We start from the raw sequence: 71,882 nt of genomic DNA, 5'->3' as shown, positions 1-71,882 counted from the left end.
TAGTAGTAGTAGTAGTAGTAGTAGTAGTAGTAGTAGTAGTAGTAGTAGTAGTAGTAGTAGTAGTAGTAGTAGTAGTAGTAGTAGTAGTAGTTTCTGGCAGCGCGACTGATACCACTGGATAAGCGACCTGGCGTGCGGCCCATCGCTGTGGGTGAGGTGTTTCGGCGTGCAGTTGGCAAGGCAATCATGGCGGCGATTGAGAAGGATGTGGTGATTGCGACGGCGCCAACCCAGCTGTGCGTCGGGATACCATCGGCATGTGAAGTGGCTGTGGAGGCGCTGTCATCGGTATTTGCCAAGGAGGAGTCAGAGGCAATACTCCTCGTCGACGCCACTAACGCCTTTAATTCAGTGAACCGGGCAGCTGCACTGAACAACATACCACGCGTGTGCCCAGCTGCAGGGCGGGTATTTGTGAACACGTACCAAGCGGATATCCCCCTGTACCTGGATGGTGGCGAGACACTCTACTCAAGAGAGGGCACGTGCCAAGGAGATCCACTGGCCATGGCATTTTATGCTTTGGCTACCGTCCCTCTGGCCAAGCATCTGTCCACAACATGCAGTGGTTCCATGCAGGTGTGGTATGCTGACGACGATGCCGCTGTGGACCGCGTTGTGGCACTCGGTGAGTACTGGAACTGCATCTCGGCCGAGGGCCCGAAGTATGGCTACAAGCCTAATGCTGCCAAGACCGTGCTCCTCGTCAAGAGCCATCTGGTGTCAGACGCTGAGCGGGTATTTGCTGGCACTGGCATCCGGATTTGCTCTGATGGCGTCCGGTATCTCGGTGGAGTCATCGGCAGCACTGAGTTCTGTGATGGGTTTGTGGGAAGCCGTGTGGGTGACTGGTGTGCTTTAACCAAGAGGCTGGCGAGTGTTGCAGAGACCCAGCCCCACGCGGCTTACCACTTATTCATCTCTGCCATTCAGTCTCGGTGGTCATACTTGCAGCGCGTTGCTAATGCTGACGGGGCACTCTACGCACCCCTGGATCGCGTCCTAAATGATCAGCTGCTGCCTGCATTCACGGGCCATTCTGTGCCGGTTGAGGGAGGTTTGCGAGCACTGCTTTCCCTTCCAGCAAAGCTTGGTGGTCTTGCGGTCCGTAGCAATGTGTCACGGGCGGCTGCTGAGCGCACCTTGTGCCGAGACGCCATTGCACCCATGGTGGAGTTGGTAGTCGGTGGCACCTCCACGCATGAGGTGTCGTCTGTGGTAACAGCATGCAGGACATTGGCTGCAGGTGCTCGGGCGGCGCGCCGTGTTCAGCAGCGGAACTTGGCAGAGGAGATCCGATCCGGCCTCCCGCCCACGCAACGGCTACTGGTAGAGGTCGCAGGTGAAGATGGCGTCTCAAGTTGGTTGACGACTCCACCTGCGACTACAATGCCTGGGACCGTTTTCAGCAGGACGGATTTCCGTGATGCTGTGGGCCTACGATATGGCCTTCCCTTGGAAGGTTTGCCAGCATCATGCGTGTGTGGCAAAGACATGACAAGCCACCACGCTATGACATGCCCCTGTGGCGGGTACCCAACGCAACGTCACAACGAGGTTCGGGACCTGCTGGCTAGTGCCATGTCCGAGGTGGCGTATGATGTCGAGTTGGAGCCTGTTCTGCTGCCTCTCGATGGTGAGACGGTCTCAGGTATTAGAGCTGATGCCGCTCGTGCAGACATACGGGCTCGCGGTTTCTGGACGCGACAGCAAAACGCCTTCTTTGATGTTCGGGTTACCCACCCAAGGCCGTCTTTGCTGTCGCGTTCGGGAGTAGCGAGCCAGTTGTCTGACAACGAGAGGCAGAAGAAGCGCCAGTACTCGAGCCGGATCAACAACGTCGACCGCGGTTCGTTCACGCCGTTGGTTTTCGCCACCAATGGGCAGTGTGCGCCGGAGGCGTCAATATTCCTGAAGTCGTTAGCAGCTCAAATCAGTGAAAGGAACCGTGATCTCCCCTACTCACTGATCATGCGCCAGCTTCGTGCCCGGATCAGTGTGTGCCTGATTCGCTGGCAAATAACTTGTCTGCGGGGGTCACGGCACTCGTACCGCCGAAGGCTCATGGGTGCTGGTCATGGCGGTTTTGTGGTGGAGTGTAGGGCCCGTGCCCACCTGGCTGTTTAGCATGCCTGACCTAACTGTTTCATGATATTGTCTGTATTTTTGTTGTAGCAATTTTGCTATTATATGTTGGTCATGATTTGATGGTTGACTTGCCCGTTTTCTTTGTGTACCTTATCTGGTTTTCTCTTGTCTGGGTTGTTGGATTAGTTGGGTAAACGGTGCTGCTTTGATTGTGTTTGCGGATGCGGGTTTACTCTTTGTTTTGGTATTCGATAGTTGACTTGATTCTTTTATTTTATTTTCTTATTGGATTTTCCGATTTATTTGATTTGATTTTCCTATCTACGATATACTTGATTGGATTTGTCACCATTGCTTTCTTTGCTTCCGTTTTTTGAATTCTTCATTCCGGCACCCAGTTTGTTATCAAATAAAGTCAACGTTCTCAGTAGTAGTAGTAGTAGTAGTAGTAGTAGTAGTAGTAGTAGTAGTAGTAGTAGTAGTAGTAGTAGTAGTAGTAGTAGTAGTAGTAGTAGTAGTAGTAGTAGTAGTAGTAGTAGTAGTAGTAGTAGTAGTAGTAGTAGTAGTAGTAGTAGTAGTAGTAGTAGTAGTAGTAGTAGTAGTAGTAGTAGTAGTAGTAGTAGTAGTAGTAGTAGTAGTAGTAGTAGTAGTAGTAGTAGTAGTAGTAGTAGTAGTAGTAGTAGTAGTAGTAGTAGTAGTAGTAGTAGTAGTAGTAGTAGTAGTAGTAGTAGTAGTAGTAGTAGTAGTAGTAGTAGTAGTAGTAGTAGTAGTAGTAGTAGTAGTAGTAGTAGTAGTAGTAGTAGTAGTAGTAGTAGTAGTAGTAGTAGTAGTAGTAGTAGTAGTAGTAGTAGTAGTAGTAGTAGTAGTAGTAGTAGTAGTAGTAGTAGTAGTAGTAGTAGTAGTAGTAGTAGTAGTAGTAGTAGTAGTAGTAGTAGTAGTAGTAGTAGTAGTAGTAGTAGTAGTAGTAGTAGTAGTAGTAGTAGTAGTAGTAGTAGTAGTAGTAGTAGTAGTAGTAGTAGTAGTAGTAGTAGTAGTAGTAGTAGTAGTAGTAGTAGTAGTAGTAGTAGTAGTAGTAGTAGTAGTAGTAGTAGTAGTAGTAGTAGTAGTAGTAGTAGTAGTAGTAGTAGTAGTAGTAGTAGTAGTAGTAGTAGTAGTAGTAGTAGTAGTAGTAGTAGTAGTAGTAGTAGTAGTAGTAGTAGTAGTAGTAGTAGTAGTAGTAGTAGTAGTAGTAGTAGTAGTAGTAGTAGTAGTAGTAGTAGTAGTAGTAGTAGTAGTAGTAGTAGTAGTAGTAGTAGTAGTAGTAGTAGTAGTAGTAGTAGTAGTAGTAGTAGTAGTAGTAGTAGTAGTAGTAGTAGTAGTAGTAGTAGTAGTAGTAGTAGTAGTAGTAGTAGTAGTAGTAGTAGTAGTAGTAGTAGTAGTAGTAGTAGTAGTAGTAGTAGTAGTAGTAGTAGTAGTAGTAGTAGTAGTAGTAGTAGTAGTAGTAGTAGTAGTAGTAGTAGTAGTAGTAGTAGTAGTAGTAGTAGTAGTAGTAGTAGTAGTAGTAGTAGTAGTAGTAGTAGTAGTAGTAGTAGTAGTAGTAGTAGTAGTAGTAGTAGTAGTAGTAGTAGTAGTAGTAGTAGTAGTAGTAGTAGTAGTAGTAGTAGTAGTAGTAGTAGTAGTAGTAGTAGTAGTAGTAGTAGTAGTAGTAGTAGTAGTAGTAGTAGTAGTAGTAGTAGTAGTAGTAGTAGTAGTAGTAGTAGTAGTAGTAGTAGTAGTAGTAGTAGTAGTAGTAGTAGTAGTAGTAGTAGTAGTAGTAGTAGTAGTAGTAGTAGTAGTAGTAGTAGTAGTAGTAGTAGTAGTAGTAGTAGTAGTAGTAGTAGTAGTAGTAGTAGTAGTAGTAGTAGTAGTAGTAGTAGTAGTAGTAGTAGTAGTAGTAGTAGTAGTAGTAGTAGTAGTAGTAGTAGTAGTAGTAGTAGTAGTAGTAGTAGTAGTAGTAGTAGTAGTAGTAGTAGTAGTAGTAGTAGTAGTAGTAGTAGTAGTAGTAGTAGTAGTAGTAGTAGTAGTAGTAGTAGTAGTAGTAGTAGTAGTAGTAGTAGTAGTAGTAGTAGTAGTAGTAGTAGTAGTAGTAGTAGTAGGTCTGTGGCGAGTGACGTGCGAGGTGCTCTTCACACCTCGCGTCTCTTCGCCCGTGCTGCAGGCTGCATGGCATGTCACGGCGTGGGGCGTCGGCTGGGCCCTGTTGCTCCTGCAGCAAGAAAACTGGAACGTGCGGAGCATGTTCGTGCAATAGGGATGGACGATGCTGTTTCAATTGCTACCCAGGTCAAGTTGGGCGCTGCAAGAATTTTGGAAATTGTGATTTGCATGATGTTGGAGGATCAGAGGTGCCTCAGGGCCTTTCTGCTGGTGATCCGCCGGCCTGGAGTGGGCGAAGAGTGCAGCCTTCTCGATCGGGTGAGTCCGCTGCTGGCCGGACCGGTGGTGTGCCTCGCGAGGTACGGGCGACTTTGGTATCCAGGCCCCCGTCATCGGCCGCCGAACGCTCGGGTGCGGCACCGGCGCCTGAGGTCGCTGGGTCTTCCCAATCTTCTGTGTCTGCGACTGCGGTTCCGTGTGGGGAGTCACTACGGGTGGACTTGCCTGTTCCTGTGTGCTCCGGGATGGTTCCTGATTGCGCTGCCGCCCCTTCGCCCGTGGGTGCTTCTGCTGACCCCACTGCAGCTTCCCGGGTATCTGCGTCTGCAGCGCCGACCTCTGTGGGTCCCGGCTCGTCTCGACAGCCTCAGTTTGTTGATCTGCCACCCGAGAAATGTGATTCTCCAGAACCTGATGGCTTTTGGTCGTTGCCAACAGACGATATAATCATTTTAATGGACAAAACCCATGCAGAAATAGTCAAGTGGCAACGGAATCTATTTATCATACCTTTCGGGGATGAGGGTCGTCGGTTCGTCAAAGAACTAGCTCGCCTGATTGGTCTTTTCAGCGGCGGAACTCGCGACGGAGCTTTTGCATGGTCGGCTGTGGTCATTGCTTGCCATCTGATTTTGCAGCGGCCTTTTGTAGTATCCAATGCCTCTGACAACAAGAAATCGTTACGCAAGCGTCTTGACTGGTGGATGTGCGGAGACATGGCGGCATTGCTGCGTGAGGCACGGTGCATTCAAGCCCATCTACCCAGATCAACACCTGGCAAAACAGCAGCTAATGGTCTGGATGACGTCGAGTTCGCAAAAATGGTATACAGCGACCGCATTGGAACAGCTGCTCACTACCTGGAGGATGATGGTGGTGGTGGCGTACTCCCGTTGGACAAGATTGTGGGTGGCAAGTCGGTACTGGAATTGTTGAGAGACAAGCATCCTGTTCCGGCTGATGCAGAACCAGAGATTCTACTCGATGATGAAGCCACAGTCCAGGAGAATGTGCTGTTTGATTCAATAACACCAGCTCAAATCCGCAAGACCTGCATGATTATGAAGGGGGCAGCGGGTCCGTCAGGCCTTGACTCCGCTGCCTGGCGTCGGATGGCCTCAATGTATACATCAGCTTCTGACGACCTGTGCTCGGCTCTGGCTCGTGCTGCCAAGCGTCTTTGCACTGAGGCAATTGAGCCGCGGGATCTCCGCTCATTCCTGGCAGCAAGGCTCATTCCATTGGATAAGCAGCCTGGGGTAAGGCCTATAGCCATCGGGGAGGTGTTTCGCCGCGTGATCGGGAAAGTGGTCATGTCGGTTATCGAGAGGGATGTGGCTGCGGTTACTGCTCCTCATCAGCTGTGCGTCGGCGTCCCGTCGGCTTGCGAGGTCGGGGTGCAGGCTTTGACCGGCCTCTATGACCGCGAGACGACTCAAGGTATTCTGCTGGTGGATGCGTCCAACGCCTTCAATTCTCTGAACAGGGCCGCGGCGCTGCACAACATTCCAAGAATCTGTCCTGCCGCTGGGCGAATTTTCATTAACACCTACCAGGCCGACATCCCTCTATACCTCAATGGCGGAGAGGTCATTTATTCCCGGGAGGGTACATGCCAAGGGGATCCTCTTGCCATGGCGTTCTACGCTCTCGCGACTGTGCCCCTGGCATCTCGGCTGTCGCGTCGACTTCCAAGCACCAGCCAGATTTGGTACGCGGATGACGATGCCGCAGCCGGAGAGCTCCTGCCGCTGCGTGGGTATTGGGATTGCATCGTGGAGGAGGGGCCCCGGTATGGCTACCACCCCAATGCCATGAAGACGGTTTTACTCGTCCGTCCACATTTAATGGAAAGGGCCCAGGAGGTATTTGCCGGCACTGATGTCCGTATCCGGAGCGACGGCGTTCGTTACCTTGGCGGGGCCATTGGAGACCAACAGTTCCGAGAGAATTTTGTGAAGAGCCGTGTTGAGGAACTGTCCACATTGGTTAGGCGCCTTGCTGGTCTGGCTGTCACCCAGCCTCAGGCGGCCTTTCGCGTCTTCTCTGCCTCTCTGCAGTCCCGTTGGACCTATCTGCAGCGTGCAGTCTTTGTGGACCCTGTCCTGTATACGCCACTGGATGACGTCATCAACAAACATCTGCTGCCAGCATTGACAGGCCATCCTCTTGCGGCTGATGGTGTACTCCGTCAGCTCTTTGCAATGCCTGTGAGGAATGGAGGGCTGGCTATCCGCATTGGCAGTTTGCGTGCGGAGGCTGAGTACCTTCTTTGCCGGACGTCGATAATGCCCATGGTGGATTGCGTGCTGACTGGTGCTGTCGATGGTCCTGATGCTATCGACGGTCCTGTTGCCGATATCATCGCTGCCTCCAGGGGTTTGGCCACGCAGGCTCGCCGGGAACGCCGTGCGCAGCACAATGCTGCATTGGAGGAGATCAGGCCCGCTCTGACGGATGAGCAGCGCCTACTAGTGGATGTCGCGGGTGACGGCGGTGTGTCAACGTGGCTGGTTACGCCTCCATCGGCTTCATTTCCTTTAACTATATTCAACAAGTCTGATTTTCGAGACGCATTGTGCCTGAGGTATGGCCTGCCGCTTGATGGCATATCATTATCCTGTGTTTGTGGCCAAGACATGTCAGTTCATCACGCCCTCACGTGCCCAAGCGGGGGATACCCTACCCAGAGACATAATGAACTTCGCGACCTCCTAGCGGACGCACTCGCTAGTGTTGTTTGCGATGTCGAGATTGAGCCACCGCTGATGCCGCTGGGTGGTGAAGCCGTCTCTGGGGGCTCAGCTGACGGTGCTCGTGTGGATATACGGGCTCGTGGCTTCTGGACCAGGCAGCAAAACGCCTTTTTTGATGTACGGGTCACGCACCCAAGGCCGTCTTTGCTGTCTGGACCAGAAGTGTCGAGGCAGTTATCCCAACACGAGCGTCAGAAGAAACGTCAGTATTCAGATCGAATCAACCAGGTGGATCGAGGATCGTTCACTCCGCTTGTTTTCGCCACCAGTGGACAGTGTGCTCCCGAATGTGGCATCTTCCTCAAGACCCTCGCAACACAACTGCACCATAAGAACTCGGACATACCGTATCGTCTCATCATCAGCCACTTGCGCTCGAGAATCAGTCTATCTCTGATGCGGTGGCAGATTACTTGCTTCCGGGGGTCACGTGCATCATACCTACGCAGTGGATCCGGCATTGGCCGACATTGCTTTGTAACGGAGTGCCGTACATTGGCTCATATGCCGCGCTGACGGGCATCAATGGACTTGCCATAATATTGTCATTGGTTTCATTCTGTCTCAGAGTGTTCTGTTGTATTTGTTTTCGTTTTAAAAGCGTTTGAGCGGTTGGGTGAATGGAAATGTCACCGTACTGGTAGTAGCGATGCTTGGATGGTGTTTGCGGGTTTGCTTTTTGTTTTTGTATTCCCTAGTTGGCTTGATTCTTTTATTTTATTTTATTTTCTGATTGGATTTTCCTATTTATTTGATTTGATTTTTCTTGAATGGTTTTGTCACCATTGCTTTTCTTGCTTGCGCTTTTCAGTTTCTTCTTTCTGATACCCGGTTTGTTTTCAAATAAAGGCGAAGTTCAGTAGTAGTAGTAGTAGTAGTAGTAGTAGTAGTAGTAGTAGTAGTAGTAGTAGTAGTAGTAGTAGTAGTAGTAGTAGTAGTAGTAGTAGTAGTAGTAGTAGTAGTAGTAGTAGTAGTAGTAGTAGTAGTAGTAGTAGTAGTAGTAGTAGTAGTAGTAGTAGTAGTAGTAGTAGTAGTAGTAGTAGTAGTAGTAGTAGTAGTAGTAGTAGTAGTAGTAGTAGTAGTAGTAGTAGTAGTAGTAGTAGTAGTAGTAGTAGTAGTAGTAGTAGTAGTAGTAGTAGTAGTAGTAGTAGTAGTAGTAGTAGTAGTAGTAGTAGTAGTAGTAGTAGTAGTAGTAGTAGTAGTAGTAGTAGTAGTAGTAGTAGTAGTAGTAGTAGTAGTAGTAGTAGTAGTAGTAGTAGTAGTAGTAGTAGTAGTAGTAGTAGTAGTAGTAGTAGTAGTAGTAGTAGTAGTAGTAGTAGTAGTAGTAGTAGTAGTAGTAGTAGTAGTAGTAGTAGTAGTAGTAGTAGTAGTAGTAGTAGTAGTAGTAGTAGTAGTAGTAGTAGTAGTAGTAGTAGTAGTAGTAGTAGTAGTAGTAGTAGTAGTAGTAGTAGTAGTAGTAGTAGTAGTAGTAGTAGTAGTAGTAGTAGTAGTAGTAGTAGTAGTAGTGTGTGTGTGTTCAGATGTGTGTTTTTGTGTAGGGGATCTGTGCATGTTGCCGGATGTGTCTGTTTGTTGGGCCTTAAATATCAATGTCGATAAGATAAAAAATCCTTGTGGCTGATAGGAACATCGCACCATCTGACATCGGCAACATTGTTGTTTTGAAAGGGAAGGCAACAGAGGATTTGCCCCTATTCCTCTCTACCTTGGTTCTGTTGCTACACCGGTTTACTCGCTAGAAGAGAATTGCGCCGGCGTAATGTTGAAGCACACAATCCCTTTTGTGAACTGTGATGTGTTTTGTCCACAAAACCTGTCCCTGTGCCCCAAATGACATCTAAACTTTTCCTGTATAGCCTCCATCCTAGTGTATAGTACTGAGTGCTGGACTCCGCTGAAAGCAGACCTTGAAACCAGGCATTTCAACATGTTTTGGCCAGCATTGCCCTGAGGGGTTAGGTCACCTTGCCAGAATGCCAAACCTCCCAGATTTCCAATCAGCTCCTGTTTGGACAGCTGCCCAATGCTTCTTTGAGATGTTGTCCAAGTAAGAAAAAAACAGGCGATGGGATGCAACTACTCATGACTTAAAAGCTAGGGACATCCCCATCTTTTGTCGGTCTGAGATGGCTGATGGTAGAATGTAGTGGTTTACGACGGTCATGAATTGGGCTTCTCCGCACTGACTGACACCACCAACAATGTCGATAGTCTGCTTCATTGTTCTGTTGATTATTCTTCTCCAAACTCTGCTACCTTGCTTGCCACACATGTCTGGAGGAGCAACACATTTTTATCTCCTTGCAATGTGGCTCAATCCTGTGTTCTACCTGGTATCTGCTCTATAAGCCTTTCATCGCTTATGGTCATGAAATGTCACAAGTTGGCAGTGTGTGCGTGTGGTTCTATGTGCACTTGAGAGGGAATGCATGTATGCAGGTATGTGCATGTTTTTGAGTGTGTATTCTGTGGGTGGGTGGTTGAGCGTGTGTGGGTGCATGTTAGTGTAAGTGTGTGTTTGGGTGTTAACGTGTGTGGGCCAATGTATGAAGAGGAGAGAGTGTGAGTGAAATAACAGTGGTGCTGCACAACAAATACAGGTTTTGCTCGCAACATGAGCCATTAGTTAGTAAGTGATCATCATTGCAGCAAGAAAACCATTTCAATAAAATTGTATTACAAAGAGGTATTTACTTCTGCATGGGTTATAATGTGGGTATCCAATGACAACATACATGTAGTTTGTGTAAAATGTACATGTATGTGTAATTGTATGTTGTTGATTACTCAGGGGTCGTCTGTAAACACATGTATTTACTTAGAGACGTCTAACAGGCGTTTGTGGTGGGTTCGCCTGCAAGGCGTATTTAAAAAATACATTTCAGAGTGCATGCATACCATACCGCGTGTGTACATGTACATGATGTACTATACTGTAGTGGATATGGAAATCCGGTCGCATGTCTAGCGGCCCCAGGGCGCTGGCCATGCAGCCGTGGGCAAGAAGACCACACATGCGCTGGCCATGCAGCCGTGGGCAAGAAGACCACACATGCGCTGGAACGCGCTGGTCGCATCGGAACAACATGACTGTGCACTGTTCTGTACGCGCTGACGGCGCCGGCCCCGGTTAATCGACTGGATTTCCATGTCCACGACAGTAGCACTGCTACAGCTAGTACTGGTAGGCGTTGAGATGCACTACTTTGCACTACACGCGTCACAGCAGACTAGACAGGGACACATACACAGCCATACTCTGTACTCCCAGAAACATGCGCTTGCATGCAGTGACAGGCAGCTACCAGCAGACTTGTAGGTGTGAAACAGGATCCCTGGGCTTGTATTGGTTTCAGGTTCAGGTGCACAATGTAGCCCATGACAGTATGACTCAGGTGCACTTGCTTTACATGTACATGCGGCCCTACAAGATTTGGTTCGTTATAAACGAAAACGCTGCTGTAACTTCGCTATAAAGGGTCAATTTTTGTATGGTTTCAAACAGGGACATGGACAAGGGTTCGCTATAACACGAAATTCGTTAATATGCGAGTTCGTTATAAGTGGAATCGACTGTACTGTATATGTGTTCATAGCATGGTGTTTATTATGAGTGGTATTATCTGCACTTTCGGGGGCCTTGCTGGGGGTGGGTGGGTTAAGAAAGAAACGCCTATTTGACGTCTCTAAGTAAATACATGAATTTACGGCCACCACCCCCCCCCCCACCCGTGTGCCGCTTTTCTCTTTTGTTTCTCTGGGCCTTTTGAAGTTTTTCTGAGCAGCTGGCTTTACTGCATTGTTGATCAATTTTGCACGTAAAAGAGGCTACTGTTTACATGTAATCCTTACAACATGATTGGAACACCAAGACCATACCTGTAGTCGGTGGTTGAAAGCATCAGCAATGATCACTCGTTCATCATCTGTTACATGCACAGCTAGCGGGGAGTTGAACTCTCCACAGTTTGTACCCCTCCGACCAGTCGTCTGCTTGAACTGGCCATCAACACCGTGTATCTAAGTGTATTGACAAAAAGGAATACAATTTACAAATGTTAACACAACCATGCACCCATACATAGCCCAGATCCAAACATACATGTAGTAAACATTTGGTTGCAGTTCTATAGTGTGAATCTAGCGAAAAGCTCGTCCAAAAATGTCAGTCACACCTACACACCCAATGTGCTGTCGGCCACCCCATTCCACTTGCACATCACCACCACAGCCAGGACAATTTAGTTGAGATACTGACTTTTCAGACCCTCCAGATAGCTTTTTGGTCCAACATGGTGACAGAGCTCATCAGTGGAGGTTGTTGATAATGGTTGATTAAGATCCAATGAGTGATTGATGTTGTATAGGTGAACAATTTCACAATTTCACAGTTTCTCTCTAGTGTGGCATGCCCTAGCAAACAAAGGGGTAAGGTGATAACCGACAGTTTTAACAGATGTGAAAATACAAGTGTGCAGTGTTTGGATATTCAGCACTCGTATGTATGAGTGGCTATTGGCTACTAGTAGCACCTCTCTTTGTTTGTTGATTTTGCACCAATTCTAGTACTGCAGACGACCTGAAAGCATGTCCCAGTAACGCACACTTGCACTATCTGTTATCACCTATAGCCTCAGTGTCCTATGGCATGCTACACTTCGATGAAAAAAGCGCACAATTGCGACTGTTTTACCCTATAATAGCATGATCCCTTCACCCGGATCACCCACTATCACCAACCACCACTGATGGGCTCTGCTGGAGCAAAGCAGCTGCCTTCAGGGTCTGAGATATCAATATCACAATGGAATTGTCCTCGTTGCGGTGGTGATGTGAAATTGGAATGGCTCGGCCAAGAAAATATTTACGAGTGGGGGTGTCACAGGTATTCAAAGTCTTTTGTGATTTATAATAATCACCTTTCTCCAGTTTGAAAGTTTAGAAAAACTGATCACTTCTGAAGAGAAATGAAATTCTACTCATATCAACTTCTCAGCTCTTGTGTTCACTAGGCTTACAGGTTAACTGAATGGTGCAATAACGTAAAATTTAGAATTTTGAAGAATTCATCCAAGGGATTGTCTACTACTGTTTCAGACAGTCTTGAGCATCTTCAACCTCACCAATAGGGATCCTTATTTTTCAATTCAACAAATGCACACACAGACCCTCCCGAGCAGGTCCTCTATCATTGTGACATTTATATACAAACTGTACTTGTCGGTTAGCACTGTACTGTGAGTTCAGTTACCTTTATTCTGTTGTTGCTGCGGTCACAGATGATCAGGTCACCAGCTTTATTGGATGCTAGTCCCCAAGGGCCGTTGAACTTATCTCTCCCACGGCCGCAGCTGCCAAGTGAGTACCTTGATCTGCGGATCTGTGTGTAATCACGCTGCAATACAGGAGAGCAGTAAGAACAACAGCAATCAACACTAGGACCACAGAGGGAGAGAGTAGTGATGCCAAACCTGGCTGTGTGGTCATACACTTCATACTTCGATTTCAAATTTTCATTGGCCTCATGTTTCGTATAAGGAGTAGATGATGGGATATACATCACCCTAAGGTGAGGGAACACATTTTTGACTATACAACCCTACAAAAATTGATCAGAATGGGCAGCGCTATCAATCCTCCGGAAGGTGTATGACAAAGCAGTTTCAAGCGTTGCAATGACCTCAACTCAACATTGAGGCGACAACAATTGAGTCGGCAGCAAAACGAACAAAGGAAAGGACTACACTAATATCATTTGTAGCATAACTAGTCATATATACTCATGGTTTTGCCCTGCATAGTGAAACTCTGACTTGAACACACACCAGTGTTGTGTGTATGTAAACTATACTCAACTAATGCATGATGACGTCATACATGTACCACTATACACCCAGTCATGCAGGGCAACAGACTGTAGGAGAAATTTGATACACCGTCGCATAAACTTGTACTTGTAAAAGTAAGCCTTTCAAAGGTAGACCAACCTTCTGTGGTGGAGATGCAGCTACTACTGCTGCTGCTGCTGATGATGATACTCCTGATGCTGTTAATGACAACGTGTTTCTGGGCAAGGTAGACTGATCTGAGGCTGACCCTTGTCTGGGCACACTAGCCGGTGTTTGAGCTGAGGAAGCGCTGGATGACGTCATCGGTGGTGTTGCAGAAGATGCACTGCGTGGTGATGGAGAGGACTGGGGAATAGAGTCACGGCTGTGTGAGGTAGTCGCTGTCAGACGTTGAGTCCTGGCACTAGACGACTGTCTGGAGGCACGTGATTCCAGCGCAGCAATGCGTGAGTCCACCGCAGCCGAGCGTGTATCCACTGCAGCCGATCGTGAATCCATGGAGGAGTTGATGGAAGCGAGAGTTGATGAGTGAGCACTGAGGTTAGTGTCGATGTTGGCAACTCTCTCCCTCAATGCATCCATGCCGTTCACTTTCTCTTCCACAGCTGTCACTCGGGTGATGATTGCCTGTTGTTGTGTGGAAATGGTTTGCAGTTGAGTCAGAATGTCTGCAAACTGACTCAAATAACGATCTGCGGACTAGACAAATACGTAAAAAAATAACACCATCCACAAAAACACACATACACATGTACACACATATTCACACACAAACACACACATGCACACACGCACACATATTCACACACATAAACACATACATGCATACGCATACACACACACACACACACACACACACACACACACACACACACACACACACACACACTATGGATTCTTATGCTCTGCGTGCGCCCAATTGAAGCATTTCTACCTATGGATGACAGAAAACACAAAAATCTCGTGATGTACAACGAGACAATTTCACAAATCCGAAAGAGAGCATTCAATTATTTTGCAAGGAAGAATTCAAAATTGACGAAGTGGAGCAGTAATCTCTGTATATTGAGTACTATAGTAGTACTAACTGGTCACTGCTATTATGGATTTAGGAGTCTCATCCGTAATTATCGAAAAATTAAAAAATCCGTCCTCGTGCAAAATTGTCTCTAACCCACCGACCCCATCCCAAGTTTGTCCCATTAATATTTTGATTTTTCCCAATGCCCAGCTATAAAAAAAGAACTCCTGACCCCAGGGTCACTGACTGCACCTGTGTCAGGTACATTGTACTAGTAGCTACTGTACTAGTTTGTTTTGTTTCTGGTTTTTGTTTGTTTTAGTTTTAGTAGGTCTACCAACGGCCATGCACGTCCTACAACTACATGTTCATCATACTGGTGTTTGCAACATTACGAGTACAGTCAGTACACTGCAAAGCCAGTGCAACAACTGTATGAAAGTGACTGAAGTAAAAACAGTTTATGAAAATTCGACTCGGAAAAATCTAAAAATTAAATTCCACCAGCACTCCTGACCACCCAACCCTTTTTGCATGAGGACGGATTTTTTAATTTTTTTAATTACGGACGACCCCTTATAGCTCTGATCCACTACTTTATGTTTTCATGTTACCATTCTGGATAAGGGACCTATGCAAATCTATAACAACCCACCAGTTGATTACATAATTTCACTGGGCTATACTATGCATACTGCAGATGCACTCTACTCCTACATGCATGTACACGTCACATGGCTGATGTCATAGGAACAGCCAGTCACCAGCCAGCATGTGATTGTGAGGCCTGTGTTTTTCAATACAATCATTTTGCACACGTCGATGTTTTGCCTTGTTCAGTGTAACAGTCCAGACAGGGTGCGCCGCCTCCACTGAAAGATCAGGACCCTTATCATGTGTAATACAATGTCATGCTGCACAGCCAGCTAAGACTTAGGGGGCGTTCGAATTGTCTTAAAGGGGAAGTATACCCTAAAATCAAATTTTCACCAGTTGTAGTCTTCTGGGTGCTGAGTCGAATGGTCTTGGTCCGAGGAAGCTGCGACGCTCCCTTCCTACTTGAATCCCAATCGAACTCGCGCACTTCCACTGAAACTGGGTGACTGCGCCCTACTAGATGGGGATTTGTATGCAAAATGTCACTAAAAGCGCCATTTCGTTCTTATAAAAGCACGGATGACCGCGATTGGCCCATATGTTGTAGTCTTTTGGACGCTGAGTCGACTGGTTTTGGTCCGAAAAGGCTGCGATGCAGCGTTCCTCCTTTATTCCCAATCGAACATGGTTGAACAAGCGGTCACGTGCTCCTGGGTGCCCAAATCACCTGGTCACCGCGCCAGCAGGTGACAACTTTCACACCAAGGTTCAACTCGAGTTCAACTCGAGTGACAGGACTGCACCCAAAAAAGGTCAAACAGGCTAGTAAGTTGTACCCTGCAGGCACGGTGACCAGGTGACTGGTGTACGCAGGAGCACGTGACCGCTTGTTCAACCATGTTCGATTGGGAATAAAGGAGGAACGCTGCATCGCAACCTTTTCGGACCAAAACCAGTCGACTCAGCGTCCAAAAGACTACAACATATGGGCCAATCGCGGTCATCCGTGCTTTTATAAGAACGAAATGGCGCTTTTAGTGACATTTTGCATACAAATCCCCATCTAGTAGGGCGCAGTCACCCAGTTTCGGTGGAAGTGCGCGAGTTCGATTGGGATTCAAGTAGGAAGGGAGCGTCGCAGCTTCCTCGGACCAAGACCATTCGACTCAGCACCCAGAAGACTACAACTGGTGAAAATTTGATTTTAGGGTATACTTCCCCTTTAATCAACTGTTCGAACACATTTTTAAAAGAGATTAGTTGAAGTGTCCCATTAGAACGGTTTCTGTCATTTTAGAGTTTTTCAGTCGAATTGTCTTGGCGATGAGGACGTCGGATAAGATCGACCATCTCCACGTACTACGTGACGTGGCTATTCCAAAGTCTTCGGAACTAATCCACCCCTCCCATCGGATGATGTTGTGGAGTTTCGAGGAGTTCGTTTTTCTGAAGAGGCCACCTCTTCCGGATTACGAATCTCCTGGAAAAGTCAAAGACAGACAATTTGGCGAACGCGCCTTTAGAGTACTTGTGTGAGTGTGTGCATAGGAAAAGCCAGGTCTAATGCATGCTCTGGAAGCTGCACCATTCAGGCATACATCAGCCAGTATTTCCCATTTACATATACACATTGCATGTATACCCAGCTAGGCTGTATGCTAACAGTACAGCACAGTGAGTACAAAGTCATGTTATACTATGTGAGTACATCCATACCATAGAGTGAGGTGAGATCTGCAGTAAGTGCATGTGAACATCAGCCGATGTTGGTCTAGATCCAGGATCATCATGCAGACACGACACGATTAGAGAACGTAGTGGGTGATCCGAGCCCAGTCGATCCAGATCTGCTTTGCGTCGGCGACCCTCCGGAACTGATCTCCGCGTTCCATTCTCCAGCAGAACAGTAGCTTCAGTTGGGGAAGGCGGTCGTCCCACAAGCAGCGATAGCATCACCACTCCTAGAGAAAACACATCCAGTTTTTCGTCGTATGTTGTGCCCACTTGCAGGCTCTCTGGCGGCATATAATAAGGCGTACCGGGGCACCGTGTCAGAGTTGTCAAGTCTGCACCTTGACCACCGTGAAGAGAGCGGGCCAAACCTACATCAGCTATCTTGGCTCTCCCTGCCGTGATCAAGATGTTGTGGGGTTTCAAATCGCGATGCAAAATGTTCTTGCCGTGTAAAAAGCGCAAACCTTCCGCCGTGTCGACAAGATACTGAAGGCTTTGCGCGAATGGCTCTCTTGGAACAACTCCAATTCGATCACCTAGCGAGCCGGCCATCAGTTCTACCACTATACACGGAGATTGATTGGGAGCAATGCCGATCCCGAGCAGTCGCACAATTCTTTCATGCTGCAGTCGCCGCATGACTAGGCACTCAGTGCCGAATCGCTGGAGAAGAGCTGCACGCCCGACATTGCCCTGTTGGAGTAAAATACTATGTAAGACCTTCACAGCAACAGGGAGACACACGCCATACCCATTGAGTCTTCGACCGGCAAACGTGCAAGGAAGCACCAGTCCCTGTTCAATGCACAGTGTTTCGTGGAATTTATCTCTCATCAGTTGAGCTTGAGTAAGCTGAGAAAGACTGCGCTAGAAGAGCACCACTTTCATCCTGCTCTCCAGGCCGGCATAACATCATGAAGGATTCAAACTTAACCAGGTGTTTCGAATCCAGCGCTAGTCAATCCAAAGATACCTCGCGAGTTACTAGGGAGGTTGCGCACAACGAAAATCACTGTCCGGGTTCGAGTAACGAAAATTGCTCCGAAAATCCATCCAAACGTGACCGAAACAGAGCAGATCTACGAAAATACTTTTCGCTACCTGGAGTACTAAAATTCTGATGTTTTACGACTCCCTGTCTTGACTCTTCGCACCCGCGCGGCCGCTGCGTCGACCCCACTACGAAAAAGTTTACGCGTTGTGCGCAACCTCACGGTTTACGAATATTCCTTAGCTTTTTTCGTGAAAAAATATTCGTTACGGCACTACGAATTTCCGTTGTGCACAACCTCTCTCTTGACTTGCTTGTGTGGGGGAAGGGGCTAAAAGAGCATACAAGAGGGAGAATACTCAAGGCATTAAAGTGATGTTAGTGTAATTCATCTCATAGTACAGAATATGCTACATCATCAGCAAATCAAGTACCAGTACATGTAGTCTCTTTGATGCATATTCTAGTATCATGTCAAACAAATGTTTGGCTAGGAGCAGGAGTGAGGAGAAACCAGTAAGGTAGACCTATATCAACAACACAATTATAAAAGGTGAAAGGGAACTGCACCGAACAAAGTTACACCATTGTTTAAGCAACATGAACACACACTATGTACGTACATTATATCTAATCGCCACACACACACGTACACACATACACGCACACACACATACATGCACACACACACGCATGCACACTACACACACACGCACACACACGCACACACACACACGCACACACACACACACACACACACACACACGCATGCACACTACACGCATACACGTAGTCACAAACATCCTCATACACGGAGGTGAGCAAAACAAGAAAAAGCGAAAATGTGCTTTGGAAAGGACATGTGAGGAGTGGTGGGATTACTATGACAACGAAGATGAGATTCTGGCACTAACCTGCAACAACCCTACAACATTGCCCTGTTTTATTCTTGACAGCGCTAAAAGCAATAGAATGTGCAAGAATGGACTCGGATGGAGAGCCAAGGCCGGATTAATTTATACAAAAGAGAAAGATTTGGCTAAAAGGGAAAGGACCAAGAAACTACAAGTTACGCTACACTATCCACTATAACACCACCAGTTACTAAACGATCAGCCCATGCGATAACATTGCACGACACTGACCGACGGTACTGACGTTCTACAACTAACTGGCTAACAGCTCTAGCCCATGTTGGATGCGCACTCCAACAGCCTTGCATCTTGGAAGGTTCTAAGTATCATAGTTATAGAATACAAACATAAGGAGGGGGACTTGTAACTTGTAGTTCCTTGCTCCTTTTTCTTTCTTATAATTCATTCTTGGCTCTCCATCCCAGTCCAATTGTATAGAAGGTGAAAGAGAACATGGTGAAACATAAACAATAGAACTACGATTCTAATCATTCTAACAACAATTCGGCTTCAACTCTCCAGGAATCAACGTTCTGCGGAGGAACAAATCAGAGCAAAGGAACTACTTCGAAGTACAGTATTTACAGAAGGCAATGCTGCAGACGTAGCACATACATGTATATATACTTGAGGGGCTGAGATATCAAAGTGTGATTTCCAACAATGAATATACGAACTTGAGGGGCTGAGATATCAAAGTGTGATTTCCAACAATGAATATACGCACTTGAGGGGCTGAGGTATCAAAGTGTGATTTCCAAAAAATGAATATACGAACTTGAGGGGCTGAGATATCAAAGTGTGATTTCCCACAATGAATATACGAGCAACAAAACCTACAAGGGGTACCGACAGCGAAAGTTGTGCATCAGCTACGAGAACGTGATAATCAAAAGACTTGATACCGTATTGAATCAAAACTCATAACAGAATAGGTTGGTTGGTAATAGCAGCGGCCATACTCGGCGACATAAAACTACTATTAGAATCCCCCATGTGCACACGCGTTGAGAGTAATCGCACTGTTATTCTGTACAATCCACACCAATTTGGATGGTAAATGCACTGATAAAATTAATAGCTTCTGAAATGTGTAACAGCAATATATAGCCATGAAAATGCACGGCACAAAGACAAAAACAAAATGTTTAATTTAAAAGTAGCAAAAACATCAGTGCTAGTTTTGAGGTGATTGTGTACTGGCCTTGTTTACGTGTTTTCCAGGTTACTCCGCCGTCCAACTCCCTACTAGTACACTTGATGTTGCAGCAGCTTGCTTTTCACACACGGATGGGCTGATTCGGCGGCATTATCGGGACCAACACTAACTTGTTGAGTGTGGAAACAGTCCGCACCTTGTATACCAGTGTCTAGTTGTAGTGAGTGTGTGCAGCAAATACAAACAGTCTAGTGCAGTCCTTGGTTTCCTATAGCCTTACGTATGCTCTGTTCAAAGTTGCCAGAATAGTATCTTCATGTGTTGTTCGATTCTGGTCGATCAAATTGTACGCGTAATTATTCTTGCCTGTGAGGATTCACAGGAAGTGTGAGTGTTGTTACGAAGTCTGAAGAATGTTGAACGGTCTCTGCTGGGATGACGACTACACCATAGCTCAGTGGTTAGAGCATCGCTGGATACAAGCGAGGGTCCCTGGTTTGAGTCCTGGTGATGACAGTCAATTTTGTCCGTTCAGACTTTTCCCGTTTATTCCCTCAAACCAGTGAATTATTCTTTTGTTCGTCTTTGCAGTATGTGTCCAACTTGTATTCAATCTGCGGACAGAACTGGTTCGTCCTTTGTGGACTTGTATCCATGGACTTTGTATTTATACAAATATCTTCATCTCTTGTAGGATCCAGGGAATAATCTGGGGAGACGGCATCTGTGCTGCCTGATTGTCTGCTAATTTGATGAAGGGAAGTAAGGTAACGTGTAGGGTACAGCGGATAATGCTCCGAAAATGTTCCTATAATGCTAATCATAATGCTCCAAAACTAACCCTGTAATGCTGACCATAATGCTGCAACAAGGGCTATAATGCTCTTGGTTTTGAACAAAAATGGAAGAAAGGCTGCACATTACCAAACTTCCAGGAAAGGATGCATTTAGCCGATCTGCCTCTGAAGCTGCTATAATATCTCTCACGAGCTCCACCACTTCTTAGCACTATAAGACATGATCGTGCCTCCATAGGCTGCTCTCCATTGCAACTTTGATGCAGGGCTGTGCCTGAATACTGGGTGTATCAAGTCGTTTTCCTTGATTATCCATGTAGTGAGAGGTGAAACCATTATTGCTGGTGATCATTTGGATGCTGGAAGCTTATCATGGGAAGTGGTATTCCTGCCTGCAGACAAGCTGTCACTGTGTCCACTCTGTGAAAAATGTCTTCATTTGAAACAGCTCATGTGAGGCCAGTTCCTGATAGACGATCTCAGATCGAGATCCCTCCCATTTGCGGAAATCCTGATAACAAGTGGTCAGAAGTTATTTTGCCGCTCTACATCCTCTGCTTGCACTGTCTTCTTCTCCTGAGGTTGCGTGGAGACAAAATGGTTGGCCACGATACTCTTCTTTTCTAAAAGCCCTTGACTGTAGGCTTTGCATTACAATCATTCACGACGAGCTGTACGTGCTTCACCAGGAAAGTAGGACACGTGCTGATGAGCACTCAAATCGACTTGGTACCGCGTCCACGAGACATTCTAGGTCTTTTCGAGCCTGCTGAGCTGGACTCGGCAAAGGCAGTTATTGGGAACAAGCTCTTTCTGTTTATAGCCGCTCCGCCATCCAGGTCCAAATTTATCAATGGATCAGTGTTTACTTCAGTATGGCTAGAGATGCTTTGGCCAGAGCCTATGGCATAACAGGAAATCTCCTCTTGGTCGTCTGTTTCATATTCACTTCGCGTAGATCTATATGTACGTCAAGTTTCCTCCATGGCTCTCCATGATTTCTAAAAAAGAACTCCTCCTAAATCATCGTTACGGATTCTGTGTAACAGCCTCAGCTGCAATTTGGGCATGCTGCATCGCCTGTACAGTTACCTGACCACATTGCTACATAACGACTTCATGTAGCGATGGCATTACACGTATATGTACATGTATGTAGTCGTGTAAATGTAGCATTAATGCTAAAGATGTTATGTGTCTACACAATCACAAATTCATGTGCCGGTACAATACATGGCGTTGCACCTCATGACTTTAGCCGATTGTTGCCAAAAACCTGATATTTCCCGACATTATCCACTATGAAACTCGTTATGCCGCTCAAACCTCACATAATGCTCGTCTTGTTCCTTTCTAATGCTCCATAATGCTCTGATGCTCGGATAGTATCATAATGCCGAATATAATGCAGGCATTATCCGCTGGACTCTAGTAACATGCCATTCCAAATGCAGGTGGGAGCAGGTTCCCAATTCGCAGCTATGATACCTCCATGGAAGCAAAACAACAAAGGTAGCAGTACTGGAATATGCCATTCGCAAATACACACAACTAAAATCGGGTATTACTTCGGTGTTTGTGAATCTTTTCCCACAAAATTTTGAGCACAGATTCATGATTCACGCCATCACCTAATAAAAGTACTACCTTGAACTTATTTACTTTGCATCGCCCCAAACGTTCACTGCACTGGAGAGTAAAAAAATGCCGTCATCTCAGATTTTTGGTACATGCTTGCAGCAACATAATATCAGCTGAAGTGTTAACATTGCATCACAAGCAACAGTCTACAACAGTAGCAGATGCGGAATAGAACAGATTGGAGATACTGTATAGCAGGAAATTTTCGGACGGAATTTATTTTCGTACGATTTCGTACACGGCCTCTTTTGTACTAAAATTAATTCCGTACTAAAATTTGTTCAGGTGAAATTATGTACACTATACATGCGTACTGAATGCAAACACGTCTATTTAGCATGCAGCACTGTACGAAAATATAATCCGTACGAAATGTCGAAATTCGGCTTTGTCCGAAAATATTTCCGTCCGAAAATTTCCTGCTATACAGTAGGACACAAATAGCACCACCCAGTCAACATCATCTGTGAAGATGCCCGTCACCGTCGAAAAAGATTATTACTACTGAGGCAGCTAACATCCGCCAAACAAAAAACTATGGCTTTATAAATATATTCAGCATCTGGGAAATTTTCCACTGATAAATCTACATATAAGGTTTATTGGGCTGTGATGAGCCAGTCTGGAGATAAAGTGTACCAAAGTTTGATCGGAAGGCCAAAAAACACTAACTTTTGGCACTCTGAGAACCCTCCAGCAATGTATGTGACTACCTCTGCTTGCTGTGACGTGTCAGCAAATCCCTTTCAAATGGCTCTTCTTCTCTTCCTGGCTGACTTTTGCTCCTCACTGGACCTTCTCCTCCTGTGATACTGCTTCTCTCCATCCAACTTGAGAAGACCAGAGCTGGCAAGTGAAACTTAGAGCAGCTCATCATTTCCAGCACAGCCGAAAACATTTCCATTGTTCGTACTCAGCATTAGAAATTTTTCCTGCTTGCCATCTGTTCTTCCAAGTTTCACATCCACTGCAGTGTTTTGATAGCACCTCCACGTCCAGAACCTTTCCTGCCTCACAGGACAACAGTTGGCATACCAAACATTGATGAGAACCCGCGCTTCATCCACGTTCCATCGGTGCTAACTGCAACATGCTCCGGGTGGGAATGCTGTTCTGTTGTTCGCCAAAGAAGAAGACGCTGTGCAGCATTCTTCATGCTGTCCCTAGCATCAGTTTCCACAGCAGTGTGTAGTGCATCGCTGTGCCCAGAATTGGACTTGCTAACAGGAGGCGGCATATCCAATATCCCACATATACTGTTCAGGCCTTCTCGTCCACTACCAATAAGGCGCATGGCAAGCACACTGCGGCGTCGGTTTATATCGTACAATTTAGCAAGTGGGTGTCTTTCTGCCAGGGCTACACTGGTTGATGAGCAGCACGATTCGCACTGCGAACTAACTGTTGAGGCGAGGCCACGACGAAAATTATCTTTGATAGTCAGGTTGCCCTCTTGATAATTACTACATACACACGCTGACGTCACCAATTGCTGTAAGCTCTCCATGTGAACAATTCGAATTCCTGATGGAATAATTATCATCGCAATCCTCTTCAGACTAATCTCCATCGTTATCACACGAGGCATCACTGGATAACAAATCACCTGGAAGATCAGAGTCATCTTCTACGCCCTCACCAGCTCCATCAGCCTGCGACTCGTGTTCGGTTTCACTCCCCTCAATTGGCTCAAATAAATCAGGACTTGAAATGAGCTTGGGCGTAGCTCTAGGAAATTTGCTTTTCCTTGGCCTGCTGAGCGACCTTCGTTTGTGTTCATCACCCATCTCCTGACCAAGTAGCGCCAGCACAACAACTCAAGCGCAGAGTTCCAACATCGATGACAAACGCTCGTCGCACTGGCAAACAGTTTGAGAACAAAGAATTTTTTTATCATTTTTGAAAATACAATTGCGTGGGTTGAGCCTGCAGGCCAGCCAGGCCAGCTAGCGTGCTGCGTAGGCCAGGCAGGCGCTGCATGTGGCGATCGCGACGCTCAGCCCAGCTCTTAACTGGTTTTAGCTGGACAGACAGTGTGAATCAGGCCGAGATTGGGAAGGATGCGCTGATATTGTACAGAAACCCTCTCGAAATAGATTGACATCGATCAGCTGATCAGTGCAATTTTGAAATTTTGACGAGTATTTTCAGTTTTCGCAGGGCCATATCTCTGCTTTGGCTGGTTCGAATGCCAAAATATTTCATTTGTAAAGCCTTTGGTATACCTTCTTTCAGAAAAATCACACTTGAAGCAGTTCCCGTGAAATTGATATTTTGGCTAAATCTGACACCCGTTTCCCAGTACTGCTACCTTTTTAAAGAAGAAAACGCATTTAAAAATTTGGATCGGGATGAGTTTATTGATTGATTTTTGATTGATTTTTATTTCACGGATCCTCCAGAGGCAAATACAGTCAACTTCGCCAATAACGACATTCGGCGGGGCATCAGAAAAGTGTCCTTATTCGCGAAGTGTCCTTATAACCGAAGTCCCATTTGAATGTATGTGAACCCATATTTTGTATAGTATGACATGCATATCAAAATCAAGCTCTTTTCTTGCTCTATGTCAATGTGTACTTTATTTTCATATTGCAGTTGAAAGGAACTAAAAATTCAATATGCAAGGGAAATTAATTGAAAAAATTAATAATAATATTATGCCTTTTTGATACAGTAGATACAGGGCCAGAGACATGTACATGTACATGTATGATGATTACTGTACAATCATGTACAACTACATGTACATTGTATACATATAGGTGTGCTGGTAAATCCAACAATTTTGAAGCCAACATAAAAAAGGAAGAAAAAGCCCCCTCCCCCTTGGCTGCATTTTCTTGCATGTGTGCCTTTATAATAATTATTAATTATGAATAATATCCATCACCATAGGTTCTGGTACTTCTGCATGACAGGTACATGTATTGTACTTGACTGACAGGTACTTGAAATAGCTGTCAAAAGCCCAGAAAGTCGTTATTCAAGCAGTGAATATGACCTCGGGGCACTAAAAGCATGTCGCTATACGCGAATTGTCGTTATTCAGATAGTCGTTATATCCGAAGTTAAATGTATACAGTTAGATGGGACTTTGCTCTGGGCATGGAAATTCGGTCGTTATTCGCGAATTGTCGTTATATCCGCAGTCGTTATTAGCGAAGTTGACTGTAGATGCCTATCGAAGGGAGTCTCCTAAGTAAGAATGGAAAATGAGAAAGTATGTTCGTAGGGGAGAAGAGGTAGAAGATACATTAGAATATAGAGTACAAAAGAAGTAAATTCAGTACTTCGGGTAGTACATTGCATGATAATTATAATGAGAATTAGAAAAGCAGCATTGCGGACTACTATAACTGACATATACACAAACTATTGAAACTATCATAGATGTGGTTAGCCTAGACGCAAAAGTCAGGAATACCTTTCAAAGAAAACATAGATTGCGAATGATACCGACGAACAGCAATACAAAATTTCGCTGTTGTAGAGAGTGAACGAATATCTTCAGGAAGTTTATTCCAGGCAACACTCAAAGAAAAAAGGGTTGATTTACGAAAGGAGGTGCCAGCTTAAGAAAGAATTATGGATGAAGGGTGACGACTGCTTTGGCAAGAGGGTAGCTGGAAGTGAGACAACAAGGAGGGGTATTGGGAGAATACATGATGGAAATAGACAAGGCCAAGAATCTGCCGCGCCATGCTAAAGATTCCCAAGAGGACAGAACATTGAGGTCTTCTTTGGAAGTCGTCAAGTCAGGCCGACGCTTGAGTTTACTGTATGCTCTATCAGCAGTAGCCTGCAGTTTACCAAGGGTTGTGGACATGGTGGCTGAAACGGAAAACATCCAAACGGGAACAGCATATTCAAGGAGGGGACGAACATTACATTTATACAAAAGATTCTCAGCAGGAAAGGAAGGAAGTTGGACATGTGGTTTAAAAGAAAAACCCGACCTCGAAATTTGCTTCTAATGTGTTGAATATGGGGGACAGATTGAGTGAAGGAGTGAGGATGATGCCCAAATGGCGGTGGGAAGAGGGCTGGGTCAGTAACGTACCGGCCATGGTGACGGTCCTGGGATCAGGTGGGTTTGATTTAGGTCTGCAAAAGGGAACATGGACACATTTGTTAGCATTGAAAATTACTTCAGCTTTATGGGACCAGCTCACACATCTATCAAGGTCTAGTTGCAGGGAGGCAGTGTGCGCGGCGGGTACGACAGTAGGCGGAGAAACGCAGACCATGTTGGAATCATCCGCAAACAGAGTCAGATCGCTGGATTGGGGAATGCTGGGAAAGGAGTTGATAGAAAGGTTGAATAATAGAGGGCCTAGGTGGAAGCCTTGTGGCTCACCAGCGGTGTTGATAATGCTAGGAGGCGATGGCTGGTACGATCAAATGCCTTCAAGAAATCGAGAAAGACGGCATCACACAGGGCCCGGTTATCAAATGCAGAGCTTACAGTTGATGTGACGTACACAAGTTGGTCAACCGTGCTTCGGTGGTGGCGAAACCCGAACTGTTTCTGCGACAGTAGTTTGTGTTTCGCTACAAACGCGTACACCTGGCGGCTGATTAACGCTTCGTAGCATTTTGCCACACCATTCAGCAGAGATATCGGCCGGTAGTTAGCAGGGTCATTGCGACTTCTCTTACCCTTGTAAATTGGGGTAACGATTGCAACTTTCCACTCAAGGGGTTGGGATCGGTAAGTGGTGCAGCGGTCAAAGAGAGCAGTGAGGGATTGGGCGAGCACGTCTGCTGTCTCTCGTAGGATCCTGTTAGGAAGACTGCCAGCTGTAGACTTTCGCACACTTAGGGTCGACAGTGCCTTGAATACTTCTACGATAGACAGACGGCGGATGGCAAATGTTTCCGAAGAAGAAGGCATGGCGAGATCACGATAATATGCATCCGACGACGGTGTAGCTTGACTATTCTTGGTGAATTGTTTACAGAAGATGTTCGCTTTCTCATGGTCGATAACCACTAAGGTTTCGACTCCTTGGATATCAGGTATAGGGGTGTGAGGACAATTGATGTGGCACATTTTCTTGACTCTCTTCCACCAGTCATAAGATCCTCGATCTGCATGAAGGCCTTCTGACATCTGGTCGTAGAAGTGACGTTTAGCTTTACGGATGGAAGCGACGAAGCAGTTCCTTGAAATGCGATTATCAGACCAGCACTCAGGGGTATTGACGCGTTTTTCTGCAGAAAATAGTCGATCTCGACGTTGACGGAGGCGATGGTGCACAGAGGTGAACCAAGGCTTTCCATAACGATTTGTTCGTTTTCTAACCTTCGGAACAAAAGATGATATGGCTGTGTCAACTAGTGTTCACCAGGAGACCCATGCTTCATCTGTACTACTGGCTTCTTGTACAGCAGCGAGAAGAGGGAGGCTCCAAAGGTGGTTATTAAGTGCGGGCCAGTCTGTGGCTGCATAGTTGTTCACGAGCAAATCAGAGTGCACTGGTTGCTGGGAACGAGTCTGTATTGCGAGATCAAATACCACAGGACAGTGATCAGAAACAGGGGAAGTGTGGTGAGGTTGTGGATGAGGAATGGTTGGTTACAGAGAACAAGGTCCAGGAGAGAAGAGCTCTGGCCTGCGGCGGAGAAACGTGTTGGGCGGTCGCGTACAAGTTGTGTAAAACCAGTATCATCCAGCAGTTGGACAAGGCATCTTCCAGCAGCAGTGTTCGGGTCCTGACTATACCATTCGTTGTGCCGAGCTTTAAAGTCACCGAGGATGATAATGGAAGCCGTAGTGCCCGTAATGGAAGAGATGGACTCACGCAAGCCAGAGAGGAAGATTGAATGATCCTGCCTTGGTGGCCGATAACAGCAGAAAATATATACATCTTTGTGGCCATTTTTATGTTGAATGCATAGGGTTTCAAGGTTGGTGTTGACAGGCCCGAGGTCTGCTCGTCTGACGTAGGCGAGTCCCGGTCGGAGTAAGAAAGCAACACCACCGCCACGTAGAGCGACATGAGATGGGCGGTCTCTTCGCACTATGTCAAAAGCGGCAGTTGGCAATAATACAGAGTTAGGAATTTTCTGAGTTAGCCAGGTTTCGGTGATGCCTAATATGTCCATGTCTGAAGTACCAAATATGTAATTAATTTCATCGGCCTTTGGGTACCAGCTGCAAGCATTGGTTGTGGCTAGTCGCATATGATGGGGATGTTTGTTTGGTATGAAGGCTGAAGTATTGTATGGTGATGGGAGAGTGAAGGTAGGTGCATCTGGGTTCAGTTGCCCTGACACACTGTTAGATGATGGTGTCGATGTGGTCCTAGTGGGAAAAAAGATGGGTGCGTGTGGATTCAACATCACAGTTTATGATTTCTTGGGGAGGGGTGGGTTCTTGAACTTCCATTCTCGTGCAGTTACATGCTCGGGCCAGAAATCGTTTTCCAGAACATTCCTTTCGTCATGCTCAGCAACTGTCAGATGTGCGTACAACGTGCCGTACACTGTTCTGGAGGGGATCAGTCTACAGCCAGTAACTTCCACACCGCACTAGCTTTTTTTGATTTGATTGATTTTTATTTCACGGATCCTCCAGAGGCAAATAGATGCCTATCGAAGGGAGTCTCCTGCACTGCATGTGCACGTGATGCAGTGCATGTAATAATGCCATGTGCATATGCGCATGTACATGATCGATTAATAATTATTATTATTATTTTGCTTGTTCGCGTTGGCATCAACCTGCATAAAGCAGGTATATAGCCTTCGCTTAAGCTGCCATAAAAAAGAAAGCTCATCCTAAGCGAGAGGGCTAGAGGGAAATATAACGATAACGAGATACAGAATATAAAGAAATCCAATGAGTTCAACGTACAATTCAAAACAAGAAAGAAAGGGAAGAAAAACAGAGCCGAATCTACCGATTGATCCATCAATCGACAAAGGGGACTAATCCGTTAGTGTTGCAAAGTAGAAGCTGATTATAGTTGCAGATCTCCAGGCCAGGGCCAGCATATTGCCGATTCTGGATAGGTCTCCGCAGCATTTGATGTGGTAATTATCATAATGTTTGATAAAATTGTTAGAGTATCTAGTATCTAGAGTACCGAGTCTCTAGTATCTAGAGTATCTAGTGTAATTGTATCCGTTATTATTGTTGTGTGTGTGTGTGTAATAATAGCTATGAAAAGTATGAATGCCGCAGACATCACCACGCAACATGATTCAAGGTTTGAGATTGTGTTTCCAGAATCGATTTTCAAGCTCCGATCATCAGTGGAAATACGGAACTGATATCTGATCAAGTGGATTTTTAACCTTTGTTTTTCCCTTGATCACTTTAGTTCCGTATTTCCCCTGATGATCGGAGCTTGAAAATCGATTCTGGAAACACAATCTCAAACCTTGAACAAATTGTCATGTTGCGTGGTGATGTCTGCGCATTCATACTTTCCATAGCTATTACTGAAGTATTAAAGGGGAACTGCATCGATTTTTTGAGTATGGTCCAGAAGAAAGACAATTTGATATCGGTTCGAATGGCATATCTCTCGCTTCCATACGATAAGCCAAACTTGCCAAATCGCTATTGTATGCTCACGTTTCCATAGCGACCAGAGCAGTGATGACGTATGAAAGGCTTAGCTCCTCCACAGAGAAGGTCGACCACTGCAGAAATTGGTCATTTTCAATTGTCTTATTGTATTCACGATGTGAAAGAAGTGCTGTGTTCAATGCTGTTAGTGCAGTGAACTGTTTGTTAGTATTCCTCTCGGTTGTGTACTGGGACGTGACACCGACAGGAGAAAGCTGGAGTGCGGAGACACCAGCAGACAAGCAAGAAATATGACGAACCAAAGGCTGAAATCTTGGTTGGGACAAATCAGACGTTCAGCATTTCCCCCAACCAAGGACCATGCCGTTTGCTCTTTCCACTTCCTGAAGATGAATGTGATTCTTCCTGGCGACTCTCCTATCTCTCGTAACATCTTCTGAAGCCAGGTGAGACGACGGGTGGTGGAGATTGACGAATGAAATAATGTCGTAGGTTTGAAAGTTTGCTGAAAATGTCTCAGGAGAGATGGCGAATTCCAAGCATCTTGTCCTGGAGGAAACCATTTCCTAGGCACAGTCAGCCTAGGGAAATGCATGAGAAGGGCGATAAATAGTCCACGGCACTAACAGCATTGAACACAGCACTTCTTTCACATCGTGAATACAATGAGACAATTGAAAATGACCAATTTCTGCAGTAATCAACCTTCTCTGTGGTGGAGCTAAGCCTTTCATACGTCATCACTGCTCTGGTCGACTCGCTATGGCAACGTGAGCATACAATTGGCGATTTGGCAAGTTTGGCTTATCGTATGGAAGCGAGAGATATGCCATTCGAACCGATATCAATTGTCTTTCTTCTGGACCCTACTCGAAAAATCGATGCACTTCCCCTTTAAACTTTTATCTCCACGTAGATTATTTGTACTTCAAATCGAAGTACATGATGGGTTATTAACTTAGAAGTTTGGACTTCGGCGGTAATCGTCATGAAGTTGATTGTGATTGTTCCAACCAGGAACACACGCTTCTTGCCGAACTTGACACTTGACTGACTCACGACTGCCATCCGGAGCACACGAGGAGCACGTCGCACCTTCCACTCGGCAAACCTGCAAGAAAGTACCACTCCCTGCTCAATGCACAGTGTTTCGGGGAATTCACCCCTCATCAGTTGAGCTTGAGTAGGCTGAGAGAGATTGTGCTTGAAAATCACCATTTATATACTGCTCTCCAGGCCAAACCATCACCAGGGATACAAACCTACAGAGGCGCTTTGTTTCCAGCGCGACAAACACCTCGTGAAGCCCCAGGTAGCAGCGTGAGTCAGAGTCGCTCATGGAGTTGTGCTACACAGACGTTGAGAGCCAGAATAGCTATTCACAACGCTGTCACCTCCAACAACTAGTCGCACGTCCGCGTGAGGAACAACAATACGAACTTAGAAGTTGCGACTTCGGCGGTAATAGTCATGAAGTTGATTGTTCCAACTAGGAACACACGCTTCTTGCCGAACTTGACACTTGACTGACTCACGACTGCCATCCGGAGCACACGAGGAGCACGTCGCATCTTCCACTCGGCAAAACTGCAAGAAAGCACCACTCCCTGCTCAATACACAGTGTTTCGGGGAATTCACCCCTCATCAGTTGAGCTGGAGTAGGCTGAGAAAGATTGTGCCTAAAAAGCACCACTTATATACTGCTCTCCAGGCCAAACCATCACCAGGGATACAAACTTGCAGAGACGCTTTGTTTCCAGCGCGACAAACACCTCGTGAAGCCCCAGGTAGCAGCCTACTCAAGCTCAACTGATGACGGGTGAATTCCCCGAAACACTGTGTATTGAGCAGGGAGTGGTGCTTTCTTGCAGGTTTGCCGAGTGGAAGGTGCGACGTGCTCCTCGTGTGCTCCGGATGGCAGTCGTGAGTCAGTCAAGTGTCAAGCTCGGCAAGAAGCGTGTGTTCCTAGTTGGAACAATCAACTTCATGACTATTACCGCTGAAGTCGCAACTTCTAAGCTCGGAGTCTTATTGTTGTCCCTCACGCGGACGTGCGACTAGTTGTTGGAGGTGACAGCGTTGTGAATAGCTATACTGGCTCTCAACGTCTGTGTAGCACAACTCCATGAGCGACTCGGACTCACGCTGCTACCTGGGGCTTCACGAGGTGTTTGTTGCGCTGGAAACAAAGCGTCTCTGTAAGTTTGTATCCCTGGTGACGGTTTGGCCTGGAGAGCAGTATAATAAGTGGTGCTTTTCAGGCACAATCTTCCTCAGCCTACTCAAGCTCAACTGATGAGGGGTGAATTCCCCGAAACACTGTGTATTGAGCAGGGAGTGGTGCTTTTTTGCAGGTTTGCAAGAAGGATTTCGACAGCGAAGAAACAAGCACCCATCATGGAGGAGAAGGAGGAGAATGGTCTGAGACGCCTCTAAGAAAATATCACCAAGCTATACAACCGGGAAATGAAAAGCACGCAGAAGGAGAGAGGAGCCTTGAGAGATATCCGCGAGAATGAAGACTTAGTAACAGTTAGTGAACCCTTCCGACAAGAGCAAAGGATTTGTGGTCATGTCCCGTGAAGCAGGCAGGCAATCCTCTTGTAGAGTGCAGTGCAATGTCAGCAAGCAGGCAGGCAATGATCTTTAGTCTTGTAGAGTGCAGTGCAATGCCGACTCATCTCGCCCGTTGTGGTTGTGGCAAAGCTTGACAAGAGATGTTACCTGACCTAACGTTAGCTGCGGAGAGAAAGTGTTATTTTTCTGTGTATAATAATAATTAAATTGCATCACCGGCAGAGACGACAACAATACCTACCTCAATATCAACGAGACCCAGAAGAACAACTGCTAATTACACCATGACCTATTTCAGTACGGAAGTACCGAGCCAACGGAATACACAACAGGAACGTGAGACGAGGGATGGGAGGAGACGGGACCTGATTGCTCCGAGGCAGGACGTCGTTGAGGAGGATTCGGCCAGTGGGTCCAGTGATTCCGGTGAGTGTGAAAGCGAGAATGATTGTGTGAGTAAGAGTGGGTGCGAGCGTGTGTTTTCTAGTAGGAAGTCATCAGTGTATAAGCATCTTGCATCTCGTCCTGATTGCTGCAAGGTTTATTCTGATTCTTCTTTTTCTGTTTTGTGCCGTGCTCGTCATGGTTATAAGTTGCAGTTGAATGTGTTAGAAGCTGTTTGTCAACGTATTCATAAGCCTAATCTGTGTGTCCAGAAGGACAGCATTATTCGTTTGAAATTGTTTTAGTAGCAGCTTGTTCTGTCTGTTTGGCTCTGGTTGGCCATGGTGCCATATTTTGTGTCACAGTATACTAGTAGTCCTTACAAGTTTGTTAAGTGCTTTCGCAGTTTTTCCTGTTATTACCTTGGTGCTAGGATTATCATTGTTCATAGGTGTTGTTTCTTCTCACTCCATTTCTTTTTATTAGTATCTTTCTGGATTGTTTTTCATTAGTACAACGTAGCTTCCTGAGGAGTGTTGTGCGAAAACTACTTGTAGTTCGAAGTACAATTTTTGTTCATCATTTCTTCCATATCACATTTTTTCTTTCTTCCATATTCTTCACTGCCTTCGTATTAGGCCCCAGCGGCAAATGCTAGCACCCAAAGAAGCATAAAAGGGCCTTTTTGTGACTCCACACCATGCTAGCATAAACGGCAGTTTTTACCGGCATCCGATACATTTTTGCCAATTTTGGCATTCTGGATGTGGAATTCGGTCTAGATTACACTATGAAACTAGTATTACGGTACTACCACATTGATAATTGCATGCACTACATTCAATTTGTTTGCATTACCTAGTTGTGACCAAAACCCACATTGCCATTGGTACTTCTTGGTATTTGCTCTTTTGTATTGCAAATATTTCCATAGCAACATGATGCCAACATCGCACCTTTAAAAACTCTTTTTACAGACCTGCTTTGTGAGAATTCATAAATAGCACGAAACACCGTTTTCAACCCAAATGTTTCACCATTACCATTAATAGGTAGCATAATTCGTGTTGTCTAGCATCCAAACTAGCATCTTTCTGAGTTGTCAGCTAGCATCCCAAAAAGCATCTTGGCAACATTTAGCTAGCATCTGCCGCTGGGGCCTACTTCGTATCCAATACAATGAAAGCCTTTGTGAAAATGTCGGTTCAGCTCGTTCTGTTGATCGCAATTCTGAAATGATAATAATTATTATTAATTAATAATAGCTATGAAAAGTATGAATGCCGCAGACATCACCACGCAACATGACAATTTGTTCAAGGTTTGGTTTTGTGTGTTTCCAAAATCGATTTTCACGTTCCGATCATCAGTGGAAATACGGAACTAAAGAGATCAAGGGAAAAACAAAGGTTAAAAATCCAAAGAAGTGTGACACATGACGGGTAACTTGTGGTAAGTATTACAAAAGGTGAGGACTAAAATAAAGAGTAAGTGTGACAAACGGGCATGAACAGTGCAGAAACAACTCATGAACACGGGGCGCAAACTCACGAAAATAACCTAAGTGCTAAAACATGTTCTTTTTGCTTACACAAATCGGGCTTATGCGTATGAATACAAACAGGTTCAAGGACCTTCAACTGCTGGACATAACGGGCACGACACAGTACAGAGAAGTGGGAATCATCATACACACTCAAACAATCGGGACGAGATAACAAATGCAAGTACACAGCTGACTTCTTACGAATTTCACCCTCATCAGCTCCATCACCTTCCCTGCCACCTGACTCCTCCTCGTCCGTTTTATCACCATAACCACCAGCAAGTTACCCGTCATGTGTCACACTTCTTTGGATTTTTAACCTTTGTTTTTCCCTTGATCTCTTTAGTTGCAGCCAACCGTGCCTTCCCATCCATCGCTTGGAAGAGACATTCCCTTGTGTCCCGTTTCTGCATGTTTAATTGTCTAATCATGCCCATTCTGTTATTATAATTGTGCCCTTTGGACATTGTCCAAAGCCCTTTCCTCCAAATTGGATACAATGTCATGTATATGGCATAGGAAAAAGCTGAACTTTCTCATGAATATCCACCATCCTCATCACATCACCAATAATCACCTGTACTCCCAAACCAATAGCATCCCTATTACCTCTATTTGCAGAGAACGTCGACTTCTGTGGTTTGGCCACGTTGTCCGACAAGGCCCTCACTCTCCATCATACCAGGCGCTGATGTTAGCCACTGACACCTCTGACATCAAGAAGCCACGGAGACGCCCCCTCCCCCCCCCCCAATGCGTTGGATGAACAATGTCCGAAAGGATCTCAAGAGTGTCGAACCTACCATCAGCAACGCCCAGAGTGCCAGACCCAAGCTCATGACCGTAAACAATGGCAAGAAACTGTCAACAGATGCGTTAGCTCATGCTTTGGGTGACATGCGAAACTGTATATTATTATTATTTGGTCGTCTGTGTGACAGGCGTATGATCGTGCTGTATAGAGACGAGGGACTTGCCGCCGTCCGTAGTGTCTCTGCACGCGATGTTGACTTCCTCGACGTTACATTTCATTCACCAACTAGCCGATTTAGTGCGTATCGGAAGCCGAACGACCCCCCCCCCCCTCTACGTGCACCGACCGTCACTCTAACCACCCCCTGTCATTCTCAAGAGTCTGCCAGTTGGGATCAATATACGTCTGTCGGACATATCATGTGACGAGGCCGCATTCTCAGAGGCGAAGAGCGTTGTACAATAACGCACTGGAGGTCGGCGGCTACGCCGAGCGAGTCGAGTACTCTGAGAGAAAGAGACCAGCAGGTAAAAAGAAGAAAAGATCAAGAAAATCAACATGTATGATCTGGTTCAATCCCCCTTTAGCCTGAATGTATCTACTGACGTGGCACGTTGCTTCCTGAAGGCAGTTGACAGACATTGCCCAAAGAAGTCACCATTCCACAAGATCTTCAACAGGAATAATGCCAAGGTCAGCTATTCCACAATGCCGAATATGCAGTCGATTATCCGGGGCCACAACAACCGAATCTCGAAAGAGGATAGCAATGACTAGCAGCCGGCAGAGGCCAAGTCATGCAACTGCCGAATCAAGCCAGAATGCCCCGTGCACGGGCAGCGTCTCGATAGCAGCATAGATTACCGCGCCGATGGGAATATCGACACAGTTGATAAGAAATTCTACCATGGCCTAACCGAGAACACGTTCAAGCAACGATACAACGGCCACATCACCATATTCCGGCATGAGCTGTATGAGAAGAACACGGAGCTGTCCAAGCATGTGTATAAGGTGAAGAGGGCAGGCAAGCCGCACCCAATTGCATGGTCCACCGCTCGATCTGCAAGGGCTTACTCCAGCTCAAGCAAGAGGTGTGATCTTTGCCTCACGGAGAAGCTCTTCATCGCCAGTGCAGACAAAGCCAGATGCCTAAACGAGCGATCTGAGCTTGTGTCGTAGTGCCGCCATTTATTTATTTATTTATTTATTCAACATCTCCTGGCCCGTCCGAAGACTGCCAATAAACATGAGAGGTCAGGTGATAGCCAACCACGGCAAGCTAAAAGGGAGAAAAAGAAAGATGCTGTCAGAGAGGGAAAGGAGATAGGGAGAGAAAAAAGAAAGGGAGGCACATTAGTAATACATGGGATCACTTCGGATGAGACAGTGTGGAAAGCTGGACTTTGAATTTCCTGATATCCTGGCATGTCTTAATGCTAGTAGGCAGGTTAGACCAAAGGGAGTATGCTGAGAAGAAAGGGGATTTCAAAAACAGAGAGGCACTAGCTCGGGGCAGTGATAAGGCATTGCGTGTTGGTCTAGTGGTAACAAACCAGTTGTACTTGGCAATATGTTTCGGGACTTGGGCTAGGAAGATTTTTTGCACAAGGATACAAAGATGCTGCTGATGTCGGGCGAGAAGAGGGTGCGTGGAAGCAAGTTTATAAAGACAAAGGGAGGCAAATGTTTGGTCTTTTCGAAACAGAATTTTCAGAAGCAAGCGTTGATGTACTTCCAGTCTGTGGAGTAAAGTCTGAGACAACCCGCACCAAGCTATATCGCAATAGTCAAATATAGGCAAAATGTACGACTTAAAGAACAATTTTCTGCAGTTATCATTCAAGTGTTGGCAGTGGGGTTGTAGCATACCTAAGGACGCACTCGCACGCTTGCACACAGACTGGACTTGTGGAGACCAGGAGAGTTGGCGGTCGAGAATAACGCCCAGGTGCCATGAGAACAAATATTACACTACACTGTACTTTTCAAATATTTTCACCTGATCCTAGCAGAATATCGCTTAGTTAATAATATGTATACACAGAAAACTAACCCTTTCTCTCCACAGCTATAGACGTTAGGCCAGGTAACATCTCTTGTCAAGCTTTGTCACCTGATTCCACAAGAATATCACGTGACAATGCACAGATACCGCTTTCTCACACACTCTATATCGCGCTACATATCATATGGCAATTGTTATGCTGGGCTTGCCACATTCATAGTACATGTATTTAGCAGCACTCTCACGGCAGGGTCAGTACCAATTTTCGTCTGATGATCGATTTAGTTCGTGAAACTCAGAATTACGAAACCGCAACTGCTCGTTCTTCTGTCTGTGTATTCCGCTCTTTGCATTCGGAAAATTGAGCCCTCTACGGACGGGGGATGAACCGCACATGGAGATAAATAGACAGATATATAGAGAGGAGAGGAGAGAGAGAGAGAGAGAGAGAGAGAGAGAGAGAGAGAGAGAGAGAGAGAGAGAGAGAGAGAGAGAGAGAGAGACAGACAGAGAGAGAGAGAGAGGGAGAGAGAGAGAGAAAGGGAGGGAGAGAGAGAGAGAGAGAGAGAGAGAGAGAGAGAGAGAGAGAGAGAGAGGGAGAGAGAGAGAGAGAGAGAGAGAGAGAGAGAGGGAGAGAGAGAGAGAGGGAGAGAGTAAGAGAGAGAGAGAGAGAGAGAGAGAGAGAGAGAGAGAGAGAGAGAGAGAGGGAGAGAGAGAGAGAGGGAGAGAGAGAGAGAGAGAGAGAGAGAGAGAGAGAGAGAGAGAGAGAGAGAGAGAGAGAGAGAGGGAGAGAGAGAGATAGATGGAGCTAGGCGTCAGGTTGTTGAATGTTTCAATACCCTTTTTCAGTTTTGTGCCTTGTTGCAGAATGGCAAAGAATCAATGTCAGAGTGATCCAACTGCGATAAACACAGCGAGCTTTTCACGAGGGCATAATTATAACATTGACGCTAACGAGAAGGAGTGCTCAACCAAGCCAGGACGAGGGAACGTAGTAGTTCTGACGTAAGAATCTCATTTTCTTTGACTTATCTGGAAGAGAGCTGTGAGAATGTGTAGTTAACCCCTAAGATGATAAGATCATGCATGTATATGATTGTACAGGGCATATCAGAAAGTTGAAATTGAGAGGTATTTTAGTATTTACCACTGTCTCTCGTTCATAATATGATTCATATGGCGCATGACCGGGGCCCTGTAACAGTCCAACTAACTTCAGTAGTCATTCTTGGAATAAGCAATGATCCTTGCCATAATGCATTCTTATATACATGAACAAGCAATGATGGACATAACACCTAACAGCAGCAGCGTGATAATAGCAGGTGATAAGTGTATCCTATTCCTAGTGTTAGTAGTAACAGTGAATCTGTTACACCATTCCCCCCTCTTTTGGTTTGGGTGCTGACAAGCCCATGACATTTCTCTCTCTCCTCTTCTCTTCCTCTTTCATCGTCTTTCATCCCTCAGCCATGACTCGTAAGCTTCTGAGAGTCGCTACGTGGAATGTTCGTAGTTGTTCGTCCAATTTACAGCGAGAGCAGTTGGCTAGTTCGCTGAAAGCTCGCTCGGTTGATGTTTGTGCTGTTCAGGAAACTAAAATTATTGACGAATGCACGTGGAGTCTACCGTTCGGCTATAAGCTGCTTTCATTTCCCACAATAAACAGATACGGTGGACTAGGCCTGGCTATTGGCCCTCGCCTACTGCCGCACTTGTCGCGCTGGAGAGCGGTCTCTGACCGGCTCGGCTACGCTCTGTTTTCATTTCCGTCCCCGAACAAGAACTCAATGGCATACATCTCGGCGTACGCTCCAACTCTCCCAACGTCTGAGAAGACTCCCGCAGTACGACAGGAATTCTATGACTCGCTGCTCACTCTAATTCGTAGTTTTGCCAAGAGAACACTCGTGCTCGCGGGAGGCGACTTCAACGCTAAGGTCGGCCGCCGCCACGCATCCGACGCATACACTTGTTTAGGCAGGTGGGCGAACGGTCGAAGGAACTCGAACGGGGAAGCGCTGTTGGAGAGCTGTGAGGAAACCGGCATGCGACTCGCAAATACTACGTTTCAGCACCCTGCCAGACACATCACTACCTGGACTGGCACCATCCGACGTAATCAACAAAATGTAAATATCTATAACCAAATTGACTATGTGCTGATCCCAGACAAAATATGCCATGGACTGCAAGACAGTAGAGCTTATGCGGGATGTGAACTGGCATCTGATCACAAGATGGTGGTGACCACCATGGTGGAGCCATCAAGAGCCATCAGCAGCCACTACTGCAGTAAACAGAAGGAAGGTCGCATACCAATTGAAAAGCTCTCCACAAATTTCAGCCTTCAGCAAGTGTACAGAGACTCAATATCGCATGCAATACCCAGCCTGGACAGTGGCGTGACATGGGAAAAGCTTGCAGAGACTATCAAGTGCTCAGCGGAGGCTGTCCTGGGCAAAGACACCCGTGGAAGGCAGTCTTCCAGCTATGTCACCGATGACCCAACGATCAGTGATCTATCTACGCGCCAGAAACAATTACGAATCCAGATCAATGCAACACCAAATGTCGAGGAAAAAACTGCTCTGAAAACGCAAAGAAATCGCCTGCTCCATCGGCTGAGTGCTGCAGTCAAGCAATGTGAAGTAGACCGTCTGGAAGCCAAGGCAGTGGAAATAGAATGCATCAAAAACGACACCTCAAAAATGCATGCTTCTGTTGCTGCCCTCTGCAGGCCGAGAAGGTCTGGTATAGCTGTTGATGATGGGAACGGCGCAAGAATATGCAACCCAGCACAGCAAGCCAGGCGAGTCTCAGACCATTTTTGCGGGCAGTTCTCAGACTCTAGCAGTAAGCCGTTAAAGGAGGAAACAACAACTCTAACCAATAACATAACGACAGCAGAAGTGGCCTCTGCCATACGCAGACTGAAGAATGGCAAGTCACCAGGGCCAGATGGAATTCCCAATGAGATGCTTAAATATGCCTGCAATGAGCCTCTATGTACATCAATTGCTCACATCCTACAAACTTCTATAGAGTCGGCGACACCAGATTCTGCGATTGGTGCTGGCGTGCTGATACCTCTGCAGAAGCCGGGGAAACCCAAGGGTCCATGTAGCAGCCTTCGTCCAATTGTTCTTCTGAATTCAGTTAGAAAGATCCTGTCAAGTATCACACTGCGACGGATTCAACACCAGGTGGAACAGTACCTGCCATCCTCACAGAGTGCGTACAGACCAGGCCGGTCGACGAGTGATATTGTATTCACTCTTCGTATTCTCAGCAGTTTAGTAGAAAATAAGCAGTGGTCATTCAACAAGCTGGGCATCGACCTCTCCAAGGCCTTTGACACTCCGCATAGAAACAGCCTGCTTGAATCAATCCTCACTGCAGCGCCAGGCGTACCTGATGCTCGAGCCATGGTCTCACCGCTGCTTGTAGACACAACGCTCAGTGTTCGAGTATGCGGACAGACTGCAGACGCCTTTCAATCTGGCATTGGCACACCACAGGGAGATTGCCTGAGCCCTGTCCTGTTTACGTGCTACTTTGAACATGTTCTGCAGCAGCTGAGACATCAGTTCCGAAGAGAAAGTACAGGCCTAGCACCGTCTATCCCTGAACTTCAGTACGCAGATGATCTTGACTTCCTCGATGAAAATGACCAAAATCTTGAACAAACCCATGACGTATGCGTGCTGAAGATGCCAGAACACCAATTGATGGTCAACGGCGCGAAAACTGAACGGACCCACTTCTACCTCGATGCAGACCTGGAAAAAAGAGGGAAAGAAGAATGGCAGATGGCAAAGTCGGTTGGATCGAGAGCTGGTACTGCCGAGGACATCAAAAACCGAATGGTTCTGGCATCGCAGTCATTTGGCCGGATGCAAAGCCTTTTACAGTCATCAGGGATCTCCCTAACGTTGAAGCTGAGGCTGTACAATTGCTACGTTCTAAGCATTTTGCTTTACAACTGCGCTACCTGGGGCCTCACTGAGGCACTCAGAACGTCTCTGGACGTTTGCCACCGCCGTCACCTCCGCTCGCTACTCCGTATAAAGTATCCAAATATAATCAAAAACACGGAACTCTACAACCGCTGTCGCACCCAACCCATCTCCAAGGAGATCGCGGCGAGGCGATGGAGCTTCCTGGGGCATGTGCTCCGGATGCCATCAGGGGCACCGCCACAGGTCGCTCTCGATTTTGCTGCTTCTGGTGCCTTGCGGGGAAGGATAGGCAGACCAAGAACAACACTGCTAACCACTCTCTCACTGGATTGTCGGGAGAAGCTGGGGCTTGTGCTTCTGTCGCGACCTGGCCTAGCCCAGCTTCGGAAGGTGGCGTATGATAAATGCCGATGGAATTCATTGCGAAACAGCACTGTTAATTAGCCTGGCCATAATAATACGATTACATCTGACATGCTTGCCTGCCTACTTGTGCGCACGCATGCATTCTTGCCGGAGATGTCTACCTGTGGCGACAATAATGTTTTCATGGACTGATCTTCTTTTTTAGTGTTTGCACACTCTTGGCTGCTGCTGCTGTGGCGCTTTTGTATTTACATGCTGCTGCGCTCTGTACGGCTGCACTAGCCGTGTTAACTGTCGTACCCAGATGCACACATTCAATCCCTGGCTATGCTTTGGAATTGTTTTCGTTGCCTATGTCCTCATCTCTCTTCGTTTTGTTTTCGCTGCCTGGGCTCTCATTTATCTTTGCGTGCTTGCTTGCTTGTATTGCTGAGGGAACATATGCTGGTTTGTATTCGTGGGTCCCCATGGTGCATGGGCCACGCGTACTCATCCGGCGGATATGTGTGAATAATAATAATAATAATTCCCCCCTCTCAACTGTCAGAACAGTACCAATTCGAAGGAACAGTTATGGTAACTAATGATCATGCATGGATATGTGGAATGCATGGTAGCCGAAAACAACACTGATGAACTCAAGATCCAGTGCATGTCCTCTGCAAATAACGCCTGGCTGGCAGGGAAGCACTATCCTAATCATGCAGAATGCTACATTTCTATTGCAACACGGAGAACTAGCAATACAACTGTGGCTGCCAATTAAATAGCAATTTTATGAAAAACGGTCCAGGTAGGTTTTCAGCGGAATAATAGCGTGTCCTGCTTCATCCATCAAGTATTCCTCCGGCTCCCAGGTGGCATCTCGGTAGCCCTTCCATTTCACTAGGTACTGCGTGCGCCGTCCTCTCTTCTTGTGCGACAACACCTTTTCGACAATGTACCGCGTATGGCCATCCGCATCGGTTAGGGGTGGAGGTGCCGGCTGAGTACGGCCCGGTATCTCATTGCCATGGTACAGCTTGAGGGCAGCAATATTGAACACTGGATGGGCCCGAATGATTCTTGGAAGAGCTAATCTGTACGCATTCGGGGCCACTTTCTTCTGCACCTTGAACGGCCCATACCACTTGAGCCTTAATTTGTGTGAAGGCCTGTCTCGTTCCTCGGGCGTCAGCAGGAAGTCCCTGAAGACCAACACCTCATCCCCCTCCTTCAGGGCGTCCTCCACCCGTCCTCGATCCGCATACAATGATTGCCGGGCCTGCGCCGCCACGATGGCATCCTGTGCCTCACGTAGTGCCTCTACGCGGCCATCCAGCCATGACAGCGGACCATTCGTGTCCATGCCAGCTCCAGCTTTCTGCTTCGTCAATAAGCTCGAGGGAGTAACTGGATGGCATCCATGGTTGAGGAAAAATGGCGTGTTACCTGTTGACGCTTGATCGGCATTGTTGATCGCAAACTCACATAGCGATAGGAGTTCATCCCAATTGTTTTGCCTATGGTTGACGAAAGCTCTTAGCGTATCCTCAATGACGCGGTTCACACGCTCAGTCATGCCATCGGTCTGCGGGTGGTTGGCCGTGCTCATTTTTAGCTCCACGCCAAGAATACTGAAAACCTCCTTGAAGAACGCCGACGTGAATCGCGGATCTCGATCACAAACTATCGTTTTGCTCAAGCCATGGGCAGCAAACACATGATCCACGTACAATCGGGCTGCCTCCTTAGAGTCAACATGAACAGTCGTCGGGATCAGGTGCACATACTTCGTCAGACGGTCCACAAAGGTTAGAATGGCGCTATGTCCTCGGCAGGTCAGCGGCAGTGCCATGATGAAATCCATGCTGATGTCTGTCCAGGGCTGTTCGGGGACTGGAAGGGACTGCAACAGTCCTGCCTTGGTCTGGCTACCCTTTGCGCGTTGGCACCGGTCGCAAGATTTAACGAAGTCCTTCACAGTACTTCTCATGCCTGGCCAATAGAAGTATCTGCTCAGCTTCAGGTAGGTCCTGTCTCTCCCCGGATGGCCGGCCGTCAGGCAATCATGATTCTGTTTGAGCAGTTGCAGCCGTACCGGACCGCGAGGAATGCAGAGGCGAGCATCGCCCGATGTTACTAGGTACAGCCGCCGGTCCACACTGTTCCAGACGTATCGCTCATGCATGGCGTCTTCGCTGCAAGCCATCAAGCGCTTGATTACTGGCGAAAGCTCTGGGTCACTATCATACCCTGCTGAGATCTGATTCGCAATTCCTTGATTCACATCCAGAGAGAACTCGATTCCATTCAGTTCCAAGTCTGGTCGACGTGACAACGGGTCTGCTATGTTACACTTCCCTGGCTTGTGATGTACGGTGTAGTCATAGTCGGCCAGGAATTCAATCCATCGAGCCTCTCTCTTGGTTAAGTTTGGTTTGGTCCTGAGGTAGACAACTCCCATGTTGTCGGTGTAGAGTTGAAAGTGGCGAAATAGGTAGACTCGCCAGCACTGCAGGGCGTACACTACAGCCAAAGTTTCTCGCTCGGCGGCCGTGTAATTCCGTTCGGCAGAAGACAGCTTTCGGCTCACGTAAGCCACAGGATGCCAGGACTGGTCCTCTGCGTTAAGACTCCTGCCACAGCAAAGTCACTTGCGTCAGTCTCAACGCGGAAATCCTGACTGACGTTTGCTAGTCGCAACACTGGTGCATCCAGCAGAGCAGACTTCAATCGCTCAAATGCCTCCTGTCGAGTCTGATTCCACTCGAAGCGCACATGTTTCCCTGTCAGTTCCTCCAGGGGTTTGGAGATGGCCGAGAAATGGTTAATGAACCTTCGAAAGTAATTAGCGAATCCAAGAAACTGTCTTACGTGCGTGACCGTCGTCGGGATAGGCCAGTTATGCACGGCCTTGATCTTCTCTGGATCTGGAGAAATGCATTGGCCGTCTATCCGGTGCCCAAGAAACAGAACGTCTGTCCGGCCGAATTCACATTTAGACGGTTTGCAATATAGCTCATTCCTCCTGAGGGCGTTTAAGATGGTTCTGACATGATCGAGGTGCTCTTCCCATGATTTGCTGAATATGATGATATCGTCTAGAAACACCACAACGAATTTACGCAGGTATGGCTGGAGGACACTGTTCATCAAGGTTTGGAATGTTGCCGGGGCATTTGTTAGGCCGAAACCCATCACTGTGAACTGAAAGTGACCGAATGGGGTATTTATTGCTGTCTTCGGAATATCTGTTTCTTCTATTCGAATCTGATTGTAACCGGACCTCAGATCTAGCTTGGTGAAATACGCACTGCCTTGGACGGTATCAAAGAGGTCGTCAATATTCGGTAGGCATGCCTTGTTCTTAATGGTTATGCGGTTTAGCTCACGCCAGTCGCATACCATTCGAAGTGTTCCATCCGCTTTCTTTACGAAGAACACAGGGGCTCCGTATGGGGATTTGCTGGGCTGGATGAATCCTCTACGGAGCAGCTCGATGAGCTGAGCTTGAAGCTCATCCATCTCTGGTTTTGGTAGACGATATGCTGCACTATAGCTCATTCCTCCTGAGGGCGTTTAAGATGGTTCTGACATGATCGAGGTGCTCTTCCCATGATTTGCTGAATATGAGGATATCGTCTAGAAACACCACAACGAATTTACGCAGGTATGGCTGGAGGACACTGTTCATCAAGGTTTGGAATGTTGCCGGGGCATTTGTTAGGCCGAAACCCATCACTGTGAACTGAAAGTGACCGAATGGGGTATTTATTGCTGTCTTCGGAAAATCTGTTTCTTTTATTCGAATCTGATTGTAACCGGACCTCAGATCTAGCTTGGTGAAATACGCACTGCCTTGGACGGTATCAAAGAGGTCGTCAATATTCGGTAGGCATGCCTTGTTCTTAATGGTTATGCGGTTTAGCTCACGCCAGTCGCATACCATTCGAAGTGTTCCATCCGCTTTCTTTACGAAGAACACAGGGGCTCCGTATGGGGATTTGCTGGGCTGGATGAATCCTCTACGGAGCAGCTCGGTGAGCTGAGCTTGAAGCTCATCCATCTCTGGTTTTGGTAGACGATATGCTGCACGAGATGGCGGTTTAGCTCCTTCTTCCGTTTTTATCTCGTGATCTGCGCCTCTTCTGGGTGGCAGCTTGTTTGGAAGCTCATCGGGAAAGACGTCCCCGAACTCCTTCAGCAGGTCCTTGAAATCCTTCTGATCCTCCCTACCCGGACTATCCACCGTCTGTGGCTCGTCCGGATCTGCTGTCACATACGCTAGGATTCCTTCTGCGCCACCTCTCATTGCATGCCTAGCCTGCTTCCCTGAGATGAGGAACGTCTCGATCAGTGGGTTGGATTTGTCCGTGCCATCACTTTCACTCGGTTGACAGATGATGGATCCACCCTCCAGCTTGATTTCATTGGTACGAAAATTGATCTGTGGGTTCGTCCGGGTCAGCCATGGTTTGCCGAGGATCACGTCATACCGCGTCATAGGGAATACTAGGAACTGTTGGTGCTCGCTAAAGTCGCCGACTACGGTCTTCAAGCTGTCCGTTTTCGTAATAGGCTGTGAGCGGACCGATCCATCAGCAAGTGTGACGTTCAGGACGTCGCTACTGGTTGTTGTGGAGATGTTGTGCTTCTTGACAAGGTCAGTTGAAATGAAGTCGTGGGTTGACCCAGAATCCAGTAGCATGGTAACGCGACGTCCATTTATCTTGCCAGGTCGTGTTCGTTGTCGGCGGAAATGCTCCCTGTGCTGGCGGTTACTTCATTAGGCCGGCCAACAGTATCAGGTGACGAATGCTTGACAGGCGAGGCTTGAATTTCGGTCTCCTCGAGGCGTGGTTCCTCATTTGCTAAGGGGCTGAATTTGTTCTGAACTTTGATTCGTGGCCTATTCCTGGGTGCTCTCGTGTTCGCCAGTAGTCGCACTCCCTTCCTTACTGGCGTCCATCGTTTAAAGAAGGCTTGCTTGTGGCGTTCCTCCCTCCTTCTGGACAGAATCTGGCAATATGGCCGGGTTTCCTGCAGGTGAAACACAGCCTTGAACGACCCTCTGGCTCCCTGGTTTCTCTCCCACCGGATGGTGTTGGTTGGCTTGACCAGGGTCCAGGCTGGCGCCTCTGATGCCCTGGTGCACGCACTGCCTTGGCGTAGCTTGCTTGGGCTAGCCGCATCGACTGGTCTGCTGAGACCGCAGCTCGTATGGCTTGGGCCAAATGTTGCGGATGCTCCCTAAGTACCTCACCGCTTAGGCCCTGAGCCAGCCCACGCGTGAACAAGATAGCTCTGGAGTGGTCATCAAGCTCGGGAACTTGTAAGCTAAGCCGCGAAAATTTGTTGATGTATTCGTCAAGAGTCTCATCTTGGTGAAGAGCGAATAAGTCGATGCGCGCCTGTTCCCTGTCATAAACCGGGCCGTACACTTCTCCCAGCTTGCTCTTCAGGTCTGGCCAGTCGGAAAACAGCGTGTTTGCCTCCTGAGAGGCGATAAACCAAAGACGAGCGTTGCCCTCCAGAAAACTCGCCGCGTAGCTCAAGCGCTCCTCCGCGTTGTCCAGCTGCAGGGACTTCATGGCGAGTTCGATGGCGAAGGCCCACTCCTTGAACTCTCTTGTATCTCCACGAAACACAGGCGGAGACTTAACATGGCGCATGCGTGGCCTCTCTCCGCTGGGAGCTTGAGCACGTCTTGGCGTTTGATCTGATCCATCGCACTGACCGAGTGCGATAAGGTGATTCAGACGCTTCTGAATCTCGAATATACCGTAGGCGACTAATGCGGCCACTGCGCATAGCCCGAACATGACGAAAAGAAAAACCATCCTCTTGCTACCAGTGTAACAGTCCAACTAACTTCAGTAGTCATTCTTGGAATAAGCAATGATCCTTGCCATAATGCATTCTTATATACATGAACAAGCAATGATGGACATAACACCTAACAGCAGCAGCGTGATAATAGCAGGTGATAAGTGTATCCTATTCCTAGTGTTAGTAGTAACAGTGAATCTGTTACAGGCCCTGCCGATTGGGCTCTGGGTGATATGAGCAATACATAACCCTGTCCCGCCCAATCCACATGAAAGGCGCAGCTTTGAGAATCCATCCCCAATACACACAAGGTGTACACCACACGGAATATGTCAGAATGCAATCGACTCCACTTGTAGCGCACCCGCACGTAGGGAATTTCGTGATCATACTCATAGCCAATCAGAGTCCATGTCCCTGTTTAGACTCATACAAACAAAAGATCCCTTACAGTAGATCAAATAATTTTCGTTGATAAGGAACCACCATATCTCTTCATCTTGTGGGGCGCCATGCTAACTACAGTTGTGGCAAGTGAAATCCGACACTTGGCATAAGGGACTGCACCGTGCATCCTGCAGCTTCTTCCCATGCTTCATCTTCCACTCTCCTCTCCCCCATTTCCCCATTTTTCTTGCGATATTTATGTGGGAGACTCCCGTGATAAGCATCCATTTGCTTTTGGAGAATCCTTTTAAATAAATACAATACAAAGCCTCTGCAGCCCTGCATACGTACAGTACATGTGCTAGCGCTGCATACAACTTTATCTGTCTGATGACAGAATTCGTACTCATCACAGTCAAGGTTCAAAAGGTGCTGGCAAAAATGAATGGGAAATGGATACCAATACTCCTTATGTGTCCCATGTTTGTGAACTGTGTGTGTATCTACACTGTGACCTTTCGACCTGTTTGGGATGCATACGGCTCTATAGTACAAATTAGGTGCAGTCCATTACATCATTGATGTCCATTTGAGGCGCTGTCCCCTTTGGCACTGTCGGATTTCACTTGCCACAAGTTGTCAACTGTACATTGCCCGTCCGGTAGTGCAATGTCTCACATATTAAACCAATCATATTGTCATGAGCTACATGTCGTGTTGCTTGTATGGTGTGAGTGCATTTCGGTTATAAAGAACCTGGCCTATAGAGAAGTAATTCTCCTGTACAATGGTGTTGGTTATATCAGGAGTTGAATTTGCTATGGTCAAAACAGTACTATCTATACAGTATGGATGCTGTTCACGTTATGAGGTCACCGCTATACACAGGATACTGCATTAATGGAAGAAAACATTACAAACACTTGTACCTTGCACGTTATTTTAAACAGCATTAACACACATACACACACACACATACACACACACACACACACACACACACACACACACACACACACACACACACGCACAAACACCTTTGACCTTTCGACGCCCATCGCTGGAGGCGATGGTAGCGGTGCTACGGCAGAAGCCATAGCAGCTTATGCGGGGGTTGCACCATTCAACAGCTTGCAAGGCTAAAGAATTGACCGCAACTATTCAGCCTTAGTAATGGTCCACACCACACAGGTATGAAGTGAGTTTTTGTAGACACACACACACACAAACACACACACACACGCGCACACACACACACACACATGCACACACACATGCACATACACGCACGCGGACGGGGGTGCATGCGCGTGCACGCACGCCTGCGTGCACACGCGCGCACGCGCACACGCGCACGCACACACACACACACACACACAAGCACCATGTACCATGTGCACCAACCACGTAAGTGGACAGAATCAGTACAAGGAAAACGTGATGTCGATGTGAACAATTCAAACTAACTGTTGCATAGATATCCTAATCATATGATTAATCTGCGAGAAAACAATCCAATAAGTAAAATTAGAAAAATTCAGAACTATTACAGCCTACATAATAATGCATAATGAACTCAGATGGAGAGCCAAGGATTAAAATGAAGAAGAAGGGACCAATGCAAAAAAATATCCACCACTGGACAGATTTGTATTCTAGCAATTGCAAACGTTCTTTTCTGAGATAACCGGGTGAATAAACACCGGGAACCAGAAGCTACCTAAGAATAACTGGAGTGGAATAACTGTTGCGGCATCTACCTAATCCAGTAAAGAAATCGAAGTACTGTGGTATAACATGCGTGGGATGTGTTCAGTTCATGTGAGAGTGCTGTAAGATAGAACACGTCACCAACCAAGGCGGCGGATGAGTGGAGGAAAACCAAATTCTCCCCGAGAAGTGAAGAAAAGACAACTGAAAATTATCAAGGATGTACAACTAAGGGGTTGTGGTTATGTGTGTGCGTGTGTTGGGGGTGGGGGGAGGGGGGGGGGGGGGGAGGGGAGGGGAGTAGGATCGGATACAAGAACAGTTTGTGTCACGCTATGGTCATTTATGTTATGATGCATACAAAAGTGTGAGCAGGTGACTGATGACAGGTGTCTAACAAGAAATCTTCAAAACACAAAAATCTTGTGGTTTCCATAACAGGAAACAGCTACTAAGCCCTCACTTGTCACGCAGACACCCGTCGGCCGGGCCAGCTCTCCTTTTCCAAACTCAGCCAGCGGTGTGTGTGTTTCTGCGGCGTATACCTGCAGAGAACATGGACACCACTGGTGAGCGTACAGGAATAACACGTATTATAGATTGTTGATGCATGGATGATGTATGGATGATGTATGGTTGATGTATGGATGATGTATGAATGTTACTGTATAGCAGAAAATTTTCGGACGGAAATATTTTCGGACAAAGCTGAATTTCGACCTTTCCTTTCGAACGGATTTTATTTTCGTACAGTGCTGCATGCTAAATGCACGTGTTCACAATGTATAGTGTACATAACTTCACAGGAACAAACTTTAGTGCGGAATTAATTTTAGTACAAAAGAAGCCGTGTACGAAATCGTACGAAAATGAATTCCGTCTGAAACTTTCCTGCTATACAGTATATGGATGATGTATGGCGGGTCCATGAATGATGCGCAATTCATGTATGGATGATGGTATCATGGAAGGTATGAGTTAGCATGGTTAAGCCACACTGGAATATAAGCCACACTGGAGTATAAGCCACACTGGGGTATAATCCACAGAGGAGTACAAGCCACACTGGAGTATAAGCCACAATGGAGTATAAGCCACAATGGAGTACAAGCCACACTGGAGTATAAGCCACACTGGAGTATACTTCGCACTGGAGCATAAGCCACACTGGAGTAGAGGCCACACTAGAGTATAAGCCGCACTGGAGTATTAGCCGCACTGGAATAAAAAGCCCTATCTGAACAATTTGAATTGTTTGGCACCAAATAGAAACATCTTTCTCATTTACTACTGTTGATTTGATCATCGTAGTATAAGGCACACCGGATTCTCTTTGGATGTATTACTGCTAGGTGTGTAAACCACTTTGCTACTTCTGAAGTATGTTTACATTCATTGAAAGATGAATATGCGTCAAACCAGCAACATGGAGACAATTTCGGTCAGGGATTCAGTAACGTTACCTCAAACAACGTCCTTTTCCATCGGCGTAAACAGAATCCACCACAACATGGCACGTATATTATATTAGGTATTTCTCTAAATGTCAACATGCAAGCCAAGCATACAGTAAGAACACAGCTACAGTACATCCAAGACTTGGTTGTAGCATTGATGTGTGTCCACTGTATTCCTTGTTCTGTTCTCCAGACATTCAGCACTCCACACAGTCTGAGTATGCATGGACACTAGGTAAACCCTAAAGCATATGTGCCAGAGGTACCATTTTTGGAAATCATGCTAGTACTAGTATTCATTGCAAGCTTACATGTGAGACACACTTTTATACAAGAAAGTAGTGTAAGAGTAGAATGTACCCTTGTTTTTTGAACTGTAAGAGCTAATGTACTCTTGCTTTACTTGTACTCTGTGCATGCAGTGTACATCACTTTCTGTGTTCATATCAGTGTTGTCTGATGATTGTACTGACCATGAATCACAGACTAGCAACAAACTGACCATGCTCCACTGTTGTATATGTACTGGGTACTACTCTCTGCCTGTAGGTATTTAGAAAGAAGAACACGACAACAAGCTCTTCCTTACCATAACACGTCCATTGCCACGATCTGCGACTAGTACATTCCCGTAGGCATCTGTAGTGACAACATACGGGCTCTGCAGCTGACCAAAAGAGCTGCCCTTTGACCCGAACGAAGTGATATACTCTCCATCGACGGTCATCACCTTTTGCAGGAATAAATAAATTGAACATTCACACACACCACTGTGGTGACAGCAAGAGTATAGATATAACAGGAGTGTAAGAATAATACTCCAACACACAGTGCAAAGCTACTATCATTATGACTGTAGTGATGATAAGGTTACTGGTGTGCAACTGTAAAAACTCAAAACCTGAGGTAAAACATGGACCTGGCACCAACATTTGACTACTATGTATGTATTTATTGTAGCACAGACACTGTTTGGTTTGTGACATGATGTATAGACATGATGTTTAAGAGTCTAACTTCACATCAGCCTATACACTCTGACACTGAAAAGGACAAGTAACAGGCGAACATGGCCATCAAGCACTTGCATGACGTACACATTCATTTCTGATTACATGAAAAATTTCCTACCCGACCCTGTCCAGTGTATATTCCGATAGATGGGTTGTCAATACCAGTAAAGTCTCATGCACACTAGACATGAAAAAAAGAAACAATATAATTCCAGATCTACATGTAGATGTTGCAATTTCAGTGGATATAATTGAAGAAGGTGGCTACTCCAAACTTTGGATCTCGGCTCTTGCCAGAGAGCAACACATGTTGCAGAGCTCTCAGAGCACAGATTACCGTAACGTTCTGAAGCTCAGCTGATACAGGGTGTAGTAGTAGTAGAATTTATTATTTAACAAGGGAACTCTCAACAGGCGTTGCCTTTTTACTGGGAACCCTAGGGGGAATTCCCCGGAACGCTGCATATAGCAGAGGGTGGCGCTTTTTTGCAGATTTTCCGAGTCAAACATTCCACTTGCTGCTCATGGGCTCTAGACGGCAGTCATGAGTCAGTCAAGTGTCAAGTCAATCAGAATGAAGTGTAAGCATCAAAGTTTGGAACAACCACCTACAAAGACCTGTCACAACAATATAAAGCTGAACTTGCTGCTGCTGCTGCTGCTGCTGCTGCTGCTGCTGTACTACAGTGCAGGCAACTGAAATCCGACCCCCTGAGCTCACAGTGCTCACATTGCAAAGACCCTACACGGGATGGTAAAACTACGAAACAGAGACCGCTAGAATGTAAACCCACCGCCCAGGGGTCGGATTTCAGTTGCCGGTACTGTAGTTTTAGTAGTAGTAGTAGTTGTTGTTGTTGTTGTTGTTGTCGCTGTTGTCGTTGTTGTCGCTGTTGTCGTTATTGTCGTTTTTGTCGTCGTTGTTGTTGTTGTTGTTGTTGTTGTTGTTGTTGTTGTTGTTGTTGTTGTTGTTGTTGTTGTTGTTGTTGTTGTTGTTGTTGTTGTTGTTGTTGTTGTTGTTGTTGTTGTTGTTGTTGTTGTTGTTGTTGTTGTTGTTGTTATTGTTGTTGTTGTTGTTGTTGTTGTTGTTGTTGTTGTTGTTGTTGTTGTTGTTGTCGTTGTTGTTGTTGTTGTTGTTGTTGTTGTTGTTGTTGTTGTTGTTGTCTCCGTCGTCTCTGTCGTCATCATCGTTTTACCGTCGTTGTCATTGCGGTTGTTGTCGTATTCGGCATCATTGTTGACGTTGTTGCCAGATTAACATGATAACATACCTGGATGCGATGGTTGTCCTCGTCAGCAACAAACAACCTGTTGTGGTACACTGCGATGCCTCTTGGAAATTGAAATTGGCCTTGACCACTACCTCTCGTTCCAAACGCATATCCTGTCTCACCACTGCATGGCACAACCTGTACAGTACCAGTGTACATAGAAGAATATACACCTGTGAGTTGTTGTCTGATGATCGATTAAAACCGTGAAACTCAGAGTTACCGCTGAAACGCTTTTGATTCCTCTCAAGTGTGTGTAAACCTGTAAGATATGTAATACATCAGTACCTGAAGTAGACAACTTACAACTAGATTTGGTGGTTTGGCTGTGATAGAACTTTATGAAGTTTTCTAACAAACAGACCTGTAGTCAAGTACCAGTATGCCAATGCAACTCTCATGCATATTCATACATACATACACACACACACACACGCACGAACTCATACACACTCACACACACACACACACACACACACCCGCACACACATAATTATTATATACACGCACACACACACACAAAATTATGCTTGCACATACACACACACACGCGTGCATGCGCACACACACACATACACACACATACAAAAGCTTGCATATACACACACACACACACACGCACACACATAATTATTATATATACACACACACACACACACACACACACAAAATTATGCTTGCACATACACACACACACGCATGGACGCGAACACACACACACACACACACATACACACACATACACACACATACAAAAGCTTGCATATACACACACCCTACACACACACATACACACATACACACCTATACACACACACACCTCAGACCTCAGACCTCAGACATGCCCATCGCGGAAGCGATGATAGCGATGATAGCGAACAGCTATGCTAGTCATAGCAACTTGTGCTGGCATTACACCATTTAACAGCTTGCAAGTCGGATGAATTTACCGCCACTAATTATTAGCCTGGTATCCACCACACAGGTGATTAAAGTGGCTTCTTCTAGCCAGTGAATCCCTATTTTTCTTTTCTTTTTACACACACACACACGCCACACCACATACTCTGGCATATACTGGCTGTTCGTAACCACCCAGTAGAATGAAAGAAGAGCTAGGAGAATGAGAAAGAGAAGAAAGACGGGTGCGACCATAATCATCGGGAATTGAACCCGCAACCTCCCGATTGGAAATCGACTGCACATACCACTGCACCATATGCGACACACACACACAAACATACACACATACACACATACACACGCACGCACGCACGTACACACACACACACATACACATGCCCGCACATACACAGAGTGCACAAGCACAAACTCCTCATTTGACCATTTGACGCCCATCGCCGGAGGCGATGATAGCGATACTACAGCAGAAGCCATAGCAACTTGTGCTGGGATTGCACCATTCAACAGCTTGCAAGGCTGAAGAATTGACCGCCACTATTCAGCCTGGTCTACACCACACAGCTACGAAGTGGCTTTTTTAGCCAGTGAATCCCTACCTTTTGGTCTTTTTTCATTTTTTCTCGCACACTCACCACACCGCATACTCCGGCATGCACTGACTGTTTGTAACCACCCAGGTGAATGAAAGGAAAATCAGAAGGGGTCTGAGAAAGAGAAGAAAGACGTGTGTGACCATAATCGTCAGGAATCGAACCCACAACCTATGGATTGGAAATCACTGCACATACCACTACACCATATGGGACACACACACACACACACACACACACACACACACACACACACACACACACACACACACACACACACACATACAATCGTGTACACACCCTCAAGCCCCCACACACAAACACCAGCCAAATTGACCCGCTCACCCACACTCAAACGGCTCCACCCACACACGTCCCACCAATGCCCCCGACCTGCATACCAATGCGCTTGTCCTTTTACATGCTCATTTCCAAAGCTTAAAGGGCAAGGGATTCAAAGGCATCTTGAGATGATGGATTGCCTATCGATCCATCCAACGGAAGATAACTTATACTGAAATCGACTTACTCTGGATGGACTTCGGGGAAATTATTCCACTTAGAGGCTCACCACACATGTGTGAGTGGTTTAGGGCATGGTGCAGAAAAGGGTTTAACAGCACTTACCTCCCCCCCCCCCCCCCCAGTGAACGTAATACTGTAATACATGTATAGTAGATGGCAACACACGCAGTCACAATCTGGCTTTAGAGCACCCACCAGCAGAACTAGCTGACACACCCATCAAACATGCAACTCCCCCTCCCCCCCCCTCCCAGCCCGCATACATGCATGCTTGCCAATGCATAATTATGGCACAATTGACTTCCACTAAAGTTATCAACTGGGATTGTACTGTGTTAAGAATATATGCTTGACCTGCTGTTACATGATTGAAAACAGTCCCACAACTTGATGCTGAACAGTGATATAGGCTAGTTCTATCTTTATGTATACCACAGTACACTGTTAGTGGGTAGGAGAGGGATTTTACACAATACAACTGTACATGTACAGTGTGTACTGTCTGGTTATTACCTGAACCCGATGGTTACATGTATCAGTCACAGCAAGGCACTGGCCCAGTGCGCTGTGGTTCACTAGGACAACACCAGCTGGGAAATTGAACTCGCCAATTCCTGATCCAAAACTTCCTCTGGTGCTGAACTTGGAGAAGTCCTTGTCAGTGATCTGCAGAGGGGGCATGGAGATGGACAGGAGAAATCAAGATGATTTAGAAATGGCAAATAACCTCGTCAAATTCTTCGTACAGTTTTCGAGGAGACAAAAGTATAATTAGCACTATAAGCAGTATTAGTGCCAGAGACATTACCATGCAAGTAAACGCGTTTAGAGTTAAACAGGGTGTGTAATTACAGACCCTGTTTAACTCTGCTGCAGTCATCAGTGGACTTTACGGAACTACTTTACTACTTTAGGGAACTACTTACAAGTTACTGTAAGGGTAAGCGACACACATACAAGTAAGGGTAAGCGGTGAACATACAAGTAAGGGTAAGCGGTGAACATACAAAGTAAGGGTAAGCGGTGAACATACAAGTAAGGGTAAGCGGTGAACATACAAAGTAAGGGTAAGCGGTGAACATACAAAGTAAGGGTAAGCGGTGAACATACAAAGTAAGGGTGAGCGGTGAACATACAAAGGTTAAGTAGTCTTGTGGTGATACAATAGACACATAAGAGTTGCTGATGAATGTGATAAAACTAAGTAAGAAGGCTAGTAAACGAGGTGGTGATCATACAAATTGTAGAAAAAAACACTCGTATAAGGCTAGTATACTCGTACTTGTGTGTGGGGGTTTGTGTGTGTGTGTGCGTGTGTGGGATTCACTGGCCAGAAAAAGTCACTTCAAACAGCTGTGTGGTGGATACCAGGCTAAAAATAGTGGCGGTCAATTCATCAGCCTTGCAAGCTGTTGAATGGTGTAATCCCAGCACAAGTTGCTATGTCTAACATAGCTGTTCGCTATCATCGCTCCCGCGATGGGCATGTCTGAGGTCTGAGGTGTGTGGGGGGGGGGGGGGGTCACGAGTTCTCCCACATCAACAGTCAGTCTAGTCTGTCTGTGCCACTTTCAGCTTGTTGCCAGCAGCACTGCCCAACATGTCAGCGATGCTTCCGTTCTGCGGCCGGGTTCAAGCGTCACAACTGCAATCGTGGTGCGAGACCATCTGCTGCTGAGAGAGCAGCTCTGCCCCTCAGCTGCCCTCATTGTAAACGCAATTTCTGCCGGCAGCAGGACCTAGCCAGACATTCGCGGTCCTGCTTGTGATCCGACTCCCGTTTTCTGGTCCCCTTTTCATAGGGGTGACACTTGCCCATCTGGGCAGTCATGCTGCTAGTAGTAGTAGTTGTAGTAGTAGTAGTAGTAGTAGTAGTAGTAGTAGTAGTAGTAGTAGTAGTAGTAGTAGTAGTAGTAGTAGTAGTAGTAGTAGTAGTAGTAGTAGTAGTAGTAGTAGTAGTAGTAGTAGTAGTAGTAGTAGTAGTAGTAGTAGTAGTAGTAGTAGTAGTAGTAGTAGTAGTAGTAGTAGTAGTAGTAGTAGTAGTAGTAGTAGTAGTAGTAGTAGTAGTAGTAGTAGTAGTAGTAGTAGTAGTAGTAGTAGTAGTAGTAGTAGTAGTAGTAGTAGTAGTAGTAGTAGTAGTAGTAGTAGTAGTAGTAGTAGTAGTAGTAGTAGTAGTAGTAGTAGTAGTAGTAGTAGTAGTAGTAGTAGTAGTAGTAGTAGTAGTAGTAGTAGTAGTAGTAGTAGTAGTAGTAGTAGTAGTAGTAGTAGTAGTAGTAGTAGTAGTAGTAGTAGTAGTAGTAGTAGTAGTAGTAGTAGTAGTAGTAGTAGTAGTAGTAGTAGTAGTAGTAGTAGTAGTAGTAGTAGTAGTAGTAGTAGTAGTAGTAGTAGTAGTAGTAGTAGTAGTAGTAGTAGTAGTAGTAGTAGTAGTAGTAGTAGTAGTAGTAGTAGTAGTAGTAGTAGTAGTAGTAGTAGTAGTAGTAGTAGTAGTAGTAGTAGTAGTAGTAGTAGTAGTAGTAGTAGTAGTAGTAGTAGTAGTAGTAGTAGTAGTAGTAGTAGTAGTAGTAGTAGTAGTAGTAGTAGTAGTAGTAGTAGTAGTAGTAGTAGTAGTAGTAGTAGTAGTAGTAGTAGTAGTAGTAGTAGTAGTAGTAGTAGTAGTAGTAGTAGTAGTAGTAGTAGTAGTAGTAGTAGTAGTAGTAGTAGTAGTAGTAGTAGTAGTAGTAGTAGTAGTAGTAGTAGTAGTAGTAGTAGTAGTAGTAGTAGTAGTAGTAGTAGTAGTAGTAGTAGTAGTAGTAGTAGTAGTAGTAGTAGTAGTAGTAGTAGTAGTAGTAGTAGTAGTAGTAGTAGTAGTAGTAGTAGTAGTAGTAGTAGTAGTAGTAGTAGTAGTAGTAGTAGTAGTAGTAGTAGTAGTAGTAGTAGTAGTAGTAGTAGTAGTAGTAGTAGTAGTAGTAGTAGTAGTAGTAGTAGTAGTAGTAGTAGTAGTAGTAGTAGTAGTAGTAGTAGTAGTAGTAGTAGTAGTAGTAGTAGTAGTAGTAGTAGTAGTAGTAGTAGTAGTAGTAGTAGTAGTAGTAGTAGTAGTAGTAGTAGTAGCAGTGTGTGTGTGTTCAGATGTGTGTTTTCGTGTATTGGGTCTGTGCATGTTGCCGGATGTGTCTGTTTGTTGGGCCTTAAATATCAATGTCGATAAGGTAAAAATTCCTTGTGGCTGATAGGAACATCACACCATCTGACATCGGCAACATTGTTGTTGTGAAAGGGAAGGCAACAGAGGATTTGCCCCTATTCCTCTCTACCTTGGTTCTGTTGCCACACCGGTTTACTCGTTAAAAGAGAATTGCACCGGCGCAATGTTGAAGCACACAATACCTTTTGTGAACTGTGATGTGTTTTGTCCACAAAACCTGTCCCTATGCACCAAATCACATCTAAACTGTTCCTGTATAGCCTCCATTCTAGTGAATAGTAATGAGTGCTGGACTCTGCTGACAGCAGTCCTTGAAACCAGGCATTTCAACATGTTTTGGCCAGCATTGCCCTGAGGGGCTAGGTCACCTTGCCAGAATGCCAAACCTCCCAGATTTCCAATCAACTCCTGTTTGGACAGCTGCCCAATACTTCTTTGAGATGTTGTCCAAGTTAGAAAAATACAGGCGATGGGATACAACTACTCATGACTTAAAAGCTAGGGACATCCCCATCTTCTGTCGGTCTGAGAAGGCTGATGGCAGAATGTAGTGGTTTACGGCGGTCATGAATTGGGCTTCTCCGCACTGACTGACATCACCAACAATGTCGATAGTCTGCTTCATTGTTCTGTTGGTGATTCTTCTCCAAACTCTGCTACCTTGCTTGCCACACATGTCTGGAGGAGCAACACATTTCTATCTCCTTGCAATGTGGCTCAATCCTGTGTTCTACCTGGTATCTGCTCTATAAGCCTTTCGTCGCTTATGAAATGTCACAAGTTGGCAGTGTGTTTGTATGGTTCTATGTGCACTTGAGAAGGAATGCATGTATGCAGGTATGTGCACGTTTTTGAGTGTGTATTCTGTGAGTGGGTGGTTGAGCGTGTGTGGGTGTATGTTAGTGTAAGTGTGTGTTTGGGTGTTAACGTGTGTGGGCCAATGTATGAAGAGGAGAGAGTGTTAGGAAATTTGAGGCCACATGCCACGTACTGCTCTTTTCTCTCCGAACCTCAACACTTGCAAGCCAGATATGAAAGAAAGAAAAAATCATCAGTCACACCACCGGGACTTGAACCAGGGACCTTGCTATTCGCGAGCAATGCTCTAACCGACTGAGCTACAGTATGACTCATATCCAGAGCGATGGTAAATCTATCCTTCTTCGATCAATCAATATCTGGCTTGCAACATACTGGCAACTCGCACCAATCAAGAGGGCCCTCGGCCATTCGCTTGATATCATGGGGAGCGCATCAAACTATGTCCACTGCGAGCAAATACAAATTATTGCAATTTCAACTGAATTTGGACTTCACGGAGAATTTCAATCCCTGGTTCAAGTCCCGGTGGTGTGACTGATGATTTTTTCTTTCTTTCATATCTGGCTTGCAAGTGTTGAGGTTCGGAGAGAAAAGAGCAGTACGTGGCATGTGGCCTCAAATTTCCTAACACTTTGAAATTCTCCGTGAAGTCCAAATTCAGTTGAAATTGCAATAATTTGTATTTGCTCGCATAGGACATAGTTTGATGCGCTCCCCATGATATCAAGCGAATGGCCGAGGGCCCTCTTGATTGGTGCGAGTTGCCAGTATGTTGCAAGCCAGATATTGATTGATCGAAGAAGGATAGATTTACCATCGCTCTGGATATGAGTCATACTGTAGCTCAGTTGGTTAGAGCATTGCTCGCGAATAGCAAGGTCCCTGGTTCAAGTCCCGGTGGTGTGACTGATAATTTTTTCTTTCTTTCATATCTGGCTTGCAAGTGTTGAGGTTCGGAGAGAAAAGAGCAGTACGTGGCATGTGGCCTCAAATTTCCTAACACTTTGAAATTCTCCGTGAAGTCCAAATTCAGTTGAAATAGGAGAGAGTGTGTGTGAAATAACAGTGGTGCTGCACAACATATACAGGTTTTGCTCGCAACATGAGCCATTAGTTAGTAAGTGCTCATCATTGCAGCAAGAAAACCATTTCAATAAAATTGTATTACAAAGAGGTATTTACTTCTGTATGGGTTATAATGTGGGTATCCAATGACAACAAGAAGTCTAACAGGCGTTTGTGGTGGGTTCACCTGCAAGGTGTTTCTAAAAAATACATTTCAGAGTGCATGCATACCATACCGCGTGTGTACATGTACATGATGTAGCACTGCTACAGCTAGTACAGGTAGGCGTTGAGATGCACTACACTGCACTACACGCATCACGGCAGAGTAGACAGGGACACATACATAGCCATACTCTGTACTCCCAGAAACATGCGCTTGCATGCAGTGACACATGGACAAGGGTTCGCTATGTCACGAAATTCGCTATATGCGAGTTCGTTATGAGTGGAGTCACTGTACTGTATATGTGTTCATAGCACCAGGCGCGTACGCACGGTCACCTCTAGGGGGATTTCCAATCGACTCCCCAACAATGAGTTTTAATCCTTTCTTAACCCTTTATGTACTGATTTCCAGCACGGAATGAAGCAAAATTTGAATTTTCAGCACAATTTTCACCTTCAACAGGCTATAACTTTGGCCTCCTTCGCTCCATTTCCACAATCTTGGGCTCGTTGGAAAGCCCCTGGCGAGAGCAACGCCAGGATACCAGACCCCATCAACTAGCTGCAACATGTCAGGCGCGGGAGCACAGCAACGTCGTCTCCAAGCCCGATATGCGAGCAAATTCTCTCATCCACGCCATTCCACTCTCCTGTATCGCAGAATGCTCAAATCTTTTCGAAGCGATTCAAACTTCAGCCGACTACGTCATAGTCCTATGCTCAGTTGGCCATAGAGCACACGAAAAGGGATTTTTCCCTAAAATGGCGAGGAGATCGATCAAAATTTGAATTTTCCGAGATGAGAATACGACCCGCGATATCTGTGGATTCGGACATCGTAGCTCTTCGGCGATTGTTGCATTGGAAAGCTTGGAGATTCGCTACTACATAGACCCTTCGACTGTTGAATTTGAATAAGAAATGATGGAGTTGCGAAGGTTTTACGGATCGATCATGAATTGATCATTATGTGATCGATTCATGTACACACCATACATAAAGGGTTAAGGGGGCACATCACCCAAAAATTTCATATGGCATTCAATTGACCGTAACTTTGGTGTTTCTCAGTGGATTTGAGTGAAATTTTGACCACACACTCCTGCCACTATGCTGGCCCTCAGGACATGATTTACAAGTTCTTGCGCCTCACTGACAGGCTTTCCAGGCCGGAAAAACTCAAATTTCCGGCATAGTGCTACGGTGTGCGAGCCACCCAGGAGCCAAACAAATGCATTTACATTTTTTTCACATTTTCGTGCCCATTCTGTCCGTGTGCGGGACCCAAACCTAAAACAAGTCCAGAAGCAGCCATGGGTGGTGGGGTAGGGCCCCTCAACGTGGCCCTGGAATCTGTCACAACGGAATGAGTGGGCGTTCTTTCACGGACTCCCACAGACCCAAGTCAATTTTGGAATTTTTTTAGGTTTAGCACGTGCTACGAGGTCGTACCTTTGATACAACATCCAGTGCTGGGACCTCCACAGCAAGCCATTTCCACAGCGCTGCACACCAAATCCAGGATGCCCTCAGAAACCGGCAAAGACTGCCACTCACGTTTCACTACTGCCTAGTACTGAATCCTACCTGACTTCTTGACACGACTCAAACTTGCCAAAGTCACTAAATCAACGTCAACTACAATAATCAAGCCACATATCTGCAACGTCACGAGGGTGCTGGCAAAAGTCCTGCTGCAAGGCGGCGGGCTTCGCCCGCCGCCGTGCAGCCCAATACGTGGTTTTTTAACGTGATTTTTTGGACTTTTTTGGACTTGGGGCAAAATTCTGCACACTTTCGCGTGTTTCCATAATACGACAAGTTGCGCACGGTCTGCTCACATTCAAATACAGTGCTGCCAACAAATGACAGCATGCAACAAAAAAATCTTTCCTTGCAAGGGCACATTTTCGGCCATAACTCTTGAACGGCTGGTCAGATAGGGACACAGTTTTCAGAGAATTTGCAGCTATTCATGCTCTTTCAACTGACGTAGCACTCAATATGAATTTACAAATTCGATTTTTCAGCGAATTTTTGGGTGATGTGCCCCCTTAAGAGCGCCAGGAAATTTTCAAAATTATACATTTTTCCGTGTTCTTTGCCAGGGATCATAACGTCAGTTCTACTCGCTCAATCTTCAATATCTTGGGCTTCCTGGAAGTGGAAAGGTACCCGGGAGAGAATGAGGTCGACCACGATAGCCAGGACACAGTACAGTCAAGTACATATCCAGCGCTATAGCGGTAGAGTGCAGCGACGGTGCGAAAAATGTCCCAAAGGCCCAAACGTTGCAAACGTGTCCTGCCCCAGCTATTTCGTTTTTCTTGATCGCAGAGTTTCGGTTTTTTAGCTGTGTACTCTTGAAAATATCACAAGTGAAGCCCCTGCAAATTTGAGCAAGTCAGCATGACGGAAAGTCTCACGATACTCAAGTCGCACTGCACGCTTTTGAAATTGCCGAGATCGCGGCTCAACTTACGAATGATTTATCTCAAGACTGACAAGAGACATTTCTCGCAGCGCGTCGCAAAATTGTTTCAACCGACAGATGAGAGTTTTCTATTTGACCTGGATATTTGACTGAGTTACGGCCTGTTGAAGTTTTGCATTCTTGTCAGATCGATCGTGCGCCCTACCAAAAAATGCCCAAAAACGTTGCTCGTTTCGAACATTTGGGGGGTTTCCGGGCCACGGGAAACCCCCCTGCGTACGCGCCTGAGCATGGTGTTTATTATGAGTGGTATTACTGGGTGTTAGCGGCCGTCGTGAGTTCCCTTCGGGAACGGACACGATAATTTTTTTAACTGCATTTTGGGGGGGGGCCTTGCTGGGGGTGGATGGGTCAAGAAATATATGCCTACTAGTACTAGATGTCTCTAAGTAAATACATGAATTTACGGACGGCCCCCCACCGTGTGCGGGTTTTCTCTTTTGTTTCTCTGGGCCTTTTGAAGTTTTTCTGAGCAGCTGGCTTTATTGCATTGTTGATCAATTTTGCACGTAAAAGAGGCTACTGTTTACATGTAATCCTTACAACATGATTGGAACACCAAGACTGTACCTGTAGTCGGTGGTTGTTAACATCAGCAATGATCACTCGTTCATCATCTGTTACATGCACAGCTGATGGGTACTTGAACTGTCCACAGTTTGTACCCTGCTGACCAGTCGTATGCTTGAACTGGCCATCAACACCGTGTATCTAAGTGTATTGACAAAAAGGAATACAATTTACAAATGTTAACACAACCATGCACCCATACATAGCCCAGATCCAAACATACATGTAGTAAACATTTGGTTGCAGTTCTATAGTGTGAATCTAGCGAAAAGCTCGTCCAAAACTGTCAGTCACACCTACACACCCAATGTGCTGTCGGCCGCCCCATTCCACGTGAACGTCACCACCACAGCCAGCACAATTTAGTTGAGATACTGACTTTTCAGACCCTCCAGATACCTTTTTGATCCAACAAGATGACAGAGCTCATCAGTGGAGGTTGTTGATAATGGTTGATTAAGATACAATGAGTGATTGATGTTGTATAGGCGAAAACTTTCACAATTTCACACTTTCTCTCTAGTGTGGCATGCCCTAGCAAACAAAGGGGTTAGGCGATAACCGACAGTTTTAACAGATGTGACAATACTAGCGTGCAGTGTTTGGATATTCACCACTCGTATGTATGAGTGGCTATTGGCTACTAGTAGCACCTCTCTTTGTTTGTTGATTTTGCACCAATTCTAGTACTGCAGACGACCTGAAAGCATATTCCAGTAACGCACACTTGCACGATCTGTTATCACCTATAGCCTCAGTGTCCTATAGCATGCCTAACTTCGACGTAGAAAGCGCAGAATTGCGACTGTTTTACCCTATTATAACATTATTCCTTCACCCGGATCACCAACCACAACTGATGGGCTCTGCTGGAGCAAAGCAGCTGCCTTCAGGGTCTGAGATATCAATATAACAATGGAATTGTCCTCGTTGCGGTGGTGATGTGCAATTGGAATGGCTTGGCCAAGAAAACATTTAGGAGTGGGATGTCACAGGTATTCAAAGTCTTTTGTGATTTACAATGATCACCTTTCTCCAGTTTGATAGTTTAGAAGAACTGATCACGTCTGAAGAGAAATGACATTCTGCTTATATCAACTTCTCAGCTCTTGTGTTCACTGGGCTTACAGGTTAACTGGATGGTGCAATAACGTAAAATTTAGAATTTTGAAGAATTCATCCAAGGGATTGTCTACTACTGTTTCAGACAGTCTTGAGCATCTTCAACCTGACCAATTGGGATCCTTATTTTTCAATTCAACTAATGCACACACAGACCCTTCCGAGCAGGTCATCCATCAGAGTGACATTTACATACACACCGTAGTTGTCGGATAGCAATGTACTGTGAGTTCAGTTACCTTTATTCTGTGGTTGCTGTGGTCACAGATGATCAGGTCACCAGCTTTGTTGGTTGCTAGTCCCCAAGGGCCTTTAAACTGATCTCTCCCACTGCCCTTGCTACCAAATGAGTACCTTGATTTGCGGATCAGTGTGTAATTACGCTGCAATACAGGAGAGCAGTAAGAACAACAGCAATCAACATTAGGACCATAGAGGGAGGAAGTAGTGATGTCAAACCTGGCTGGGTGGTCATACACTTCATACTTCGATTTCAAATTTTCATTGGCCTCATGTTTCGTATAAGGAGTAGATGATGGGATATACATCACCCTAAGGTGAGGGAACACATTTTTGACTATACAACCCTACAAAAATTGATCAGAATTGGCAGCGCTATCAATCCTCCGGAAAGTCTATGACAAAGCAGTTTCAAACGTTACCATGACCACAACTCATCATTGAGGCAACAACAATGGAGTCGGCAGCAAAACGAACGAAGGGAAGGACTAAACTAATATCATTTGTAGCATAACTAGTCATATATACTCATGGTTTTGCCCTGCATAGTGAAACTCTGACTTGAACACACACCAGTGTTGTGTGTATGTAAACTATACTCAACTAATACATGATGGCGTCATACACGTACCACTACACACCCAGTCATGCAGGGCAACAGACTGTAGGAGAAATTTGATACACCGTCGCATAAACTTGTACTTGTAAAAGTAAGCCTTTCAAAAGTAGACCAACCTTCCGTGGTGGAGATGCAGCAACTACTGCTGCCGCTGCTGATGATGCTGTTGATGGTGAAGGTGACAACGTGTTTCTGGGCAAGGTAGTCTGATCTGAGACTGACCCTTGTCTGGGCACTCTAACCGGTGTTTGAGCTGAGGAAGCGCCGGATGACATCATCGGTGGTGTTGCAGAAGATGTACTGCGTGGTGATGGAGAGGACTGGGGAATAGAGTCACGGCTGTGTGAGGTAGTCGCCGTCAGACGTTGAGTACTGGCACTAGACGACTGTCTGGAGGCACGTGACTCTAGGACAGCAACACGTGAGTCCACTGCAGCAACGCGTGAGTCCACTGCAGCTAGGCGTGAATCCATGGTGGAGTTGAGTGAAGTGAGAGTTGATGAGTGGGCACTGAGGTTAGTGTCGATGGTGGAAACTCTCTCCGTCAATGCATCCATGCCGTTCACTTTCTCTTCCACAGCTGTCACTCGGGTGATGATTGCCTGCTGTTGTGTGGAAATCGTTTGCAGTTGAGTCAGAATGTCTGCAAACTGACTCAAATAGCGATCTGCGGACTAGACAAACACGTAAAAAATAACACCATCCACAAAAACACACATACACAAACACACACACGTATTCACACACAAACACACACATGCACACGCATACATACACACACACACACAAACAAACACACACATACACACACACACACACACACACACACTATGGATTATTATGCTCTGCGTGCACGCAATTGAAGCATTTCTACCTATGGATCACAGAAAACACAAAAATCCCGTGGTGTGTAGTACAACGAGACAATTTCACAAATCCGAAAGAGAGCATTCAATTATTTTGCAAGGAAGAATTCAAAATTGACGGAGTGGAGCAGTAATCTCTGTATATTGAGTAGTACTAACTGGTCATTGCTATTATGGATTTAGGAGTCTCGTCCGTAATTATCGAAAAATTAAAAAATCCGTCCTCATGAAAAATTGTCTCAAACCCACCCACCCCATTTTTCCCATTAATATTTTGATTTTTCCCAATGCCCAGCTATAAAAAAAGAACTCCTGACCCCAGGGTCACTGACTGCACCTGTGTCAGGTACATTGTACTAGTAGCTACTGTACTAGTTTGTTTTGTTTCTGGTTTTTGTTTGTTTTTGTTTTAGTAGGTCTACCAACGGCCATGCACGTCCTGCAACTACATGTTCATCATACTGGTGTTTGCGACATTACGAGTACAGTCAGTACACTGCAAAGCCAGTGCAACAACTGTATGAAAGTCACTGAAGTAAAAAAAGGTTTATGAAAATTGGACTCGGAAAAATCTAAAAATTTAATTCTGCCAGCTTTCCTGACCATCCAAACCCTTTTGCATGAGGACGGTTTTTTAATTTTTTAATTACGGACGACCCCTTATGGCTCTGATCCACTACTTTATGTTTTCATGTTACCATTCTGGATAAGGGACCTATGCAAATCTATAACAACCCCCCCCCCAGTTGATTACATAATTTCACTGGGCTATACTACCGGTATGCATACTGCAGATGCACACTACTGCTATGTACACGTCACATGGCTGATGTCATAGGAACAGCCGGTCACCAGCCAGCATGTTATTGTGAGGCCTGTGTTTTTCAATACAATCATCTTGCACACGTCAGTGTTTTGCCTTGTTGAAGTGTGACAGTCCAGACAGGGTGCGCCGCCTCCACTGAAATATCAGCACCCTTATCATGTGTAATATAATGTCATGCTGCACAGCCAGCTAAGACTTAGGGGGCGTTCGAATTGTCTTCATCAACTGTTCGAACAAATTTTAAAAAGAGATAAGTTGAAGTGTCCCATTAGAACGGTTTCTGTCATTTTAGAGTTTTTCAGTCGAATTGTCTTGGCGATGATGACGTCCGATATAGATCGACCATCTCCGCGTACTACGTGACGTAGCCATATCAAACTCTTCGGAACTAATCCACCCCTCCCATCGGATGAGGTTGTGGAGTTTCGAGGAGTTTGTTTTTCTGAAGAGGCCAATAAGGCCACCTCTTCAGAAAAACGAATCTCCTTGAAAAGTCAAAGAGTGACAATTTGGCGAACGTGCCCTTAGAGTATGAGTGTGTACATGGGCAAAGCCAGGTCTAATGTATGCTCTGGTAGCTGCACCATTCAGGCATGCATCAGCCAGTATTTCCCATTTACATGTACACATTGCATGTATCCCCAGCTAGGCTGTATGCTAACAGTACAGCACAGTGAGTACAAAGTCATGTAATACTATGTGAGTACATCCATACCATAGAGCGAGGTGAGATCTGCAGTAAGTGCATGTGAACATCAGCCGATGTTGGTCTAGATCCAGGATCATCATGCAGACACGACACGATTAGAGAATGCAGTGGGTGATCCGAGCCCAGTCGATCCAGATCTGCTTTGCGTCGGCGACCCTCCGGAACTGATCTCCGCGTTCCATTCTCCAGCAGAACAGTAGCTTCAGTTGGGGAAGGCGGTCGTCCCACAAGCAGCGACAGCATCACCACTCCTAGAGAAAACACATCCAGTTTCTCGTCGTATGCTGTTCCTACTTGTCGGCTCTCTGGCGGCATAAAATAAGGCGTACCGGGGCATCGTGTCAAAGCCGTGACGTCCGCACCTTGACTACCGTGAAGAGTGCGGGCCAAACCAACATCAGCTATCTTGGCTCGCCCTGCCGTGACCAAGATGTTACGTGGTTTCAAATCGCGGTGCAAAATGTTCTTGCCGTGCAGAAAGCGCAAGCCTTCTGCCACGTCGAGTAGATACTGAAGGCTTTGAGCGAATGGCTCTCTTGGCTCAACTCCAATTCGATCAAATAGCGAGCCGGCCATCAGTTCTACCACTATACACGGAGATTGATTGGGAGCAATGCCGATCCCGAGAAGTCGCACAATTCTTTCATGTTGCAGTCGCCGCATGACTAGGCACTCAGTGCCGAATCGCTGCAAAAGAGCTACACGCCCGACATTGCCCTGTTGGAGTAAAATACTATGTAAGACCTTCACAGCAACAGGGAGACCCTCCAACTCACTGGTATAGACCGTGGCATCCGAGCCACGGCCTATCTCGGGTTTGTTCAGGTCAACTTGGACGTATCCAAGCCAAATTGCATCTGGGACACCAAGTCTCTCTTGGAGCTGAGTCTCAAAGTTGAACCCTGCCATTTCAGTAAAATAATAGTGTAACGCACGATCGTCTTGCTCTCGCAACTGTGTGTTTGATTGTGTCCGCGAGTTGTCAGCACCTTGTTATGGCGTTAGACGTACACTGCATTGTGTGTGAGTGTGTGTGTGTGGTGTGTGTGGTGTGTGTGTGTGTGTGTGTGTGTGTGTGTGTGTGTGTGTGTGTGTGTGTGTGTGTGAGTGTGTGTGTGTGTGTGTGTGTGTGTGTGTGTGTGTGTGTGTGTGTGTGTGTGTGTGTGTGTGTGTGTGTGTGTGTGTGTGTGTGTGTGTGTGTGTGTGTGTGTGTGTGTGTGTGTGTGTAGTCTGTAGACTAGAGACTGAAGTTTAGTCCCGTTCCGCACTGGGGTATGCATTCCCGTTCTCACCTCCCTGTTTGCAGTCTACAAATACAATATCATGTACAGGTGCAGACATGAAGAGCTAGCTGTCTCTCGCCTCAACAGTGGGTGAACGTTTTGATCGCAATCGGCCACCGGTACCGCAAACGGCGCAGCCGCGTGCCGAAAAGGCCCCGTTCGTAAGCACTTCGGAAAGCAATCCTCCAGTAGATCTACCCAGTGCAGTACCCCATAAAAATGAAGCTGTCATGGATCGTGGACAGCTAGTCTGCCTGGCTAGCTGGGCGGTTGACCACAAACTGACTGGCGAGTGGCGAGTAGGCAGATACATGTATGCCTGTACATCTGTTGACGTCATCAAACAAAACAAATCCACAATACAGGGAACGAAACCATGGAAACTGTTGGTTGCTCCCTAGTCAGATCCCTACGGACCCTAGCCTGAAGATCGTGCTATCCACTGAGTCTGTCAGTGTCAGTGAACTGTCACCTGGTCACTGACTTGGCTTGACACTCGACGCCAGTTGACGTCATGACGACTGCCGTCCAGGCCACACGCCATACCCATCGAGCCTTCGACCGGGCAAAGCCTAAGGTGCAAGAAAGCACCAGTCCCTGTTCAATGCACAGTGTTTTGTGGAATTTATCTCTCATCAGTTGAGCTTGAGTAGGCTGAGAAAGACTACGCTTGAAGACCACTACATGTACTTGTCTTTCATCGTGCTCTCCAGGCCATAACATCATCAAGGAATCAAACAAACTTTACCAGGTGTTGCGAATCCAGCGCTAATCAATCCAAAGATACCTCGCGAGCTACTAGAGAGGTTGCGCACAATGAAATTTCGACCGGCCGGGTTCGAGTAACGAAAGTTGCTCCGAAGATCCGTCCAAACTTGACCGAAACAGAGCAGATCTTCGAAAATACTTTTCGTTACCTGGAGTACTAAAATACTGATATTTTACAACTCTCTGTCTTGACTCTTCGCCCCCGCGCGGCTGCCGCGTCGACGCACTACGAAAAAAGTTCAAGCGCTGTGCCCAACCTCACGGTTTTCGAATATTCCTTACCTTTCGTTAAAAAATATTCGTTACGGCACTACGAATTTCCGCTGTGCGCAACCTCTCTCTTGACTTGCTTGTGTGAGGGAAGGGGCTAAAAGAGCATACAAGAGGGAGAAAACTTAAGTTTTTAAAGTGATGTTAGAGTAATTCATCTCATAGTACAGAATATGCTACATCATCAGCAAATCAAGTACCGGTACATTTAGTCTCTTTGATGCATAATTCTAGTATCATGCCAAACAAATGTTCGGCTAGTAGCCCTTTCCCAAAGATGCTCGCCCTTTTTTCGCCCTTTTTGGCCCTTTTTGGAAAAGCCCGTTTCTTTCGCCCTTTATTGCGTTTTTTGGTGAATATCGCCCTTTTAGCTGAAAAAGTGCTAAAATCTGTTTGCTCATGCTTGCGATCACAGTTTCCGAGTGCTCGATGGGCCCGGGCCTTGGCACGCCGCTTTTTTGGGGGCAACAAGTTAGTGAAGCTTGTACACAATGCTGTAAAAAGTGGGCTTTTTGAACTTTACTTCCTGTTTTGCCTTTCTTGGACCCATAAATGGAAGAGTGCGTATTCATTTCTCAGCGTGTGTTCATATTTGAACATGTATCATGGCTATGCTTCACTGAAAAAAGAGCACTTTTTGCCTTTTTTCACTGAAAAAAGAGCACTTTTTCAGCATATTTTGAGGGACGCGAAAAGCACTAAGTGCGAATTAAAAGAGCACCTTTGGGAAAGGGCTATCGGCTAGGAGCAGGAGTGAGGAGAAACCAGTAAGGTAGACCTATATCAACAACATAATTTTAAAAGGTGAAAGGGAACTACACCGAACAAAGTTACACCATTGTTTAAGCAACATGAACACACACTATGTACGTACGGTATATCTAATCGCCACACACACACGCACACACACACACGCACACCCACACGCGCACACACACACACGCACACCCACACACGCACATACACACACACAAACGCACATACACGCACAAAAAAAAAACACACGCATGCACACTACACACACACGTACAGACGCACACACACGCAAACACACACACACACACGCACACACACACACACGCACACACACACACACACGCACACACACACACACGCACACACACACACACACACACACACACACACGCATGCACACTACACGAATACACGTAGTCTCAAACATGCTCATACACGGACGTGACGACGTGTGCAAAACAAGAAGAAGCGAAAATGTGCCTTGGAAACGACATGTGAGGAGTGGTGGGAATACTATGACAATGAAGGTGAGATTCTGGCACTAACCTGCAACAACCCTACAACATTGCGCTGTTTTATTCTTGACAGTGCTAAAAGCAATAGAATGTGCAGGAATGGACTCGGATGGAGAGCCAAGGCCGGATTAATTTATACAAAAGAGAAAGATTTGGCTAAAAGGGAAAGGACCAAGAAACTACAAGTTACGCTACACTATCCACTATAACACCACCAGTTACAAAACAATCAGCCCATGCGATAACATTGCACGACACTGACCGACGGTACTGACGTTCTACAACTAACTGGCTAACAGCTGTAGCCCATCTTGAATGCGCACTCCAACAGCCTTGCATCTTGGAAGGTTCTAAGCATCATAGTTATAGAATACAAACATAAGGAGGGGGACTTGCAACTTGTAGTTCCTTGCTCCTTTTTCTTTCTTATAAATTCATCCTTGGCTCTCCATCCCAGTCCAATTGTATACAAGGCGAAAGAGAACATGGTGAAACACAAACAATAGAAATAGGATTCTAATCATGCTAACAAAAATTCGGATTCAACTCTCCAGGAATCAACGCTGTGCTGAGGAACAAATCAGAGCGAAGGAACTACTTCGAAGTATAGTATTTACAGAAGGCAATGCTGCAGATGTAACACATACATGTATAAAAAATACTTGAGGGGCTGAGATATCAAAGTGTGATTTCCCACAATGAATATACGAGCAACACAGCCTTCAAGGAGTACCAACAGCGAAAGTCGTGCATTAGCTACGAGAAGGTGATAATCAAAAGCCGTATTGAATCAAAACTCACAGCAGAATTTGCTGTATGTGTCCAACTTGTATTCATA

General features: G+C 46.0%; 4 protein-coding genes and 1 long non-coding RNA gene across 5 annotated transcripts in view; 2 read left to right on the top strand and 3 right to left on the bottom strand.

The window, feature by feature from the left end:
* The first annotated feature begins 186 nt into the window (after nt 1–186).
* Nucleotides 187–2,127, top strand: LOC135816983 (uncharacterized). The gene has a single exon (XM_065330088.1). The coding sequence runs from the start codon at nt 187–189 to the stop codon at nt 2,125–2,127; it is 1,941 nt and encodes a 646-aa protein (XP_065186160.1).
* An 8,286-nt stretch (nt 2,128–10,413) lies between these two features.
* On the bottom strand, nt 10,414–17,078 carry LOC135816982 (mitogen-activated protein kinase kinase kinase 7-like). The gene is made up of 5 exons (XM_065330087.1): nt 16,422–17,078; nt 13,226–13,786; nt 12,490–12,633; nt 11,118–11,258; nt 10,414–10,449 (listed from the first exon to the last, which is right to left on the bottom strand). The coding sequence occupies exons 1-5, from the start codon at nt 17,076–17,078 to the stop codon at nt 10,414–10,416; spliced, it is 1,539 nt and encodes a 512-aa protein (XP_065186159.1).
* Nucleotides 17,079–48,701: 31,623 nt separating this feature from the next.
* On the bottom strand, nt 48,702–51,163 carry LOC135818276 (uncharacterized). The gene is made up of 2 exons (XR_010553659.1): nt 51,037–51,163; nt 48,702–49,535 (listed from the first exon to the last, which is right to left on the bottom strand). It is a non-coding gene; the product is annotated as an uncharacterized LOC135818276 (long non-coding RNA).
* Nucleotides 51,164–55,235: 4,072 nt separating this feature from the next.
* On the bottom strand, nt 55,236–68,393 carry LOC135816981 (cyclin-dependent kinase-like 2). Its single transcript, XM_065330085.1, has 5 exons — nt 67,459–68,393; nt 65,168–65,725; nt 64,432–64,575; nt 63,071–63,211; nt 55,236–55,436 (listed from the first exon to the last, which is right to left on the bottom strand). Exons 1-5 carry the CDS (start codon nt 68,359–68,361, stop codon nt 55,236–55,238), a joined length of 1,947 nt encoding a protein of 648 aa, XP_065186157.1. The 5' UTR covers nt 68,362–68,393.
* A 2,657-nt stretch (nt 68,394–71,050) lies between these two features.
* LOC135816979 (uncharacterized) overlaps nt 71,051–71,882 on the top strand; it is a 6,044-nt gene continuing 5,212 nt past the window's right edge. The window contains exon 1 of the mRNA XM_065330084.1: nt 71,051–71,056. Within this exon, the coding sequence (XP_065186156.1) occupies nt 71,051–71,056 (6 nt within the window). The remainder of the gene's footprint in view (nt 71,057–71,882) is intronic.

The sequence above is a fragment of the Sycon ciliatum genome, chromosome 5, assembly GCF_964019385.1.
Source record: "Sycon ciliatum chromosome 5, ocSycCili1.1, whole genome shotgun sequence".
NCBI lineage: Eukaryota > Metazoa > Porifera > Calcarea > Leucosolenida > Sycettidae > Sycon > Sycon ciliatum.
The sequence above is the reverse complement of the archived record's forward strand: the minus strand, read 5'-3'. Positions and strand labels throughout refer to the sequence as shown.

Bases quoted from the DNA above. Each gene is read 5' to 3' on its own strand.
- LOC135816981 (XM_065330085.1), bottom strand. From the start codon at position 68,361: ATGGCAGGGTTCAACTTTGAGACTCAGCTCCAAGAGAGACTTGGTGTC. The intron at 63,212-64,431 runs GTAACTGAACTC...CAATACACTTAG, and splicing joins ACAGCAACCACAGAATAAAG to ATACACGGTGTTGATGGCCA. The intron at 55,437-63,070 runs GTACAGTCTTGG...CCCCCTCTGCAG, and splicing joins TTAACAACCACCGACTACAG to ATCACTGACAAGGACTTCTC.
- LOC135816983 (XM_065330088.1), top strand. From the start codon at position 187: ATGGCGGCGATTGAGAAGGATGTGGTGATTGCGACGGCGCCAACCCAG.
- LOC135816982 (XM_065330087.1), bottom strand. From the start codon at position 17,078: ATGCGGCGACTGCAGCATGAAAGAATTGTGCGACTGCTCGGGATCGGC. The intron at 11,259-12,489 runs GTAACTGAACTC...CAATACACTTAG, and splicing joins GCAGCAACAACAGAATAAAG to ATACACGGTGTTGATGGCCA. The intron at 10,450-11,117 runs GTATGGTCTTGG...TGACGCGTGTAG, and splicing joins CTTTCAACCACCGACTACAG to TGCAAAGTAGTGCATCTCAA.